Below are 67205 nucleotides of genomic sequence, written 5' to 3'. Positions count from 1 at the left end.
CCGCCTCAGCCTCCCAGAGTGCTAGGATTACAGGTGTGAGCCACCGCGCCCGGCCTGTGTATGTGTGTGTTTTAAAGTCATCTTTATTGAAGTACGATCAGTGACATGCTGATGTTTAAATGTTTAACAAGCAGCTTTCAGGGGAGGAAGAAGTTCTGATTTGTAGTGTTTGCCAATTTCTGTGGTGTAAATATCTTCTCTATGGCTGATGTCAAGCTACCAAATGACATGACCAAATGAAGAATTGGGAAGAGATGTGCAAAATAGGTTGCCATGAGGTGGTAAAAGCAGTTCCAGCCCACCACTGGATGTAGTTTACATGCTTATATTAAAATTCACCCTTTTTAGGTGTACAGGTCTATGAATTATGACGGATGTGTACAGTTGTGTAAGGATTTACATTTGGAAGCATCACTCCCTAATGAGGGAGAATCTGATGACAGGCGTGGAAGGGTCGTGCAGGTTGCTCCAGCATTTTGACATTTGCAAGATATTTTTCTACGTGAAATTTTCTCTGAGTTTTTAATGTTTTTGTTTCACATAATCTGATGGGGGACATAATTAGGCATTTTGGTCCTAGTGGTCTGTGGCTTAGATTGTATCAGAAGAAGATAATAAAAATAATTCAGAAATAAATACATTATCATTTTTTTTGCTTAATATTTCCACTTGGAGCCTGAAACAAATTTTAGTGACTAGATTACAATATGGATGATTCCAGCCATAGAGGATTAAGGGTCATCTAAGTATCTTGATTAATATCTGATCTGAAGAATTTGTGTTTCTAGTTAATCTAATTTATTTCTCTTGCCATTAGTCAAGGGAGTTATAAACATCAGCTGGCACTTTGTAATACAAGTGGATGACTCCATTAATATAACTTGGATTCTAAACCAGAACTTTTACTACAGTATCTCTTCCATTTGGGATATTGTTTATATATCCAAAAGGGGAGTGAGATTTGAAAATTAATCATTATAAATGCTGAGGATTAAAAAATAAAAGTTAACCTTTCTCAAGTTCTTTTTTTTTTTTTTGAGACAGAGTCTCACTCTGTTGCCCGGGCTAGAGTGCCGTGGCATCAGCCTAGCTCACAGCAACCTCAAACTCCTGGGCTCAAGCAATTCTTCTGCCTCAGCCTCCCAAGTAGCTGGGACTACAGGCATGTGCCACCATGCCTGGCTAATTTTTTCTATATATTTTTAGTTGTTCAATTAATTTCTTTCTATTTTTAGTAGAGACGGGGTTTCGCTCTTGCCCAGGCTGGTCTCGAACTCTTGAGCTCAAACAATCCGCCCGCCTCGGCCTCCCAGAGAGCTAGGATTATAGGCGTGAGCCACCGCGCCCGGCCCTTTCTCAAGTTCTTACCCCATAAGTGCACTTTGCAATAATTTATTTGTTTAATCTTTACAAGAACCATTTGAAGGAGGTCCTTTTATTATCCCCATTTACAGATGAAGCACCCAAAATGTAAACATTGTAGCTATTATAAAAGGGAATAAATAGGCTTCTTATTACGTCAAAGTATGGCAGATCGGGGATTTAAGAAACATTTTTATTTCTTCTGAATTTGACTCATTTTGAATTGTTGAGAAATCTTCACAAAAATCTAAGGGGAAATCTGTAGATTTTTAAAAAAAGTTTTTGTAGAAATTAAAAGCTGTAGGGTGTTTATATATCTAGACCACAGACATGAACATTTTAAAAATAAGACACCACCACCAGTGATAAATTGCTAAAGGGAGATGGTTTATTGAATATAGAGAATTGACAACAGATTTCTGTAGAATAATCAAATGAGTTGTCATATTTGTATGTGATGTTCTTCCAGATGAATGGGGAGATACTGCTATTGACTGCTCAGAAAGAGAAAGTGACAGAAAGACAATGGGACAGACATTTTTTTTCAGATGTGCTTATTTTTCCAGACAAATATATAATGCTTTTTTTCCCTCTGAGTGTATTTAGTATATGTTCTCTATAGTGTCTCAAATTAATTGCTTTGAGGTTTCTCTTCCAGGGAGTGGAGCCTGGTGGTAAGTATTTTGCTGCGTTGGTCTACCTCTTCCAGAACTTTCTTAACCACGATGGCTTTGGCTGCATCTGAAAATTAAAATTTAAAAGGAAAGTTCAAAGAGTTAAAAAGATAAATAAGAAACTACATCAATTAAAGGAATACTAGGATTTTATAAAGAATGGACTATGCTGTAAGCACAGATACTTAGACTCATTTTTGGTGAATTTTGCTTACTTGGTTAGGTAAAAACATGGTGACATGTTACTTTGTTTCAAGTTAGTACACCGCTAAAATCAGATATCTAGCACATACCTGCTACAAATCATTATCATTTCTATTCTTACTAAGCTATGGTACTATTAAAACAACCTGTACATTGAAAATGAAATAGAGTATAGCAGAATTTCATTTTAATCACCTTTGACTTGATTGCCCAGGTTTCCGGATCCATAATCTTTAGACTTGTAACCTCCAGACTTACAAGCCCTGTGAAAATATCACAAAAGAGAATGATTTAGAGACAGCCCCTCCAATTCTAATTTCCCCATTAGATTTCCTTTACTTTTTGGTGAGAACATATTCAGTGGGTTACACAGTTGAAACTACTCTATTTCAGCATTAAGAAGTGATACTTTTAATTTTTATACCTTAAACACAGGGCCTGTTGCATTTGGGTTTGGTAAGATATTGTATATTTGGATCTTGGCAGTAGAGTGCGTGCTGTGTTTAATATTCAGCGTTCGCGATAATAAATGCAGCCGTATTATTAATAGTTTATGTTCACTTTCCAGGCATCTAAGTTGCGAGCAGATTTCAGTATAGTCCACCTTTCCTACGAATTACTCTACCTACCCATCGTCTCCTCCTATGAGGAGGCAGTAGGTCTCGATCTCTTTTTCCAGGTGGACCTTGATGTCGAGGAGCTGCTCATACTCGAGCTTCTGGCCCTCGGTCTCGGTTCTGACCTGGTGCAGCTGCTCCTCCAGGGCCCCGATCTGCGCCTGGATCTGCGCGAGCTGCGCGCAGTAGTTGCTCTCGGTCTCTGTCAAGGAGCACTCCAGGGACTGTTTCTGTCAGGAGGCGATAGAGAGAGCGTGAGACACACATGCAGACCTGCAGAAATTTCTTCGTTATATGATTTCCTCCTGTCGTTAACTTTGTCTATAACTGTCTTAGATTTCACATTGACACATGGTTAAGATGACTCTATGACACCACTTAAAAATAAGCAAAACCTTCTTTTTGGTAGAATAGATCTAAAGACATTGGCGTTGCTGTTTTAGCAGTCGTCTGCACAATCCTATTCTTTCCTTACATTTTAAGATAATGATAAAAACACACGTGGACCTATTTTCAACACTGTTAAGGACTTTCAAACCAGCTGGCGCATATCGAAAATGGTGACCTAGGAGATGGTGAGACACCGTGCTTTTCATACCGTGGCCAGGAGGGACTGAAGTTCAATTTCCAGGGTTTGAAGGGTGCGCTTCATCTCTGTCAGCTCGTTCCGGGCTGAGGTGATGGCTCCCACGTCCTCCGAGATCTGCTGTTGCAGAGAAGCGCTCTGAAACGACGGAAGCGAGGGGGCAAATCTTAGTTTTGTGAACATCACTAAAATGCAGAGGGATTGTTTTCTGGACGAGATTCACCTTCTCGTTGAACCAGGCCTCCGCATCCCTGCGGTTCTGCTCCGCGAGGGCTTCGTACTCAGCGCGCATGTTGTTCAGCAGGACGGTGAGGTCCACCCCGGGGGCCGCGTTCATCTCCACGTTCACGTTGCCGCCGGCCGCGCACTGCAGAACTTGCATCTCCTACAGGCAGAGAAGTGTTCAGCTCAGCGGTGCAGGAACCTCACAGAAAGTCCAGGAGCCTAGCTTTGGAAGGGTTCTTAGAGCCCCCCAACCAAGCTGTGCAGGGATTCCTCCCCCCACATTTTATATTTCCCGGCCAGTTGACTTAACTCTCAAAGACGGTGAACTCACTACCTCGTGAAGCAGCCTGTTTCATTCTGGAAGAGTTTGAATTGTTCCAGAACTCTTCCTTATGGTGAGCCTGACTCCTGCTCCTGTAACTTCAACTCGTCTGTTGCAGTTCTGCTACTCAGAACAAGTCTTAATTTCTTTTCCAAATGAAAGTTTTTAAAAATATTTAAAATGAGTTATCCCCTATCTCTTATTCTATTCCTTCATAGTGTAAATGTCTCCACCTTTGTGGATGGGTCCTCATCCCACTAGAGGCCAGCTTTGATGTGTTCTCAAATCAGCTATATCCTGAACACAGAAGGCATGAATGTGGTTGAAGGGCTGAGTTTGAATAATTCTGAACAATCGAAATGATTATAAGTAAGTAAACCTGTGTTTGTGTATGTGTGTGTGTTTGTACCCCCCAGGGAAGAACATCATCCCCTAAAGAATTCTAACTTTGTATGAGCTCACACAGGGATCATATAGTGTCATGTCAGACTTCAGTGTCAGACAAACCTCTATGTGAATTTTGGTTTTGCTTTGTAGTGGCTGGGTGAATTTGGAAAGTTGCTTAACCTAAGTTTCAATTCACTTACCTAAAAATTGAGGATAATTAAAAATCCTTCTCTGGGTTGTTAAAAGAAGTGAAAGAACTAATAATAAAAAAAACTTAGGAATATTGCCTGGCATATAAATGCTAAACAAATGCTGGTTATTCTGATTATTATCATCCTGGAAGCTGGAATCTATTTTGCAGTCAAAGTCTACACATTGTTTTGTCTGAGCTGCATGCTGTTAGGATGCAGTGAGTCAGTTCCAAGATTGTGAGTGGCAGGCATCACTGCTAAGACCGTGTAAATTGGAATATCATAGATCAGCTTATGTCTCTGCTGTGGGAACCCTCCTCCCCATCCATGGATTGGTCTTAATGATGGTAACAAAAGCTTTCTTCCCTTCCTGCAGCAAATCCCCATGCTATTCTAGCGTTCTTTCCTCATTGGGGGACCCTATACCTTCTCTATCTCCAGATGTGGTTTTTACTTCTGATGATTTAGTAAAAACTTTCCCAGTTCAAGCAGAAAAAGAAAAAGATAAAAAAGATATATATGGGTTTGCCTGTGAAACATTAAAAAAATCAATTGCATTCATCAAAAACGTATTGAACTACCATTGAACTACTACTATACTTGACTTCATATAGCCAAAGAAATGTCGTTACTCAAGTATTTATAAGGTAGCCTCATGACTAATCAAGTAGCATTCTTAGTGTATCTTCTGCTTTAAGCATTTGGCTTGACTTTGGAAGTCCTTTGGCCATTTAAAAATATCAAATTCCTTTTCAAAGGGCAAAGATTTTTTTTCCTTTTAGAAAACAGTGGCTCTGAAAGCAATCCCAAAGATGTAATGACTGCATGATCTGATTTTGAACCTAGCTTCCAACGGTGACCACTTTGGAAGTATACTATTTGCTGAGAAGTATAAATTCTGGTATAACAGTTTAATTTCAATCTCGTTATTTTTATAGCCATATCTATTAAGAATATGTATTAATGTCAAGTATGTGTACTTAACGTGTATAAAGTAAATGGTTTAGTGTTTTAAATCTGCCACTGTTCGGTAGAAATTTAGATCTAGTTTTCTTAGAATGTCCTTGAAGTATATTTTTTTTATCTAATTAGATGTAATCTCCTAAGTGGACCATTTTAACATAGCTATAATTACATAGCCAAACACTGCTCTTATAACCCTGATTGGTCTGGAAAATATGATTTCTCTTTTTTTCCCATGGGAAAGTCGATGAGAGAGTAAGGGTGGACCTGTACAAACAATTCGACTCTTATAAAGATAACTAAGCTCTCATGTCTGTCTGACAATGAATCTTCAGCACCAACTTCTTGTTTAAGAGGTTAAGTACATTATCTCCTGCGAAGTGGACAGTCTGCAGATTGATAGCCAAATGTCGATATGTGTAGACGGTCAGCTCTTACCTCCTTATGGTTCTTTTTGAGATAAGTCATCTCCTCACTCAGGGTTTCGTACTGAATCTCCAGGTCTGTTCTGCACAGGGTTATTTCATCCAAAACTCTGCGTAATCCATTGACATCAGCCTCTACACTCTGGTGAAGAGCCAGCTCATTTTCATACCTTAGAGAGTGTGAATTATTTTCTAATTTGTTACGTGAGTGGAGACATCATGACCAATGATAAATGCTAGAATTCTGGAATTTTGAAGATTTGGCCACAAGAGACATTTTCAAAGTTTGTCATATAATAATTATTTTTATGTTCAGGTATTTGACAGAAAAAGAACTGGGGCATTGGGCACTTGTTTTACAGCAGTTCACATGTTAATAGCCAAAGTATAAAAAAGTAGTAACATTCTATTTATGTTAAACCTAAGTGCTTTGCAGTTTTGGAATGAGTTGGTTATATTTAATGGAGGCATTAAAAATAAATGTGATTCAGTGCTTTGCCTTGATTGCCATGAATTCTTTCCACTCTGAAAGTCTACTTACTTGAGTCTGAAATCATCTGCTGTGAGCCTGGCGTTATGGATCTGTAGGACAGCATTGGCATTGCTGGTGGTGGCAGCAATGATCTGGAAATGACGAGTTCGACTTTTTAAAGGCAATAGGTCACAACCAGTAAAAAACAAAAAATGGTTTTCTTTTTAGATCAGGAAGTGAAAATAATCAAAATTCACAGAGTTAATAAGTGACATTTTTATCATGACGTTAACCCGCTGAATTTACTTAAACAAGGCTACATTGAAATTCCCTTTAGGAAATCACAAGAATGATCAAAGTTTTTAGACTCTAGTAAATAAAAAGAACATTTATAAGTAAAAGTACATAAAAATGATTGCAAAGTATAATTTCTTACCTGAGCCTTAAGATCATTGATTATTGGGAAATATCTGCTATAGTCGTGATCGAGACCACGGCAAGAGCCAGGTCCAAATTGCTCATACCAGCCCTTGATCTTCTGCTCTAGGTCTGTGTTGGCCTCCTCCAGAGCTCGCACGTTCTCCAGGTAGGATGCCAGGCGGTCATTGAGGTTCTGCATGGTCACCTTCTCGTTGCCAGATAGGAGGCCCCCCTCATTCACAGTAAAGCCAGCACAGGAATTGCCCCCCACTGCATTTCCTCCTGACGTGCTGCTGCCGAAGGCACAAGAGAAGCCACTTCCAATCCCAGGAATGCCACAAGCATTTCCAGCCCCAAAGCTGGCTCCCCCACCAGAGAGCCTGAGTGATCCTGTGGTGGGACGGGGACAGGACCTCCTGGATCCACTGGAAAGTCGGAGAGACATGGTGTCAGGGCAAGCACGTTGCGGAACTGTATTCTTGAAAGCCAGAATGGAGAGCCTTCTCGTCTCAACTGTTTTGTTTGCCTTTTTATAGTCGATTCCCAAATGTGTTCTGGATGAAATTCTGCCTACACAATAAAGCGTGGCTTGCCAGCCTCAGCAAGTTAGCGTAATTGGATGATTTTTTCTAATTAGTAACTAACTTTGCTAGGCTCATTTCTGTAGGAGGGTGGTTGCCCTCAGGTTGGTGGTTATCTGAGAAATGGGTCTAGGTGGAGCACAGTCAGGTTCATTACTACCGTTTAAAATTGCAAGTGAGTCATTCTTCATTTCCATCCTTAGAAGATAACCTCATCCGTCCATTATAAGATAAAAATTTGGCATCATGGTTTTGGGGTATTATGTTAAAGCGGGTTTTGATGTTTCTGAGATTTTTTCTGCTTTTATTTTCACAATTCTTTCCACAAAAATAGAAAATAGAACTGTAATCATTATTTTCCCAACCTGGTTCTTCAATCACCAGGTTTTTTTTTTTTTGTAATGTTTTTAAATTCCTCTAGTCACTGTTTCCAATGAGAAGTTAACTTCCATTTAAGCTGACATACACATCATATTTTGTTGACATTTACTTATGACTGGGGATAGTTGTCTTCTCTTATCCATTTTGGTAATTAGAAACACACTCCTAATTGCTGTTATGTTTTGTGGGAGTTTGGAAGGACATTAACATACTTCCTGAACCTGCAAAATTTGAAGCAAACCTGGAAGGATCTGTCTTTACGTCATTGTGGTTTGGCTCAGGTGAAAGTCATCAGTAAGGTATTTGCTGGGTGTGGATTTACATATATTTATTGACAACCTTAAATATTATGGACATTCTAAAAACTGAAAAATAAAAATTGTATATATTTATGGTGTACAACATGATGTTTTGATATATGTATCATTGCAGAATGCCTAAATCAAGCTAATTAACATATCCATTACCTCATATTTATTTTGTGATGAGAACATTTAAAATCTACTCCCTTAGCAATTTTCATGTGTACAATGTATTGTTATTAACTATAGTCACCATATGCTACAATAGATCTCCTGCCTAGCTGAAATTTTGTATCCTTTGACCAACACCTCCCCAGTGCATTTGCCCCATGATTAGTAATGTTAGCATTTTTTCATATACCTGCTGGCCATTTGCATGTCTTCTTTTGAAAGGTGTCTTTTAAATCACATTGTTTTCTTGTTACTGAATTGTTTGAGTTTCTTATATATTTCGGATATTAACCCTTTATCAGATGGATGGTTTGCAATATTTCATCCAACAGGTTCATCCATATTGTCGCAAATGACAGAATTTCCTTCTTTTTAAAAGGCTGAATAGTATTCCATTGTGTATGTATACTGCATTTTCTTTATCCATTCGTCTGTTGATGGATGCTTGGGTTGACTCCCCATCTTGGCTATTGTGAATAACGCTGCAGTGAGCATGGGATTTCAGATATCTCTTTGACATACTGATTTCATTTCCTTTGGCTACATATATATATATATATATATATATATACACACACACACACACACACACACACACACACACACACAGAGTAGTGGGATTGGTGGGTCATACAATAGTTCTATTTTTAATTTTTTGAGGAACCTCTGTACTGTTTACCATAATGGCTGTGCTAATTTACATCCCCACCAACAGTGTACAATTGCTCTCTTTCTCCACATCCTCACTAACACTTGTTATCTCTTATCTTTTTCATAATGGCCACACTAACTGGTATGAGGCGATATCTCACTGTGGTTTTAATTTGCGTTTCACTGATGATTAGTAATGTTGAACATTTTTTCATATACCTGTGGGCCATTTGTATGTATTCTTTTGAGAAATAATCTTTTAAATTGGGTTACTTGCTTTTTGTTTGTTACTGAGTTGAGTTATATATTTTTGATATTAACCCTTTGTCAGATGTATGCTTCATAATATTTTCCCCCAATCTGTGGGTTGTCTCTTCACTCTGTTAATTGTTTCCTTTGCTTTGCAGAAGCTTTTTAGTTTAATATAATCCAATTTGTCTATTTTTGCTTTTGTTGCCTATGTTTTTGGGGTCATATAAAAAAATCTTTGCCCAGATCAATGTCAAGAAGTTTTTCCTTATAGAAGTTTTATAGTTTCAGGTCTTATGTTTAAGTGTTTAATACATTTCTTTTTACTTTTTATTTTTTTATTTACTTTTTTTTGGGCTTATAAACAGAACATTTTTTTCTCATAGTGCTGGAGACTGGGACGTCTGTGATCAAGGTGCTGGCAGATCTGGTATCGGGTGAGGGTCCGCTGCCTGATTCATAGACAGCTGTCTTTATGCTATGTCCTCATGTAGCAGAAGGCTGCTTCATTTATTTATTTATTTTTAAAGAATGGTGCTCTTTGGCATTTAACTCAAACTAAGAAGTAACAGACTTTGAGTGTGATGTACTGTGAACAGATTTTTTTTCTTTTTCAGATGGATTATTAAAATGTAAGATAGAAATTCATGTTTTAAAAACTGTTTTTCTGAAAAACATCAAGTTTAATACATTTGGAGTTGATTTTTGAATATGGCATGAGATAAAAGTTCCAGTTTCATTCTTCTGAATGTGGATATCTAGTTTTCTCCACATCATTTATTAAAGAGATTGTCCTTTCCTTGTTGTGTGTTTTTGGCACCTTTATTTGAAAATCAGTTGACTGTAAACGTATGGATTTATTTCTAGGCTGTCTGTTTTGTTCAGTTGGTCTATATGTTGATTTTTGTACCATTATTATGATGTTTTGGTAACTATGTATTTGTAGAAGACTTTGAGACCAGATAATGTGATGCCTCTAACTTTGTTCCTGTTGTTCAACATTGCTTTCGCAATCTTTTCAGGGCCTTTGTGGTTCCATATGAATTTTAGAATTTTTTTTTCTATGTATGTTAAAAATGTCATTGGAATTTTGATTGAGATTGCATTTAATCTGTAAATCACTTAGGGTAGTATGGACATTTTAATAATATTAATTCTTCCAACCTACCAACATGGGATATTTTTCCATTTATTTGTGCCTTCTGCAATTTCTTCATCAGTGTTTTACAGTTTCACTTATTTCTGCTGTAATCTTTTTTTTTTGAGACAGAGTCTGGCTCTGTTGCCCTGGCTAGAGTGCCGTGGCATCAGCCTAGCTCACAGCAACTTCAAACTCCTGGGCTCAAGTGATCCTCCTGCCTCAGCCTCCCAGGTAGCTGGGACTACAGGCATGCGCCACCATGCCTGGCTAATTTTTTCTATATATATATATTTTTAGTTGTCCAGATCATTTCTATTTTTTTTTTTTTTTTAGTAGAGACGGGGTCTCGCTCTTGTTCAGGCTGGCCTCAAACTCCTGACCTTGAGCGATCCACCCGCCTCGGCCTCCCAGAGTGTTAGGATTATAGGCGTGAGCCACCGCGCCTGGCCTCTGCTGTAATCTTTGTTATTTCCTCTTTCTACTAATTTTGGGCTTAGTTTCTTCTTTTTTTCTAGTTCCTTGAGGTGTAATAGTGGTTTATTTGAGATTTTTCTTCTTTTTTAAAGTAGGCATTTTTTGCTATAAACTTCTCTCTTAGACCTGCTTTTGCTGCATCTTGTAAGTTTTCTTATGTTGTGTTTCCATTTTCATTTGTCTCAAGATATTTTTGATTTCTCTTTTGATTTCTTCTTTGACTTATTGGTTGTTTAGGAGCATGTTATTTAATTTTCACATATTTGTGAGCTTTCTAAAATTCTTCCTATCATTGATTTATAATTTTATACTACTGTGTTTGGAAAAGATTATTACAGAACTCCCTGCCTTGTTCCACCCCAAATGGAAAAACCTCTTTAGCTTAGAACTTTGCTGCCATCCAACCCCAGCTAACACTTTCCAAAATAATTTGGTAAGGATGTCAGGCAGAATCTTGTGTGCAGGAGGATGTGAGCAAGATTTAGAACCTCCCCCAGGCTTGAGTAGTGCAGTTCTGAATTTGCTTAGTCACCAGCGTGGTAGGAACAGAGAGATGCATGTGCTGCAAAGTGGAAAAATAGCTATCCAGATTCAGATCCAACAAACTAACACTTGCTGATCATCCATGCACGCTAGGCATTCCAAGAGTGAACAAATCCTAATGATCGTTGAATAGAATCTTCTTTTATATCCATGGAAGCTCAAACTCAAAGAGATCGAGTTATTTACATAGTTAATCAAGGTCAGATTTGGGACTAGAGATTAGGGCTCTTTCCAAGTTATTCTGTTACGGATTGACGTACATGTGATTGTGAAGTGAAGTACATTATTTTATTAGCAGGTCCTTAGTATTGTCACATTGGGATCAACTGTGGAAATAAACAGAACCAGATTTATAAAAAATAATTTGCAACAAAAGAATTTTTAATAAAGTGGCAAAAAAAGGCCTCCAAAATAAAAACAAAAATTAAGGACAGAGTAAGATTTTTCCTTCTCTTGAAAAGGATTATATGCAAAGAACATGAGAAAAGGAAGAGAGGGAAAACGAATTCTAGCACTTATATTTTTAATAACAGAAATGAATAACTTCCTTGAGTTATTTGACCAATGGGATTTTGGAAGGGCAGGCTTTTTTTTGTTTTGTTTTTTTCAAAGAAGTTTTTTTTCATTATGGTCTTTAGAAGGTACCCGTTGTTCCACTGTGATGTTGCTTATTTTAGAGGATTTTTCTTCAACTGAGTGGACTCTCAGTGAAAGGACATTGCCAAGTTGATCTAGTTCTTCAACGACTGTTTTGACAACAGTTTCTTCTGTTGAATCTAAAATAAAATAAATTTTTAGTGGTCATTCTCAGCAGGTTGAAAGGTATTTAGTCATGACAGGTTTGCTTTCTAAAAATGGTTTTTGCAAATTTGCAGTAAATTGATATATGTATGTGTTTGAAGCCAATACTTAGCAAGACCCTAGGCTATCTTTCTTGTATTTACCACTGTGTTTAGAGCAATAGATATTTGAAAATGTAACAGAAACATGTATTAAAACAACCTAAGTATCAGGCAAGTGTAGACAGGTTGCACATAATGTCGTATTCTTTTAGATACCAACTTGTCCTATTTTTGTGGTTTAAAATAAAGTAGTTCTCTTATAAAACCATTGAAATTTTGAAAAAGAATACATCCTAGGTAAGAAAGATATTAGGGGATTGATTCCTCATTTCAGTAATTTTAAAATTTGACCACATCTCTTCTACAGGAGTATAAAATGCAAACGTTAAGAATTGTCATGATGACACCTCATCCCTTCCATCCACTAGAGCTAAGTTTAAAAACAAATTTTCTTTGATTAACAATTAAGTGACTCATTTAATACAACTGCTGGAGCTTAAAAGAGTTACACCAAGAAAACTTTCTATACCTTTGACTTGATTTCCAGAATTTGCGGGCTTACAGCCTTTTGATTCGTAACATGAGGATTTGCATTTTCTGTGAAGAGAAATGTAAATTATTGCATTTTTTCTTTCCTCAAGGAGCTCATAAATACCTCTGTATTGGGAATAAAAGTTTTGGGGTTTTAGTTTCAATAAGATTCAAATTCCTCTTACGTTTAAGGACTATTAGTAAGCTTTTCACAGTAAGAGATTAAATGGATGTTTATGATCAGAAATCTCCTCATGATCAGGTATTATCCCTTTCATTTAGCAACACGGGGACTCCCAGTTCTCATTCTGACTTTGAATTCAACTGGCCAATGAGCATGTTTGGACTACCTACTGTGGAGAAGGGGCTGGGCTAGGTGCTGTAGAAAATATAGAGCTAAGACACAAGCAGTTTATACTGTTGAAAATAAAGTATGCTCATGTGGAAAGTTACCTCTAACATGGCATGAAAGGTGCTATAAATTAAGTGTAAAATGAATGGCATAATAAGTAATTTGTTTGGGGGAGGGATCCCTCAGTGCCGGGTTCTTGTTGGATAGGCTGCAGAGGGCTGTTACCTCTTCATGGTGCAGCCGTGGGCAAGCATGTAGTAACAGCCTCTGATTTCCAAGTAACTTTTGTGTGTAAGCCCCTGTCACAAGCATTTTACCTACACAGTGAAGCACTATGGTTAAGAGTAGCTAAGGGTATGGTTTTGGTGTTAGCACAATTTTACCAATGAGGAAACTAGATTTAAAAAAGGTTTAACAATGTGCTCATATTCACCCAGTGTGTGATTCACACCCAGGGCTGCAATTCCAGGCTGTTGCTATTTGACTAACTATGATGCTCCCCTGATTAAATCTTCCTATATCTTCATCGTTCATCTTTAATACAGGGTGCACATGGAGTAACTAGTCTTAATAAAAGAGAATGTGTTATAAGAAATATGCCTAAACAATAAACCACAGAAGATAATTTTTCCCTTGGATTGGAATACTGGAATTGTTAAACATTCTGTACTTAAATGTTCTTTATATTATTATACATATGAATACTTTACATATTTAGAAATTTGATTTTCAAGTTTCTGCCTGTTTTCATTCACTTAGATAATGGACATTCCTGAGGACATATATAAGTATGATCTTTAGAGCAGGAAATTCTGGGGCATAATACTGGTATACCTACATAGTGAGAAAACCTGGTTGATGTGATGTTAATTTTTTTCACAAATTAATATTTACCTCTCTTCTCCATCTAACAAGTTGCAATAAATTTCAATTTCTTTTTCTAAAAATATTTTAATATCAAGAAGCTGTTCATACTCCAGCTTCTGGCCTTCTGTTTCCGTTCGAATCTGTTGCAGTTGTTCCTCCATTGCTCCGATCTGATCCTGAATTTGCTGGAGTTGATCACAGTAATTTCCTTCCGTCTCAGCCAAGGAGCATTCATAGGAATGTTTCTGAAAGAAGGACGAATGTGTAAAAGAGAAATGTCATGTTCATATTCTAAAGATTCTCGAGGTAGAAAGAAATATCTGTACAAGGTGTAAATAATTTCATTCGAAAATATACATTAGCAAGATTTTTAAAAAATTTTCTCTTCATTGAAAAAAGTCATTTTTTCACATTTTGGGCTTGGTGAGTGAGAAGTAATGTTTAGGGACAGAATTCTCAATATTTAATATATTTTATATTTTTAGTTCTATATTACACTTAGTGTTATATATATTCTTACATATGTATTTACTTATACAGACGTGCATACATATTCGATTCAATGGTGATTCCTGCGTACCATAGCCAGGAGGGACTGAAGTTCTATTTCCAGGGTTTGCAAATTGCGTTTAAGTTCTGTCAGCTCATTTCTGGCCGCTGTGGCTGCTCCTGCGTCATCAAAAATCTGTTGTTGCAGCGTTGCACTCTGAAGTGTAATTGTCAGAAGGGTTAGTGACTCGCTCGATCGTCTACTGAAGGAGCCCTCTGTGTGTAATTTGCCATAGACATACCTTCTCGTTGAACCAGGCTTCCGCGTCTTTGCGGTTCTGCTCAGCCAAGTCCTCATACTCAGCCCTCATGCTGTTCAGCAGAACAGTCAGGTCCACCCCCGGGGCTGCGTTCATCTCCACGTTCACATTCCCCCCAGCTACACATTGCAGGACCTGCATTTCCTAGAAAAGGGATCGGTATTAATACGCAAAGTAGGATTTTGCTTGATATTCACACCCTGCTGTGAAATGGACTGTGGACTTGAGAAGGAAATCAGAGCCTGTACAAAGCCGCTCTGCAGGCTTCTTTACCTCCTGGTGATTTTTTTTGAGGTATGTCAGTTCCTCACTGACGGTCTCACATTGTATCTCCAAGTCGGTTATGCAAAGGGTCAGCTCATCCAACACTCTGCGAAGATTGTTGGTGTCGGCCTGAACACTCTGGTGCAGGGCAAGCTCGTTTTCGTACCTTCGAGGTTATTAAGGTGCTTAAGAGTTGTGATCATAGGCAGGGGCAAAGCACAACTTTGTAAGACATTTCATAGGCTAAAAGATAGGATGTTCTGTACACATTTCTGAAGCTTCTTGCAATGCAAACTGTTAAAAAAGTTTGAGATAGCTACCTATTTGTGAATTGCATTTTGGAAATGTTATCTCTACAGAGTTGTTTTTTTTTTTTTTCATCCAAGGTGCTTAACAGTTAAATGAAATATTGCTAGATTTAAAAAAATGTATGATAGCTCTTTTTATAAGAGCATATTTAATTCAATTTTTTCATTGATTTTGTCTGACTTTATAAAAACATTTTGGTTTTCAAAGCAAAAGATATGTTCTTTAATCCAATGGTAGTATTTTTACCTTTATTGATATAATTAATTACTTTTTTTTCACCTACTTCAGCTTGAAGTCATCGGCAGCCAGTCTGGCATTGTCTTTTTGTAGAACAATACTGGCATTACAGCTGGTCACAGAAATAATCTAAATAGGGTAGATTGTGCAAAATGTTAAGTGCCGAAAGTTAGAGGAGCCTCCAGATTTCATTGTGATTCTATATCTTCTTAGCCCATCAAGCATCTATTTTAGTATCTTTTTTCTATATTAACAGAATATGGATTTTCTTCAGATAATAAACATCTAGAACTTAAGAGCCACATGGATACTTTCATTTGACTCTTGATAAAAAGGTATGAGCTACATACAAAGAATAAAAGTAGTTATCTCTATTTTCGAAATCCATCCTTCCTTCCTTCTTTCCTTCCTTTCCTTCTTTCTTTTCTTTTCTTTTGTTTTCTTTTCTTTTCTTTCTTCTTTTCTTTCGATGGAGTCTCACTCTGTTGCCTGGGCTACAGTGCTGTGGCATCAGCCTAGCTCACAGCAACCTCAAACTCCTGGGCTCAAGCAATCCTCCTGCCTCAGCCTCCCAAGTAGCTGGGACTATAGGCACGTGCCACCACGCCCAGCTACTTTTATCTATCTTTAGTAGAAACAGGGTCTTGCTCTTGCTCAGGCTGGTCTAGAACTCCTGACCTCAAGTGATCCTCCCACCTTGGCCTCCCAAAGTGCTAGGATTATAGGCGTGAGCCACCATGCCTGGCCTTGAACTTATTTCTTTTTCATTATTTAATTCTGCAAATTTTTTATTGCCAGGCACCTCTCGTAGGGCTGGGAATACAGACTGAACAAATTCTACATCATATAAATATGTTAAGCTCATTTTGTATGTTCTCTTCTTTAAGCTATGCACACCCAAAGTCTGTAGTAAAAGCATGCAAGTGCATATTTCTTACCTGCCTTTTAAGGTCTTCGATGACCGAGGAGTATCTACTGTTGTCGTGATCATGTCTCTGGAAGGAACCAGGCCCACATTTCTCATACCAACCCTTGATCTTCTGCTCTAGGTCTGCGTTCGCTTCCTCCAGAGCTCGCACATGGTCCAGGTAGGACGCCAGGCGGTCGTTGAGGTTCTGCATGGTCACCTTTTCATTCCCAGAAAGGAGGCCGTGCTCATTGCCAAGAAAACCAGTGCACACACCACTTCCCAACCCTCCACCACCATTGCAGAAGCTTCCTCCAGAAGAAATGCCCCCAATAGTACAAGAAAAGCTGCTCCCTGCTCCTGACCCAACACACACATTCCCAGCCACGAAGCCTGTTCCTCCACCAGACAGCCTAACAGACGCAGCTCGTGAGCAGATCTGCCTGGATCCACCGGAAAGTCGAAAAGACATGGCGACAGCACAGCCCAGCGACCCTTTCCCAGAGAGGAGCGAAGCCGAGTATACCTTCCGTAGAGGTTAGCTCCATTGTCCTTTTATAGGATTCACTAGGTTGTTTCAGTCTTAACTGTGCCCATCTGTAATAAAATTTACTTACATTCTAATTGTTGTTTTTCATAATGGGGAGATTTTTTAATAGCGTCCAGTCTGTAGGTGGAAAGATGCCCCACGGATATTTTTATATATATAAAAAAGGTGTCAGGTGGTGTAATACCAAATCATAGCCTCCACGGTCAATATTAAATATGAGTAAATGTATATCTTTTTGACCTCTCGAATAGACTCTAGTCCCCGCATATAACAAAGGGAATTAATAATTCAAGTAAGAAATGTCTTGTACTCTTGTCATGCAAATGCTCGTAGAGTATCTCTATTATTCCCACTTTACTGAATATTTTCTTTCTTATTGCAATTACAGACTCTCTATATCTAGTGATCTTTTGGTCGTGGGAGCTTTTAAATTGGTTTTTTAAGAATTGAAAACTGAAATAATAAAACTCCTGCTGTAACTTGCTTATCAATTTCACTAAAATTCATGAATATATGGTGTTGATGGAGAATTATTTGGATTAAGATTTCTTGATTTGGTCCAGCAGAATTTCAATTCAACTAACTTCTGAGTCTCCACATTGTTCACTTCCCTACCTCAAAAATATTGTTTACTGTCTTTTCATTTAAATTTATGCATTTAAGGCATTATGAATTATTTTGAGAAGTGAGCATTACATTGATCATTGGGGAGTAAGATACATGAAGTAGAGGGTTGTTCTCATGGCTACCTAGAAAACCAGTAATTATGGTACTCTAGATAGAGGATGAGTTGTTGTGGGGAAGTAGACTCTTTATTCTCCTGCCTTGATGCCCTTGGGAAGGTATCCAGTCTTGTCATGCTTCATTTCCCTACTGGACAAATGAAAATAATAACACTGAACAATCTCAAATGAATATTGGGCAACTCAAATAATGAATGACTATAAGACAGTCCAAAGGGCACAAACATTTTGTAAATGTTAATTATTTAAATTATTATGATAAAGTGGACATGTCAGACAGGCCCAGGTCTCTATCACTTATAATGCTACAAATTGATTGGTTAACTAATTACAGGTTTAGTTTTGAAACAGTAATTTTTTTCTGAATGTGATTTTTCAATGTTATGGATATTGATCATTTTGAAAAATATCCAACATGATTCTCACTGAAAGATATGGAATATGTGGTGGGCTGCTGGTATTTTTTTGACCCCAAATATTTAATTTTAATAAATATAAAACTATAATTTGGACCATTGGCTCATGTTTAGAACAGTACGTGGTACGTTAAGAGATATAGCTCCTATTAAGAGACTTATTACTGATTTTGTTGTGATCTGGTCAGATTTTAAATCTTTTTCCCATGCTTCCCATGAATAAAACAAGGAAAAGGGTCTGTTGTCAGTGTCATAGTATACAAGGCTTTTGTTTCTTAGATAAGGGTTATTATGAGATTGCAAAGTTATTATTAACATAATCTGTGTCTAGATATTTTATAAATACTAATTAACTTATCTTTTGTGAAATAAGTTAGGCATATATTATTAAACCATTTTGGAGATGAGCTGGCTCTGAAGCTCAGGGGCAACACAGATCACAAAGCATTTCTATATCAAAGCAAGACTAGAACACATGATGCTTAACTCCTTGGAAGATTGTCTCGCCTGTTTACTCATATGGGCAAGTCTCCTGAATTTTTGTAATCATAGATTTCCTCTAAACTAATACTTACTTTAAAAGTTTAGGTATGTTTAGTCCTTTCTGAAAGTGGAGGAGAGATTTAACAAAATCTCTGGGCCGCTTCTATCTATATATTTCTTCCTGAGAGTGATTATTTTATTCATGGCAAGAAACTGATACTCAGCAATATATCATGGGTCATTTCTTGAGAATCTACTAAGTATCAGAGCATTATATGATGTGTGTATGATAGGTATTCAAAATAATCGAGTCGAATTAAACTTATATAGTGTTAATGTTTCCTTATTACAGGATAAAGTTTTTCATTATATTATTGTTAGTGGCTGGGTCCAGGTCCATTATGCCCTCGCACAGTAAATCATGAGTTTTCCCATGAGTTCTGCAAAAGAGAAAAGATTTATTTGCAAGGCCTAGGAGTGGGGAGGTGGAAGAACAGCTCTTATATCCTCCTCCCCAAAGAAAAGCCTTAGGATATCTATGGGTTAGGGAAGCCGGGTGGTCTAAGGCATGGGGAAAGGTGATTGGCAGTGGGGAAAAATGAAGTAACAGGGTCATTCTGCGCAAGTGTATGGCGCAGGGTTCCTGGCATTTCATAGGACATATGTACAGAAAATGGTAGCATTAGCATGATCTGAGGGTGGAGTTTTTGGCCCTTTGATGTGAAAAGGCCAACTCTTGGTCGCTTGCATAGGCCCAGTTGAAGGATTGGTGGTTTCAATGGGTTTGAACTGATGGGAGCTGGCCCACATTCTTGAAAAACAGATGAAGTGATCATTACCATGGTGACTTATGAATGTTATCTATAAAGTAGCCTATGAAGGTTAAGTTTCAGTGTTCAGCTATGTGGCCTTCAGCTTCATGGAAATAGGGGAAAAAAACAACAAAAAGCAAGCAACCAAAAGCAAGCAGGGCAGGCAAACCTGATCAAAGAAACCCCTTGATTTCATTATCTTATTCTAATGGTCATATGCTCATTTTCCTTGTGATGAACTTATTGTTTAATTTCAAGTATGCCGTTTTGTTTAAAATTCATGCTCTACATTTGCGTAGCAAGTTTGGATAACCATTTTTCTTGAACATGAATGAGGTTTGCTTTGTCACTGGATTCCTAGTTTTTTTTTTTTTCCTGAGACTCAGATTCTAGTGTGCTAATTCCTCCCACGAAATGACTTCCCAGGTTTGTTTGGGAAGGAGACTCTGAATGAATTGAAGGCTCTGCTAATCTCTGACCGCCTAGAGTTAGCGTGCACTTAGTTTCTTCATCCATTTTCTTGGGAGAAGGAAGGTGGAGTGGTGAGGTTCTCAGAGTGTGGTATTATGTTGTGGGTAAGCACAGACTCCGAGCCAGACTGCCTGGGTTCGCATTCCAGCACCTCCAGTTATGAGGTGTGTGACCTTGGGCGAATTACGCAGCTGCTCTCTGCTTCAGTTTCCTTATTTATAAAACGAGGATAATAACAATACCTACCTCGTAGGGCTGTCCTGATTCAGTGATTCAATGATGCTCAGAATAGAGTCTAGCACATACTAAGTGCTGGTTACCAATTATTATGGACTGTTTCCTGGAATTTATGTGAAAAAGTCCTGAATATAGCCTGGTTTTAGTAAAAAGAGTTTATTCAACCTGGTTCTAGTGGAGTTTATTCCCTGAGTTATAAGGTGGTGGTCAGACATCTTAAATACTGAATAAATAGGAGCTAAGTATTTAAAAATTTTTAAAAAAAAATTTAAAGACTTTTTTTTTACGTTAGGGTTCACTCTTGGTGTTGTATATTCAGTGGGTTTGATAAAGGAAAGTGGACCCCAAAACTGGGGTCCGGCCTGTAGGCCAAGTGGATTCTTGGCTTCACACAAAAAGGAATTCAAGAACAAGCCGAGAGTAAGGCAAAGGCAAGTTTATTGAGGAAGAAAGACAAAAAATCATAAAAAGAAAAGTGGTTCCCCATAGACAGAGCAGCGTTTGTGCGCTGCTGGCTGCCTGTTTTTGTGTTTCTCTCTTGGCTGCGTGTTAAACAAAGGGAGGATTGTCTGTGAGTTTCTTGCGACAGGGGTAGAGAGTTGGGGGAGGGTCTCTCCCATTTAAACCATATAGGACAATTCCTGGGAGTTGCCATGGCATTTGTAAACTGTCATGGCGCTGGCGGGAGTTTCTTTTAGCATGTCAAGGAATTATAACTAGTGTATAAAGAGCAGTGAGGGTAACTTGAGGTTGTTTTCATGCCATCTGGGCTCCAATTGGTTTTGGCTGGTTTCTCTGCCGTCTCCTGTTTTATCCACAACCTTCTTCTAGGGCTTATGACTCTTTATTGAATAAGGCCTGCCGGTTCCCTATCTCAGGTTTGGATACATGTATAATAACATGTATCCATCCTTACGGTATCATACAAAGTATTTTCATTGCCCTAAACATCCCCTGTGCTCTGCCTATTCATCCCTTTCCAACAACCTCCGGCAACCACTGATCCGTCTACTGTCTCCATAATTTTGCCTTTTCTGGAATATCATATAGTTGGAATCATGCAGTATGTAGCCTTTTCAGATTGGCTTCCTTCACTCAGGAACACACATTTAAGATTCCTCCATGTCTTCCATGGCTTGATAGCTCATTTCTTTTTAGCGCTGAGTAACATTCCACTGTCTGAATGTACCAGTTTATTTATTCGTTCACCTGCTGAAGGACATCTTGGTTGCTTCCAAGTTTTGGCAATTAGGAATACATCTTCTATAAACATCTGCGTGCAGATTTTTGTGTGGACAGAAGTTTTCGACTCCTTTGGGTAAAGGATCCAGCGATTGCTGAATCATATGGTTAAGAGTATGTTTAGTTTTTGTAAGAAACTGCCAAATTGTCTTCCAAAGAGTCTGTAAGCTAAGTACTTTTGATTAAGAAACCATGTGGTAGGATGCTTTCTTCTCCTAATTTGATATAAGGGTATATGATGGGAGGACTGGTTAATTAAAGAGTTAAGCAGGAAAGTACGTATTTGCTTTAAGTTCACCTGGGTGTTGTTAAATGCATCTGGGAAAGAGAGGAGGGAAGACAGCTTGAAAGTGATTGTGATTCAGCTGCACTGAACCCATTCTGCAGAGATCAGTAATACGGTACTGGTTCCAGAAAAAAGCAGGCTCTTTCTGTTATGAGATTGATATGGGGTGGGGTAAATTCTGTCAGCCTCAAAGAAGCCTATGGAGGGTTTTCTGCTGAGCTTACACCTCCTCTGACCCCCCTGTAGCCTTGAGCCACAGATTAGAGAAATAGATCCATTGATGGCAAGTGCTAAATATTTCACTAAAAGTTATGATTTACTTGAGAGACTCATTGCTCTGTAGTCTTGGATGGCAAAAACTGAGTATAGTACTTGTGAGTCCCCAACCTCATAGTGGAGTGGTCAAGATTATGAATTACCCACTGGAATACTCCAATTACTATAGCCCCCACATCTCTCTCCTTCCCTTCTACCTTCAAATATCACCATTTATAGCCAGCCATTCCTTTATTTTTAGGGTGTTTCCAGTTCTTCAATTTCTAATTTCCACTTCTATGAGCATGTTGATCTCAGGGACTGGATTTTTATTAACTGTTTTATCCTCAATACCTGGCACTTAGTGTGTGCTCAGTAAGTATTTATTGAAGGATGGAAGGAAGGCAAAATTTTACAGAGGTGTGAAAAAGACTCCAACTAGTTTAAATGTTAAACTTACTCCTAACTCGTGAAGACCGTTGGATTTAAGAGAAGAAATTAAAGGCAAAATTCAGTTCCTGTTGGAGGTGACATTTAAAATGCAAAGATTGATCAGAACCAGGGAAGATGACTTGCAACAGGGAGAACTTTTATTGAAACGCCACCATAGAGAAAGCCAAAGAAATGTTACCATTCTAAAAACAGCTTGTCTTAATCCATTGGAAGAAAAGCAGAAAAATAAGAGGGCCCTTATTTAGGAACATAGTTTCAGTTTGGTATTCTAATTTAGGAGCCATTCTTTTTGGGGGGCTGGAGTTCAGGAAGGCACCCTCTGTTCGCTCTTGGTGTTGATTTTGGTGGCTTTTTCTTCCACGGTGTGAACTCTGGATGAGAGAACTTTGCCACGAGGATCTATTTCTTCAACAACTGTTTTAACAATGGCGGCTTTAGATGAATCTAAAAGGACACATATGAACTGTTATAATTTATCAAATGCATAAAAAATAAACATCGAATACTTAACACAGCTTTTGTTTACCTTTTATCTGATTTCCTGGGCCTCTGTAGCCTTTTGATTTAACACAGGAGCTGTAAAAATATAGAGAATTTGTATTAATTATTTCATTCTGTGTTTTCAGGAAACTGAAAAACAATGATTCAACGATTCTTTGAGTTCTGAAATAACACCAGATGAGGCTTTATCCACGCATGCTCTGGATCATAGATACTTTGTACTTGATTTCAAATAATCTTTAATAACCTTAGAATAACTTGTTTTCTCATTAGAAGCAGAACTTACCCATCCTCTCCATCTATCAGGCGGCAGTAGGTCTCGATCTCTTTTTCCAGGTGGACCTTGATGTCGAGGAGCTGCTCATACTCGAGCTTCTGGCCCTCGGTCTCGGTTCTGACCTGGTGCAGCTGCTCCTCCAGGGCCCCGATCTGCGCCTGGATCTGCGCCAGCTGCGCGCAGTAGTTGCTCTCGGTCTCTGTCAAGGAGCACTCCAGGGACTGTTTCTGTGGTTCAGTAGGACGTAGTTTAGTGGAACATGTCACAGTATTGTTTTAGAATAAGCCAGAGCAGTGAGGAGATAATTAAGAGTTATCCTTACATAATGCAAATAATCATTTTTATCTAATACAATTCCATTTGTTCAATATTAATTGTTGCCCTTATTAGATGTCATACTGTTTTTGTATTTGAGAATGACACAGTTGGTGATGAATGTTAGTCATATGCCCAGGAGTGTTAGAAAAGATGAAATTGTTTCTTCATAGGGCACAGTCTAAAGATCCCTCCCCCATACCAATATAGCCCGTGCTTGCAGAGTCTGGCACAACTTGCCACCTTCCCCACTAATAAAATTCCCTCTACACTTTTGCTACCTCATTTCTAGTCACGTGATAGTCTTGTTTCATGAGGGTTGTAGCTCTTCTGTTAAAAAAATAATCCTACAGTAAACTTCATAAACTTTCCATGAGTAGAATAAACCAAAGAAAAGAATTACCTTTTTAGGCTTTATGGAGGGGGGACCAAGGACAACATATGTAACCTAAACATCTGTACCCCCATAATATGTTGAAATAAAAGAAAAAAAAATACAGTGGTTTGATGCATTGGCTTGTGAATCCAAATTTATAAAGATCCACAGAGGGAACGCTTGCTGTAATTTTACAATGAATGAAGATGAAAGTGTCTTACCCTTTCATCTGCAAGTACTTTTATATAAAGTCCTGATTTTATATACAGTCGTACCCTCTTTCGTGAATAAATTCTGGAGTTTTACTAGCCATAGTGGGAAAAAGATAGACTTGGGAATTAGAAAATTTGGAGAGAAATTCTGGTTCCTTCAGATCCAACTGTGGGACTCCGGGAATTGCTTAACTTCTTCGACACTCAAGATTCCTCTTTTGGAAATAATGACATGAGTTATGGAGTTTGCCCTGCCCTCGCTCCAGGGTTACTGTGGACTCACATGTGGCTGGAAGTGCTGGGCGAGCCCTTAATGACAGAGGTTATTATTATCATTAGCATGGTGAGCTTTATAGTCAACCTTCACGCCTCTACTTTGCTTCTTGTTTATGCCACTTAAAAAGGAACTTGTGAGTGCTTTAATTAAGTAGCCAAAAGAAATGTCAGGTGAAGTTAGGAGGGGTGCAAATGTATTTTTTCTCTTCACAAGCAGAGGTTTTTTTTTCTTTTCTAAAAATGTTGACACATAATAATTGTATATATTTATAGGGTACATGGTAATATTTCAATACATATGATGTATGGTGATAGAATTAGGACGATTAACATATCCATCAGCAAAAACATTTATCATTTTTTTTGTATGTTGGGAACATTCAAAATCTTTTCTTCTATTTGAAAATATATAACAGTTATTGCTAATTATAGTCACCCTACAGTGCTACAGAACCCTAGAAATTATGCCTCTTATCTAAATGCGATTTTGTATTCTTTAACCAACCTCTCCCTATTCCTCCCACCCCCTACCCTTCCTAACCTCTAGTAACCACTATTCTACCCTCTACTTCTATGAGATCCATTTTTTTTAGCTTTTGAATATGAGTGAGAACATAAGCAGTGGTTTTTAATCTTTTGACTTTGGGGAGAGGATTCAGAGTGAAAACTATTTTCTTTTTTGAGTATCTTGAAATAATTGTATTTGCTAATTTCTAATGTTTCATAATTATTAGCATCTAGCTATATTGTCAGGCAAAGAGGATTCTCGTGTGCAAAATGCACATGTGTCTTATGCCGAGCATAGTAATTAGCGGATAAAAACTAAAATACTATTATCCGGAAGGAAATTCTCTTTAATTTTTTCTCCCCCAATTTCTAAAGCAAATCTGTTCCGTACTTTTTGCTTACCATTGCTAAGAGGGACTGAAGTTCAATCTCCAGGGTTTGAAGAGTACGTTTCATCTCAGTAAGTTCATTCCGAGCTGAGGTGGTGGCACCAGCGTCGTCAGAAATCTGCTGCTGCAGGGAAGCGCTCTGAAACATCAGGAGTCTGTGTTAGGGCCATGTTGGCTGCGTCTGCACCCAGTGCCAGGTTAAGCGCACCCTGGGGTGGTTTTACCTTCTCATTGAACCAGGCCTCCGCATCCCTGCGGTTCTGCTCCGCAAGGGCTTCGTACTCAGCGCGCATGTTGTTCAGCAGGACGGTGAGGTCCACCCCGGGGGCCGCGTTCATCTCCACGTTCACGTTGCCGCCGGCCGCGCACTGCAGAGCCTTCATTTCCTGGAAGAGATTTGTTTAACCGAATTAGGATCTGAATATGTTTTTTAAAAGGAACCAGACCGGACAGGATCCATAAGGCTAGAAACTTTTTTTTTTGGCGGCGGGGGGAGGGGGGGGCGGGGGAATTTGTCTCTTTTGAGACTAGAAACATTTCGAACAATTTAAGCCACGTGGCGAAATAGACAAGTTCCTTCTTGAATGTGACAGTCATCCTCGGAAGTGAATTTTCAACTTTGGGAGGGAGGCGGTTTGTGAAAGTCAGCGAGGTGGAGCACCCACCTCCTCGTGATTCTTCTTGAGATAAGCCAGCTCCTCGCTCAGCGTCTCCAGCTGGATCTCCAGGTCTGTTCTGCACAAGGTCAGCTCGTCCAGGACTCTGCGCAAACCGTTGATGTCCGCCTCCACGCTCTGGTGCAGGGCCAGTTCATTTTCAAACCTTAGAAAAGTATCAGAAAGTTTTATCAGCAGTAGTTAGACATGAGTCACAGTACTGTTTAGCTCATCATAAAGCTCGAACAAAGCTTTGGGGTAAAACTCTTAAAATAATATTTAAAACTTCAGGGAGGTCACCCACGGTGCAAGAAACAAATCATTTTCTTTGAAGCAAGAGATGGGAATACTCAAAATTCTCTCTCATGTGACCTTAGCCTTCATTCGTGTTAGCCCTCAAATTGCCCAAGTAAAAATATATTATTCAGCCAGTCATTCTAATATGCATTTGGTTTAAAACAAATAAATAAATAAATAAAAACAAAGAATTGAGCCAACCTCAAATAACCTAAATAAAAGAGGAAAATGCCTAGATAACCTTTTTTTCTGTCTCTCTTCAGCCCTACTCACTTTAGTCTAAAGTCATCAGCTGTTAGTCTTGCATTGTCGTTTTGCAGGACAACACTGGCATTACTTGCAGTTGCAGAAATTATCTGATAAAAGGAGAGTTAAGAGTGAGGACATATTAAAAAGACATTTCAAATTTCCTTGAAATAAAGTTACCTATGAAATTCTAGTAATATTTCTGGCATCTGTCTCTAATAATAAGATGATTCTTTTGAAAATGGGAAATTTAAGTATGGCCTCTTTTTTTTCCCACCCTACCCTTTCCTTTTTATGGGAAAGCATATAAATATATAGCTGGAGACACTGGGAAGTTTTTGATATTTTAATATTGCAAAATGCATACATGCATACCTAAAACCACATGATGGGTGGGCCATGTTCAAAGATTAGCGTTTTAGTATAAATTATTTCTAATATTGATAATGAACTCCCCAAATTTAAAAGCTGAGGGCAAAGCCCTGTTATTGTGATCGCTTATACATCTGGGCATATGCGAGTGGCTACATACTCTCATGAATGTTAACTTATGCTAGTGCGTTTCTTACCTGGTTCTTAAGGTCGTCAATTATTGGGAAGTACCTGCTGTAATCATGATCAAGACCGCGGCAAGAACCAGGTCCGAATTTCTCATACCACCCCTTGATCTTCTGCTCCAGGTCAGCGTTGGCCTCCTCCAGTGCTCGAACATTATCCAGGTAGGAGGCCAAGCGGTCGTTGAGGTTTTGCATGGTCACTTTCTCGTTGCCGGAGAGGAGGCCGTGTTCATTCCCGGTGAAAGCAGCGCAAGAAGCACTCCCCGCTCCGAGCCCTCCACCATAGCCTCCAGCAGATGAGCTGCCCCCAAAGGCGCAAGAGAAGCCACTTCCAATGCCTGGCACACCGCATGCGTTTCCGGCTCCAAAGCCTGCTCCCCCACTAGAGAGCCTCACGGAGCCTGCACCCCCGCAAGAGGCAAGCCGTCTGGATGCAGAAGAAAACCGCAAGGACATGGTGTCCAGACTGGAGCGTTTGTTCCTGGAGGGATGCTCTGATGGCGAATGTCCTGCTCAAGGTTAGTTTGCTTTTATACACACGTTATTAGGGTGTTTCTTAATGAACTTTGCTACTCATAGCGAAATGGTGTTTGTCAGCTCATTGGGAATTATCCATAATTGAGTGATTTTTCTTTTAATGACTGTCTTTACCCTACAATGTCTATTTCTGTAGGTGGATAGTTACCTTGGGGTTATTTGTTATCTCTGGAATTGGACAGGGTGGAGTATTATCAAGATTATTATAGTGTTGCATTTCAAATTTAGTATGAGTAATCCTTCCTGTCTATCTTTCAGGCTTTAGGAATATAAAATTCCTATAAGAATAAAAAAGTATGATAGACAAATTTCTCTTTCCCTTGCCCAAGCCAACAACATTGCATTTTCTCCAGCAAGTGAATCATCATAGTCATAATTTTCTATCAGATATGTTGAAAATAATTTTAAGGCCATGGGCCCATGATACCAGAAGAAGGAGGTGAGATGCTAAATGGAAACTGAGGAATTAAATGGAACCCTCTTTGGAGACAGAGAGCCTTTCCCTGATCCTTATCCTTCCTGAATTACCATTTCATCTGTACTGGTTTTCTGTCTAAGCTCTGTTGCTAACCAGGTTAAGTAAGGGAATGGGTTTAACCCCTCTGGGCCTCGGTTTCCTCATCTATAAAATGAAGGGTCTAGATTATGACCTCTGTGTTCCCTTTCTGTCTCTAGATTTCTCATATTTTTGTACTCCTTCCTTTTACTGTCTTTTTCTAGAATGCTTTTCTGCATTTACTTCTTCACTTTTCACCTCTTATTTCTGAATTTTGATCCCACCATTTTATTGAAATTAATCTCTCAAAGGTCACTAATCATGATATATCTCCAATCCAAGCATCATTTCTTTCATTTTTTCTCCTACGCTCTTTTGGTTATGTTCGGTACTGATCACCTCAGTCTGATTGAGTTTCAGACAGTTGCTTTGTGAGAATTCTTCTACATCTCTAGTTGCTCCTCTTTTCCACTCGTAGCCTCTGTGCCCTATGTCTTGTCATTTCTTATAGTTTTGTGCTTGGCATTTAAGATTCCTCTTGATGTAGATCTTACCTCACTGAGTTGTTCATTCACCTGTTTTACCACTCCCCTCTTTCCCCTCTCTTTGCCATTGTTCATATTGTTCTTTCCACCTAGTTTTCCTTCTTAAAATTAAAAATTATAAAAAGTTATTTGAGATCCTGCATTTGCCAAGAACAATTGCCATTATTTTTAATTACATAGATTGAAGAATCGAAGTTGGTAAAACTATAAATTTTCACTCATGACCTAATAAATGAGTTTGCAGAAAAGAAAGCCAGAAAAATTTGTCAATCAATCAAGACATTACATTATTAAAGTATCATAGTTTATTGTAGTACATAAAATTATGACACCGAAATTTTTTCTTGTAGTTTGTAGTTTATGTTGTTACATATGTATCACTATTACCCCATTACATGTTACAAGTAATAAGATATTTTTAAAGAAAAAGATTTTTATTTTAGTATTTCTAATTCAACTTTTTTTCTGACTTTTGAGCAAGAGGCCTCACATTTTCATTTTGCACTGGGCCTGCAAATTATGTATTCATACCCAATTGTTGGATATTTCTCTGGGGAGCCCGAAGAATCCTAGAGAAAAGACCTCCAGATACAGACAGTTGAGTGTTCCCCACAAAAAGGAAGCTCATCACACAACCACCCTAGAGTGAAGTGCAGACACTTACGCACAGAGCCTCCAAATATTTAAGGCCTTACTTTGGAAAATGAACAGCATTTCAAAGATCACCACCATGCACTGAAAAATGCTCCAACATGAAAGACAGAGACTCAAACAAACAAATAATAGCACTCAGGAGAAATATAGATAATAAAAAAAGCTGAAGAAAACTTTAAAAAAAACCTACCTATATATAATAATTATTACTCTAAGAAGTAACAAAAATACTGCATATTCAAAACATGGATAGGATAGCATTAAAATTGAACACCAAGAACAAGAAAGACCTCTTAGAATTAAAAACTAACTTCCAAAATAAAAATTCTGTAGATGAGTTGGAAAATAAACTTTAAAAAAATCTCCCTGAAAGTAGAACAAAAATATAAAAAGATGGATATATGAACCTTGAGAGAGCCAATCCCTCAAGATGAATCCTGAGTGGCTAAATGGGCCTAAATTCAAATTAGAGCCAAGTGGCCACTTGCTGACTAGAAGTCACACACATATTCTGAGTTCCTGGAAAACCCCTACCTCTGCTTAACTTTGGGAATTTGATAGCTGCCTCTTCCTGTTTTTGCTGCTGGAACCAACTAATAGGCTGTGACTACGTCAATCAATCAGAACTCAGCAAGTGTTCACCAATGAGAGCTCAGCAAAAGTCAATCATTCTGACCTAAGCAAGTTTGAGTCCTTCATTTGCATAAGAAGACCTGAGTGGGAACATGTGCAGGGACTTTCTCTATAAAAGAGACACCCTCTCTATGTTACCTGGATTACACCTTCATTTCATAGGGAAGGCTGCATCTCCTTGGTTTGGAAAGTATTCTCTGGAATAAAGTCTCTTTCCTTTAAGTCATTTTGGAGAACTCTTGTTCACAGATAAAAGATTAGAAAATTAGAGACTTGGTCCAAGAATAACCTTTAGGTCTTCTGGAAAGCGAGAAGGGAGAAATGATGAAGAAATTATTTTATAAATGTATTCTAAAATACTACTCAGAACTAAAGGACTGAGCTTCTAAATTCAAAGAGACTACCAAGAACGATGAAAAATAGTGCGTGTGTGTTGTGGGGGGAACACAGTGAGGCCTGTCTGTGGGCTATTTCAGAGAACCGTGGAGAAAAATATCAGGAGAAAGAACAACCTATAGCCAATTATAAGGGAGCTATAATTCCAATGAAGCTATGATTCTAGCTTTCAAAATTCTGACCAGCAATGGTATCCAACCTAAAATTCTCTAATAATCACAAGGGAGGATAGAATAAAAATACTTTCAGACACAAAAGGTCTCAAAGAAGTTACCTCCCTTGCACACTTTGTCAGGGAGCCACTGGAGAGAAAAACCAACATGAAAAAGAGTAAGTTAGGATACCTGAAATGGGGTCCTAATGTAAGTGTATTGAATGGGTGTACACGGATGACAGCTGTGTAGCAGGTTTAAAAAATAAATAGCCTATATTGAATAGGAGAATGGGGCATTCTAAAAGTGAGGTCTTCAGGGGAATAGATGAAAATGATTGCTTGAGGGTTTTGATCCTGTAAGAACGAGGCATGAAAGACTAAGAAACATAGGACACCAGGTTAATAAAAAGTTAGAAAAATATTGTTTGCACTAGGAACAAAAAGGTGTACAAGGAAACATAGAGTATACCACTTGACACGACAATGAACAATATTTACTTAGTCATAATGATGAAAATGCTGAACATTGATTTAACCAAATGTTATGATACATCAGGAAGAAAGGGAAGGTGATAAAGCCAAATTCTCAACTTCCTTTTAAGAGGACAATGTATAATGTCTAAAACTGATAAATCAAGAGATATTAGTTAAAACATACTATTCAGAAATATAGAGACAAAGATGACAAGAAATAGTGAAAAGAATTACAAAGACTTTTCTCAGCAGTTGTAAAACTTGGAAACTATGATGGAAATTTTTATAAATATGACAATGAATTATAAATTTCTTTATGATGACAACAATCAAAAGAAGAACAGAAATATCAAGACATTTGTAAGACCCAGTAACACATGGGAATTTACTTCTCTTGCTGAAAGCTCCCACAAATATTGGGTGTTTGTTAAAAGAATAGCAGTTTGTGATTTCCGCTTTAACCACCACCCAAGCACAGTGGCTGAATTCCTTTTCCTTCAGAGGAAGACTGATTCCTTGGAGGTACCGTCAGTGGAGAAACCCACTACAGCAAAAAGCAGGATGAACCTTCGAGGATTGGGGAAGAACATGTATCACTAGCAGAACTCCTAAAAAATTCAGGACCCCCAGAATTCTGTTGAGTAAACGAAAACCACTGAACCAAAGGCCATGGTCAGCTTTCACACATCTAGGAAGGAATGACAGATTTAAGACCCTAAAATCTGAAGGTGGAATGTTTTCTTCCATCCTGTACACTCAACAGAACTTCAAGGAAACTCACCCAGAATTTAATTTTACACCTGTTCCTTTGCTGAATAGATACACAAGGACTTCCGGTTTATTTCTTTGGCAAGAAATGGTGAATTAGGGTTGTCTTTTCACATCAACAGCACCTTTTTCCAACAAAGTATAGTTTCCACTTCCTGTGTTATAATAGGCCTTGCCTTGGGAAGCAGATCACTGTGAAGACAGTGTTTTTTGAAAATCAGTGTGCTGTGAGCATGCTTGATAAGCAGGGCTGGCTTCACGGGCATAAAACGTGTGCATCACACAAGGTCCCGTGTTCAGAAGGGACCTACGCTTGGTATAATGCTCTTCTTTTGCCATCTTAAAATTCTTAGTCTTGAACTTGTATCTTGTACATGAATCCCGATGGAACCATGGGGTGTGCGAGTGAACAGAGGAGTTTGCTGGATGTTTTGTCTGTAGTTGTTCCGTACTCCGAGGGGCATATAGTGTGTGCCGTGCTCATGGGCACAGTGGACCCACCGTGTGCAGGAGTGCAGAGTACAAAGAAAGGATGTCATGTCTGTGACTAACCCCAGTCTCTGACAACCCCAAGAAGCTGGGCTTCCCATTCAAACCAGAACTTGCTTTGAGTGCAGAAAGCAGGCATTGGTGTTCTAAAAAATATAAACTACCAAGGAACCCTATCATAGATTTACTTGTGCTACTTTCCTGTAGTAGCCAACCACTTATGTTGAAAATAATGATATAGAAAGATAGGATGACCCATAGTTCCTTTTCCTTTTCGTATTTTCTTGCTCATCAATAAGCCAAAGGTAGAGAGTGTTGGTGGCATGTGTGTATCTAAAGAAGTCAAATAAAACAGTTGAATTTGTTTTGTGCTGTGTGCCCACTGTTTTGGTAGGACCAAAATACACCTGTATATATGAGCTACAAAAGATGAATTGTGTAATTTCGTTGATCTTGTATACAAGTTAAATGTTCTTATACTTGGATTTTAAACTGGCATTGCACAATATAAAAATGAATGGTAAAATTTATGCCAAGAACTTTAAAATTTTAATTTTTCTTTACTTGGAATGAAATTAAATAGGAAAAAAATCTCCAAAAACCAAAAACAACAAAAACTCAGGACAAATTGAGAGCATAATTGCAGAAGAAAGGAAAAAGCTTTGTATTATAGGAACTTTAATGACACATTTTTCTTGATTTTTGAACAAAGGACTCCACCCCCCCATTTCTATTTTGCACTGGGTCCTGCAAAGTATGTAGCTGGCCCTGTACATTGTATCCTTGGGAAATTGCTTCCCCTTGAATTTCTAGTACTTGCTTCATTTGATGACTTTTGGCTGAAAATTTTGTAAATATCCCATTTTTCACCACTTCTTTGAACTCCCGTGTGACTGTTGGGTTGTGGGGTAGAATTCCTTCTCTCACGGGAGCTTTCCATTGGAATCAGGCCATATAATAGAGAAGTAAAGGGGCTGCTTTCCTTTTAGGCAATTTAATATTTGTTGGGAATTTCTACTATACATTTTGATCCAGAAAGGTAGGAAGACACGATAATCATCATGTTTATCAACTTCGTGAAATTTTAAGTTCTGGGACAGGTATTGGTGGGTTAAATTTGGCCTGCCATGTATTTTTCCACAGACCATGAGCTAAGAATGGTTTTCCATTTTTAAATGGTTGAAAAAAAATAAAAATAAGGATAATAGTTAATGGCACATAAAATTATTTGAAATTCAAATTTCAGTGCTCATAAATTAATTTCTATTGGAGCACAGACACACTCATTCGCTCATCTGTTGTCTACGGCTGCTTTCTGCTGCAAAGGCTGATTTAGTAGTCGAAATAGACACCTTATGGTCTGCAAAGCCTGAAATATTTTACTGTCTGGGCCGTCATGGAAAAAAAACTTTTGACTTCTGCTCTAGAAGAAAAGTCATTAACATGAGTCTCATTGCTTTTGATCTTTCCAGAGATTATCCTTTTTCACGTGGAATGGTATAAGGCGAAGAACCCAGATCCCTGGAAGTTTGAGGTAGGCTCTTGGTAACATACCAGGAGTGTGCCATCTAGTGGTGGGACTTTTCACTCACAGGAGAATTTCTGAACTTTTCCTGATTATTTGCCCATGCAGACATGATAGGATTTAAAGATTATGCCTGGTAAATGTTTAATATTTAAATGCCACGTGGCAGTATTGACAATTATTTAAAACTAGAGCGAAAGACAACTCAAAAATATTCTATAAATGTCTCCTTATAAATTAGACACAGAAAAAAATAAATCACAATTATTTATTGGTCACCGGTGAATGAAAATGAGTGCACATCAACTTTATTTACCTGAAAACAAACACCCAACATCCTGTAAAATTTAACCAAGAAAACTACTATTTTTGCTAAGTAACTTCAAAATCAGAAAGTGTTTTCATTCTTCATGTTGATTGGAGTAATACACTTGTGGAGGATCCTTTCCCAAATTATTCTTTTCTCTAAAATGACAACTAGAAAGGAACTCTTTGTTCTGTCTTGCTGTTCGTCACTTTAGATGTCTTTTCTTCAATGGAGTGAACCCTCGATGAAATAACTTTACCTCGTTGATCTATCTCTTCAACCACCGTCTTTACCAGTGTAGTTTTGGATAAATCTAGAAATAAAACATGTGAATACATATATTCATACTAAAAGATTACATGACAAAGAATTCCATTGCTGGTTGTAATATAATATACACATTTTTGGTGAGCGGGTAAGTGTAGATTTATAATAATAGTTTGGGATAGTTTCATCGACTCAAAATAATACTTTCAGTTCAGAGAACTTTAGTTAAAATTACTTCAACATTGACTTTTGCCATGGTGTATGACTGCCATTAATGTATTATAAAAGCATTTGCTGCAATAGAAATAGAAATAGATTTTGTTTACCTTTAGATGAATTCCCTGAGCTTCCTGATCCAAAGCCTTTTGATTTGGAGCATGAACTGTAAAAAGAAAAAATAGTTTATTCTTTTATATTTCTGTTTACTGTCACTTAAGAAATAGTCATTGAATCAATGAACTCAAGTGAAGTTTGTGTACCAAAAAAAGATCTTAGTTTTCTACAAAGGAAACTCTTAAGATTTTTGTGTGCAGGAGCTGAAAGTAATGGAATGTTGTCTAAAGAGAGGATATAAACAAAACTTGTTTCCATTGGATTTTTTTTAAAGCCAAGAATTTAAAAGGACATGCATACGTGGGCATACATGTGTTTATTTGTACAGAGTACATTTATCTCAGGGCAGCAGTGATATTAGGAAGAATGAGCTGAATATATGGGGGTCGGGGTGGGGAGAATCTCATATCCACAGTGATTAATATGGACAACAAGTGGGAACTTCTGCAGGGACAACTGGAATTATCCGAGGCAGAGGAGAAGGACACTGTGATGTACAGAATAAGAGAAAGAGGACTCCGGAGGCAAGAGATGGGAATGAAAAAGACAAGGCTTGAATGTATGGAAGAGTAACGGGCAGTGTATGGTTGTAGTTTAGAAGAGGTAAAAACTGGATTTTAGAATGGCTTTACTTACTTTCCATCTCCATCTATCAGGCGGCAGTAGGTCTCGATCTCTTTTTCCAGATGGACCTTGATGTCGAGGAGCTGCTCATACTCGAGCTTCTGGCCCTCGGTCTCGGTTCTGACCTGGTGCAGCTGCTCCTCCAGGGCCCCGATCTGCGCCTGGATCTGCGCGAGCTGCGCGCAGTAGTTGCTCTCGGTCTCTGTCAAGGAGCACTCCAGGGACTGTTTCTGAGGACATCAAAAAAGCCATGGCAAGGGGTGAAACCACCCTGAGCCCTATGTAGACCAGTGTTTCTCAGCACTGGCAGCTGTTTCTTCTTCTAATCCATCCTTGATCTTCTGTTCTCCATTAAGGCACTTGAGATTGAATGACTGACTTAACAGCACGGGTCATTATTTCGACACTACTCTCACAAATATTGTACTTCCTCTCTTCTACTTCCACAGTCTGTAATTGGTCCTGGCACATGACCCCAACTTCAATGAAGGTAATTTCCCTCTTTCCCTTATTATATATAAATATGTCTTGGCAGTTATTACTTCACCTGATGTTAGCTGTTATCAGTGTCCACCCCACCTCCACTCTTTCATTTTCCTTTTCTTGTATGAAGTGACTCCTGGTCTGACATTGTTGAAAATGAAAGATTTATTAAAAGAAGATGCAAGCTACGATCTCTTTCATTACATTTTATAGGGTGATTGGGCCCAAATACTTAAATAGTAAATACAACTTATTTTAAAATACTTTCCTTATATTTTTCCCTTTTATTGGAGTTACTATATTATACTTTTTAAGAATAATTTTGTGTATTGCTAAATATATTACCTATTGATTTCATTCTAGGATTGCAAGGAGGGAGTTATAAAATAATCATCACAACAGGCAGACGCTGGGTCTAAGGGGGCTGAAAACCTGACTAAGACTGACTTAGAGCCACTGTCTTGGGCTGACCGTGTGTTACATGGAGGGTGCTGGGTTGCTTAGGAGCATCTGAGTGGCAGGTGATCAGGATGGAAATGGGGAGGGTGAGGACATAGGTAGCAAGATGCCAGTGAGGTGTGTGCTTGGCAGCTGAAAACTTTAATTTCCCTGATAATGTATCCTCATAGGTGAAATGTGGCCTTACTAATAACCTACTAACAGAGGGAAATAAACCATCAAGCAGAAAGTAAGAGAAATAAACTCACAGCACATAATTGCCCCTTTGAAGAGGAAACTCACAACACAACTACCCCCATTTTGTTTTGTTTAATTAAAACACCTGTGGCCTAACTTGTTATCTCTAAGAGTTTCATTTTCGCAGCCTCGAAGAGCCCTAAGCAGACAGTAGGGGTGCGATCTCCCTTTAGGGGAGAAAAGAGGGGTTTCTCTTAGGTGCTCCAGAATCACTGGGTCCAGTCTGACCCGCACTCTCACCTACCGTTGCCAGGAGGGACTGCAGCTCGATCTCCAGGGTCTGCAGGGTGCGCTTCATCTCTGTGAGCTCGTTCCTGGCAGAGGTGGCCGCGCCAGCGTCGTCGGAGATCTGCTGCTGCAGGGTGGCGCTCTGGAAGGCCGGGCGCAAAGGGTAAGACCAGTCTGTATGGGCCACAGCGGCGTGGGCGGGGCTGGCGGGGCTGACCTCACCTTCTCGTTGAACCAGGCCTCCGCATCCCTGCGGTTCTGCTCCGCGAGGGCTTCGTACTCAGCGCGCATGTTGTTCAGCAGGACGGTGAGGTCCACCCCGGGGGCCGCGTTCATCTCCACGTTCACGTTGCCGCCGGCCGCACACTGCAGAGCCTTCATTTCCTGGAAGGAAACACGAGTGTGGCTTTAGGGGCGATGTGTGTTCCCACCCAGTCGGAGAAGAGTTTTCACAGGCGTTACTTTATGTCTCAAAGTTTGTGGTCGGGTATATAATTTATGGCACAAAATTTTTTAAATTGACTTACTTGATCTATATTCATGCCAATCATCTATTGAATTAGTTATTTGTTTTAATTAAACAATCACCACCACTGCATAAAACAGTCACAGCATCTCATTTTTAAATGAGAAGGGGTATAATAACGGGAGAGTTATTCAACACTTAATTATTGACTAAATGTCAAATTTAGTCAATTTGGAGCATGGAAAAAACTAAAATGCTGGCCTGCATGGGGTTTTCATCTTTTTCCCAGTACTCTATTCCCATCAATTTGACTTGACTAGAGGTAAAGCGTCCCCAACCTCTTCATGGTTCTTCTTGAGATAGGTCATCTCCTCGCTGAGGGATTCGTACTGCAGCTCCTGGTCGGTCCTGCAGAGTGTCAGCTCATCCAGGACCCGCCGCAATCCGTTGATGTCCGCCTCTACATTTTGGTGAAGGGCAAGCTCGTTTTCATACCTTGGGGGACATTTAAATGAATTCGAGTGCAAGTTAGACTATCTCAAGAAGAAGAAAAATAAAGCCTCAATTGCTTTAAACTGAAAATTAGAAATTGAATTAGGACTCTAAATGGTATAAAAACATGCAAAGAACCCCTCCCCATGCCCCTACCCAAATCTGTGCAGGGTAATTGGCAATTATTTAATCATGCAAATTCCAATAGCCTATCTCAATTAAATACAAGTATACCATTTTAGAATTTTTCTTAGTTAATATTTTTATTTAGTCAATGAATAGTGACTGAGCATCCACTCTGTGCTTAGCAGTATTCTAGACAGGCATAGAAATACATTGATATTTTGTCCCATGAATGTAATAAATCGCTATAAATTGTGAGTATACTTGATTGTGGTAGCATAACATAAATCCCTTGCATGCTTTAATCTTTTAGGTTATAGTTTATTCTACTTGGGATGAAATTGAAATTTTATTTAACAAGTTAAATAAACAGGAAATTTTTTCTAGAGCATGATTTATTTTCTATCACTTACTTTAGCCGAAAATCATCAGCAGCCAGTCTGGCGTTGTCAATCTGCAGAATGACGTTAGCATTAGCAGTAGTGGAAGAAATAAGCTAGGAGAAATCAAAAGGGAGAAGACAACAAATAAGTTTGCTTTATAATTTATTATTTCAGGAAATAAAAAATGTTACAATATTAAGTTTTTGCATAAAAGTCTTCCTTATGTAATAAAATGTTTAAAATTTAATTTTTAAAGGTTAAAATATGGTTTTATTTATTCTCAGATACTCATATAACTTTTAGAATACAATGCTTTCTTCTCTATGACTATAATTCAAAATAAACAATGGAACCAACAACATTTTGACGACATTGAAATTCACGAATCAAAGTGACTATTTTTGAGTAATAGGAAGACTTATTTATCAAAATAAATAATAAATAAATACAATATAAGTTACAATTAACAGTCATGAAACATTTCCTGTTATAGTTCTATGTCTTTTGCTGGGTAATTCTTTGTTTTAAATACTTTGAATAGTTTCGAATTTGTGATTTCTCACCTTATTCTTAAGATCTTCGATTGTTAGGTGGTATCTGCTATAGTCATGATCAAGTCCACGGCAAGATCCCGGTCCATACTTTTCATACCAACTCTTGATTTTTCTCTCTAATTCAGCATTTGCTTCCTCCAGAGCTCGCACGTTATCCAGGTAGGATGCCAAGCGGTCATTAAGATTTTGCATGGTCACCTTCTCATTCCCTGAGAGGAGTCCCCCTTCACTTCCGGCAAAGCCAATACAAGCAGCATTTCCAAGGGCACCACTGGCGTGGCTCCCACTGGGAACACTGCCCAAGCCCCCTCCCAAGGTGCAGGAAAATCCACTTCCAGCAGCAGAGCTGCCACATGCGTTGCTGCCTGCAAAGCCTGCGCCTCCACTGGGTGGTCTGACAGATCCAGTTCCAGCCCGTAAGCAATTATGCCTGGATCCGCCAGGAAATCGGAAAGACATGGTGTTCTGAGGAACGTTCGCCTTGTCTGTGGGTAGATGCAAAGTCAAAGGAGGAGAGAATATCATGCGCTGATAGTTTCTTTTGGCTTTTATATAAAATTATTGGGGTGTTTCTATTTGAGTTATGTATGCCAGAGGAAAAATGGCATCATTTAGATTAGCCTAAAATTATGTATAATGGGGTGATTTAAAAAAAATAATTAATGTCTAACATCTCTGGCTGTTGCTTCAGGATATTTGTTATCTTAAATATAATAGGGTTTGTTCTATATTAAGTTCATTATTTTAACTTCTAATTTTGAGTGAGTAATCCTTTGCTTTCATCTAGACCCTAGGAATATACCATCATTATCTGGCATGGGGTATTATCAACTTTTTTTTTTAAGTAAGATTGTGATAGGGTACCCTAGTTAGGGTCTCAATTACTACCGAGGTATATAAAGGACTATTAACTACAGAAACATATATTTTATCCCACCAGAGGGGGGAAAAAGTGTTATTTAAAAAAATATGTTCTTGGTAACTTCTCTGTTCTTACCATGACTGTAATGTCTATTTACTGCCTTGGACAATGTCACAAATAATGTCTTATTCCTTTATTTAAAATAGAATGACTACTCTGTCTGGTGCTCTATGCTAAATGAAAAAATGAAAGACATAGTGCTATTATAAATAAATGCAGAAGTGAAAAAGATACGATTACAATCTCTAAGAAACCTATTATCAGGTCCAGACAGGGGCTGGACCACGTTTAGCCTGCCGTACTAGTCTAAAGAGTTTGGAATGAATCCCGAGTAGAAAGCAGAGGGAAACATGATCAGGTTGAAATGAAACAAGAAGTCCAATTACAAGGTTGGAACAATGGTCATGGGGTAGGGGAGGATGAGGCAGTGAGGATGGAGAGAAGGTGGAGCTGGGAGGACATGGTAATGGATTGAGTTTGGATAGTAAGGGAGAGAAGAAAGAATTGGGGATGACTCTCGGGTAATTAGTTTCAAGTGCTGGGATTTATAATATTAACTGAGATAGGGAACATAGGAGGGGAAGATTCTGAGGGTAGATTTGGACCAACCTGGATTTGAGGGGTTGGTGGAATGTCCCGGATGAAGATGACTGATAGGAAGTGTGAATGTTTAGAATAAGCACACGGAACTGGGCAAATACCCGACTAACAGTGAGTACAGGGATTTTCAGGAGGCATTGAGGATCCAGCTCTCATTTGTAATAACATTCAACTGTGTATTTGGAAGGAATCCTGGTGCAGGAATAGAGAGGATGATCACCACACTGATGTGGCTTTGGGGATTTGAAGATAGGTTCAGAAGAAAGAAAAAGTGACAAAGAAATTTCTGGTGCTCTTGAGAAAACGACTGAGGTGATTGACCATATGATAATAGAGGAAGAAGAAAGTCAATCCAGAGGGACAGGTAGACTGAGGAAAAAGAGATAGAGTCATTGGGCATCTTTAAGAGGTCATGGAGTGGGCGGAGGGTGAATAGGAGATTGATAATGGTGAAGGAAAAAGGGTTAAAGTTGGATAGAAGAAACCAGAGTTTAGAATTGTAAAGTAAGTACAACTCCAGGTGTTGCTCAAGCCCAGAGAATAGACATGGGGACTGGACCCGACAGTCACTGCAATGAGAGGTCAGAAGTGGACTGGACCTGAAAGGCATTGGAGTGAGAGGTCAGGAACTATTAGACCATGATGCCAAATGGGCCACCTGTACAGGTATGACATGTCTCGTGATGGCAGGAGACGGGAGAGGAGTGGACTGCAGGCCAGGTGCCAAAGGCCTTGGGTGATGGGGAAGGGGGGAGTGTGTGTACACGCTGGACGTGACATTGGGATCTAGAGAACACAGACTCTGCTTTGGAGTCTGTATGCTTAGGTGTGTGAAAGTGTGAGTGGCAGGGTGGACGGAGAGTGAGGGAGAGACAGGAGAGGACGTGGGAGAGGGAAAGGTGTGGGAGAGGATGAAGGGCTGGGGAGAGAGCTGGGAATGGAGATCGGGATGAATGATAAGTTTCTGAGAGAAAGTTGCTAGGACAATTCAGCGGAAAGGTACATTGAGTGGTTAATGCTGTTAAAAAATATCGTTGCAGTTGGACCTTTTTGCAGAGATGTCTGCAGAAAAGGTTCGGGTAGTTGTCAAAATATGGATAGAAAGAGTTTCCACCTCATAAGTTTGTTAAGAAATTAAATGAGATCCTGCTTAGCACAGTGTCCAGCAAATGGAAAACTCAGTGAATGGCAGCCAGTGCTGTTGTGTTGTTGTTGCTGACCCGGGTGTGCGAGTGTGGGGGCCCAGGAGGCCAGGCTGAAAGGGAAGGAGACGTAAGCAAGGAGAAGCCTCCCCTCGAGGACGTGGCCAAGGAGGGTGGGGGAGCAGAGGGTGGGGAGGACACGGAAAAGGAAGGATGGGAGGACCGTGGTTGGACTTGACTAGTCTCAGGTTCAGGTGGGGAAGACAGGTATAACGTATTGCCACCAGGACAGTCACGGAAGGTTTCTTGGAGCTGTGCTGGCATAAGCAGCCTCGAAGCCTGGTCAACTGGTACTCTGGGCAGCATTGGCCTCCCTTTAAATGAATTTTCTGGGCAAAGTCGTCCGATATTTTTGGAACCGCAAAAAGCCTTAGACATCATCTACTTCAGCCCCTTTGTTTGGCAGGTGAGGCAACCGAGACCCAGAAATGTTAAGAAAAAAAGTGCTCAGAGTCATGAGGCCTGTGCCGGGTGAAAATGTGGCATTCGTTCCAGATGACCTTGAGATTCTGGCATCATAAGCATACTTAAGGGCTAAGTGATTACGATGTATGCTAATACGAATATCTGCTTTGTTTGTCGCCATCCATAGTCTTAACATATATGAATTATAAAATTATTCTTTTAACTTAATTGTTGATAATACAAGGAATTAGAATATTAAAATATAAAGGGTTGTAAATGTCTTCAATGCCTGATTAACACGTAACTCCAAATAATAATGAGACGAGTGTTTCCAAAAGTATATTTTACAACAAAAAAGAAAACAATAACATATTGCCTACTTGGAAATTGGTAAGAGAGTAGATTTTAAGTGTTTTCAACACAATAAAATAAGTGTGTGAAGTGCTACCTATGTTAGTTTGATTTAGCCATTCCACAATGTATATGTATTTCAAAACATCATTATATACCATAAATATATACAATTTTTATTCGTTAATTAAAAAAATAAAAACAGCAAAAAAAGTATAGGAAATAAAATAAAATCAAAGCTGTTTCTTTGAGAAGCATATGCTTCAATAAGTGGATTCTCCTTTTCAGCCAGCACCTGTTGTTAGGACCCTGGTGAGCCCACGGGGCTGAGCGCACCTGCCCTACTGTTTCCACCAGGGGGCAGGGCTCGTCTTCAAATGGATATTGCTGCTCACCTGCTGGGGGTGGAACCTCTTCTTCAGCCTGGGAGCCACATGCCCTCAGCTGGAACAGATTAAACCCCTGATAAGAAGCACCCCCAACATTTATCTTTTTGAAGTTCCAGAGCAAGATGAGTCTAAAGACATGATTGTCATACACTGACATGGTGCTTTACAGCTTCCAGGCAAATTTCTTGTATATTATCTCATTTGAACCCGATCATGAAGCCGGGAATTAGGAAGAGAGAGGTTTCCTTTCCTTCTTTTCAAGATGAGGAAACTGAGGAGAAGAACTGTTCAAGGATTAGCAACATGAAACTCGGGGAATAAGGCCTGGCATGGGCTTTGGGACTCGGTGCAGTGGTCCTTTCAGGCTATGTGATTACCTTAAGGTCAGGTAGAGAAATCAAGCTCAAACAATGCAGAAACCTCTCTTCAATGGAAAGGGTAACCATATTTCTTACGAAATTCTTTTCAGAATGTCAAGTTAAGAGCAAAATGAAACTTTTGATTACAGCTATGCTGCCTATCAGGTGTCATTCATTCATTGATTTGTTCATTCGAGAAGTATTTAATGAGCACCTATTGTGTGCCAGGCACTGTGCTAGCAGCAGGTGATTCCTAAGGGGAAGAAAATAGAGGCCTTCTCAATTCTTATGGAACTTACTGTTTATTGGGGTGATGGGCCTTAAGCAAATAACCATAAAATTATAAATTGTGTTAAAAATCAGGGAAGGAAGGAACATGGAACTATTAGGGAAGGACCTGATTCAGACTGGGGCAATCCTCTTGAAGAAAGGACATTAAGCAGATACCTGAATGATGAGAAAGAGATTGCCAGGCAAGGGGGTGAGTGGAGGGGCATTCTGGGAGGGGAAGAAAATATAAATAAAATTTTTTCTTTTAGCCCAAGGAGGGATGAATGCAGTGTTTTCAAGGAACTGAAAGAGGAACAGTATTGCTGAAAGGTGGTGAGTGCGCAGGGAGAGAGGACTTCCGTGGGATGCCCATGGAGAGACTTATTGGACCAGGCTGGGGATTTTGAATTTGATCCTAAGTACAAACGAAAGCTATTGAGAGATTTAAGCAGAGGAGTGATTTTAGGAAGATCATTTTGGCTGCTGCATGGAGAGCGGACGGGAGGAGGGTGAGAGTGGGTGTGGGGAAACCGTTACAAAGCCAGCTGTAGTAATTCAGGTGGGATATTCAGGTGACTTGAGTCAGAGTAGTGATAGTGAAGCTAGAAAGTGGATGGAGTTCGGATAATTTTGGAGAAAGTCTCAATAGCGCCTGGCAATGGCTAGCTGTGCTAAGGATGTGGAGGACAGGAAGAGAGAAGAAAGAATTAAAGATGATTTTGTTTGTAGGCAAAATTAAGTCTCCCCGGCTAAGATGTCCACGCCCTAATCCCTGGAACCTGTGAATATGTTGCCTTACATGCCAAAAGAGACTTTACAGATGTGATTAAGTATCTTGAGATGGGGAGATTATCCTGGATTATCTTGGTGGGCCCAAAGTAATCATAGGGTTCCTTATGAGAGGGAGGCAGCAGCGTCAGAGTCAGAAAAGATGACGGGACGATGGAAGCAGAGACAGAGATTGGAAGATGCTACACTGCTGGCTTTGAAGATGAAGGATGGGGCCATGATTCGAGGCATGCAGGTGGCTTCCAGAACCTATAAAAGGCAAAGAAACAGATCCTCCCCACCTGGTGAGTGATCGTGGTCACGTTTGCAACTGTGGTTGTTCCCACTGTGTTGTGCTGACTTCTGGGATTGTGTCCCTGATCCTCAATAATGGTCCTACTAATGTTAATCAGAAATAACGGTTCTGTAGAGATTGTATTACATGAATCTCAGTTGTGAAGTTGGATGCCTCGGTGCTGCATTTGTAACTATGCCCCAGTTATTCCAGAATGCTCTTCCCTCCTTTTAAAATTACCCCATTTCTACCATCCTCCAAGGCTCAGTTCAAGAGGTACACCTTATAGCAAACTTTCCCTGACACCCTATTCTGATTTGGGTGCCATGGTGCCTTGCCCATGGTCCTTAGCCCCTGAAATACACATATACAATGACGTGTATCACAGGGAATGGTTAACTTACCATCTCCAGGGCCCAGCTCATTGCCTGGCACATGGTGCTCAATTATGTTTGTTGAAGGAGTGAATGAATTCGATCCACTGAATTAAAGTCTCAGGGACTTCGAATCCCTTCCCTCCTCCTGGCAGGGTCCTGGGAATGATTGTTCTAAAAATGTTTTCCTGCTGGTGCTCAGTCGTACACCAAGCCTTTGACCTGGTTCAGTAGCTTCGTCTTTTTCCCTGACACAGCTGTTTCTGCTACACCTTTCCTCTGCTTTATTCATGGTGGGAAGGGTTCTCTTTGCACAGTGTTTATGGAGCTCCTGTAGGGAGTAGTTCATTTCAGCCTTTCTCTCTTGGTCCCTGAGAAACAGGGAAACAAATAGCCCCAGTGAATAAATTGGAAGACATTCGAGTGACTCTACCTAGATTTGCACTTAGAATTGTCCTCACTGGCTATGATCCAGTGTCTCAGGCCCATAAAGTTACCTGCTGCACCTGCTATGGGAAAAGTTGCTATCACTGGAGGGGGACAATCTCCCCAGAGGTTGGGGACAGCCTTTAACAGACTTTGGATATTTACCATGAAAGAGGTCCCGAAGATGGAGAGCCAGCAAAGTTCCTAGCACTGGGCAGACCCCGGATGACAGGAATACTCTTCCCCTCTTTTCACCCCAGCCTCTCTGGATTTGCCTTGGGAGGTCTTGCAGGGCATTTGCTCACTTGCAGGTGACTCATTCATTTTGTCACTTGCTTAACCAATATTTATTGAGCCTCAACTGTTTGTGTGCTGAGAACTGTGCTAGGTTTGGGTTTACAGCGATGGGTAAGGTAGACATGGTCCTCATCTCACTGGGATTACAATTTAGTTTACGAAAGGACTGCCCAAAAGGGTTCTGGGGAACACATGCTGAGAAAGGTTTTCCTGTGGAGACTCTCGATAAGCAAGGAATGAAAGCCCAGTTCTCAATCTCTGTGGAGGAGGTGCGGCCGCCTAGGGCACATTTTGGAAGTGTGTGTGTGTTGTCATAACAGGAGGGGTCGCTGCTGGCCTTTGGGGGAGCAGGGACGCCAGATACCCTGAAATGCACCATACAGTCCTGCACATCAAGGAATTTTCCTGTGTTCCACGTGACTTTCAACTCTCCCAGGGGACAGTCATGAAAGTGAAAAACCTGTTTATAATTACCTGAGTCTGGAAACTAGTTCTAATTTACATAAAAACAGAAAGTATTTTTTTTTTTTTGCATGGTTGTAACTGAATTTTCCAGGAATGTATAAGAACTGCTGTATAAATTAAGGGGAGGTTATACTTTATTTTGTCCTGAATTTCATTGAGACTTGTGTGAAAAATCGCCGACAACATTGCTACTCCGTGTATTTAAGTCAGCCACGTGCTCATGTTTTATCATTTGTAGCTTTTGCATTCACGTTGATTTTCGCATACAGCTGCAATCATTTGACTATTTCATTATGTCTTCTGGTACCGTCATGCTCAAACATTTCCATGTTGAGATGCAGATAATTTTATTATAGGTAAATTTCCTTCTTTTTTTTTTTTACGTGTGCCATTAACTTTTATACATACCATAGATTATATCTATAACCATAGATAATATAACCTTCCCACACATAGTTTTGATATATGACATACATATATAAAACATACATGTGAGATATACATGTTATATACATGTGATATATATAGTACCCGGCCCTGCTCCTCATACTAGGATAAGCTGTATGTTGGAAGATTACATTATTTATGAATTTCATTTCTGGATAGTAAAGGGGGTGAATCAAAATATTTGTTTTTAAAAAAGAATGTTAGGTCAGAACCACTGGCCAAGTAAGTATAAGAAGGAGCAGGGTGAGGATACAGAGCACTGGTCTCCAAGGAAGGTATGTACCTGTAATAGGTACGGAAAATGCATTGAGTTGGAGAAAGAGGATGTTAGGACTTCTACTAAAGTTTTTATCTTAGAAAATAGGAATTAAGCTTTTCCCACATTTATTATAGGAATGATGCGTTCTGACATTACCTGTATGTCAGTCTCTCATCTCAATCGGCTCAGCAGACGTTCTGAGAGAAGAATGGGCACCCCACGATGTAGAGAAGTGGATGGTGACGTCTTGCAGTGCACTGAGACAGTGCAGTCTGTATCTAGTCAAGTGTATTTAAAGATCGTATTTGCTGCTTTTAATGGAACAAACTATCCAGAACAGACAAATGCAAAGAAATAGCGATTGGAATATAATAGAATCATGCAAGCATGAGTGAACAACAAAAAGTGGGAGAACTGATACTTCTATGAAGAGTTCTTTGTCAGCCACATTATTGGGTAAAATATAATTTAATAATCATCATACTGGCTGTATTATATTTCACAGGAAATCAGCTGATAATATTTGAAGTTATCAAGATTATTTTAAATGTGGATTTGTGTCCACTGTCTTTGCCTTAAATATTTTTTGTGCATTGAGCTATCTGATAGCACATATATATGCATATTTTAATATAATTTTAAAATAATTACATGTATACTTCTTGGGATTGCCTGCTCAAAATGTTTTTACTGACAGGAATCTGCAATAAAAAAGTCTAGAAATTACTTCTGTAAAGGAAGGGGTTCTAGGCTTGAAGTCAGAAATCATAGATTCAAGACTCAGCTCTGCCCCTTGCTGTCAGTGAGACCTTGGGGAAGTCGTTAAATGTTTCCAAGCCCTGAATATATCCCAGGGTTGTTTGAAGATGATTTCCACATAGAGGTGTAAGTGTACTGAGAATTGTAAAGGTTTATGCACACACACAGTGTTACTGTGCTTCTGTATCACTTCTTGGTAACAGAAGTGAAGGCTTACTCACTTTGGTATGTCCTTACCACATAACACAGTATCCCACACATGGAGGTGGTTATAGATATAAATATAAATAGTATTTATGAACATTAGAGTTTTGTTACTGTCTAAATGGTTTCACCCTAATTAGAACAGAGTGGAAATTCCATTGTGATTATTTCATTTCTCCTCTCTTAACATAGTTTCTGCAAATAAATACCATAAAGCATAGTGTCCTTGACAAGATGTGGCATCTTGGTCTTTATCCCCACTTTTGAAGAATCCAGGTAATCCAGTCTACTGACAGGGCAGATAAAAAAAAAACAGTGAAATAACAGGAAGTTTAATTTGAATGCGTATGTAGATGACCTGTAGACATTTCAGAGGGCACAGGTTGCTAGGGATAATCTCAGTGGTACAGAGAGTAGCATTGCATTTACAAGCTCCCATAGCAACCTGGGCTTACTTCTATACAGTGCTTTCTACTCTGTTGTCTGTGTATTAATAGTTGTCTATTTCTACTCAGTTGTTTGGGTAGTTGTCTGTCTATTGAGGGCAGGGATTTTTTTGTTCATTATTTTATCCCCATTGCCTGGCACAGTGCCTGACATTGCTGAATGAATGGTCAACCAATAAATATTTTAATGTTGATCATGAGCCAACATCTATAGTAGGAATTTGGTTGATTCATATCAATTCCAGTTATTTTATAAAGGCAGAAAAATGATAAATGGGTTTGGGGGGACGTGGGTGAAAGGGAGCAGGTGATGGGCAGTAGTGAAAGTATTAGTCCTTCTTATTCCAAGGAGACAAGCTGGGAGATGTACTTCTGATTGGAGAAAAACCTTAACAGGGAGGTCACTATGGCGCTTAGAAGGGTGAGGACACACCTAAATGAGAGGAGACATTGCTATGAGTCTCTGTTTCTTTTGGCTTGCCATCAAGTAGCAGTTATTTTACCAACTCCCTATGTTTCTTCCCTCCATATGCAACCCAGTCGTCCAAACATTACTCATCTACATTCCCAAACCAACTACCAAAACAAAATTCCAGGAGAACCAGGAGGGGGAGTTTTAAAGGTTATGGGCTAGGACACTTCCATCCCTTCTTTCTAATAACAGGCTGCACAAGTATAAACTGGTGCAGTTACAGGCAGGCTGTGGTTCAGCTTTGATTAATTTCTAGATTCTGTAGATTTAGAATATGATTCATGAAATATGTTCACTAAAAAATCTATTATAAGAAAATTATTTACTGCTATATTCTTTGTTATGAAAAATCCATTGTAAGAAAATTATTTACCTGCTGTATTCTTTGTTATAAAGAAATTTTCATGCCCTACAGTCCCTAGAGTATAAGCTTTATTTTTTGGAGCTGAACATATGGTAGAAATGGGCCACACTAGAAAAATAAAAATCTAAATGTTCAGTCACTGTTTTTTAGTTTCACTTTTTAAAAAAGTCAGTTTCATTGAGGTTTAATGTTCATAAAGTAAAATTTATCCTTTTTTGGTATACAGTTTTATTAATTTTGACAAACAAATTCAGTGTAGAATGATCACTGGAAACAAGATAGGGAACATTTCCATCATTCCAGAAAGTTCTCTTGCATCCCTTTGTGGTAAATACCCTCTCTTTCCCTTTTGGCAACTTCTGATCTGTTTTCTGGTGCTCTGGTTTAACTTTCTCTAGAATGTCATATCAATGAGATACAATATGTAGTCTGATTTCTTTCATTTAGCCTAATGTTTTTGAATTTGAACCATGTGGTGTCATTTGTTTCTTTTGTATGGAAGTACCATATATATTTTTTTCCATTCACCAGCTTATGGACTATTTTCAGATTTGGTGATTATGAATAAAGCTGCTCGAAACATTCCTTATAGGTCTTTGCATAGACACGTGTTTTCATTTCTCTTGGGTAAACGTCTATGAGTAGAATTGCTGGATTGTATATTAAATCTATGTCTAACATTATGAGAAATTGCCAAACTACAATTTTGCATTCCCACCAGCAACATATGGGAGTTTCAGTACCTCTGCATCCTTGTCAATCAAAAAAAATTTTTGGAGTCATTTTAATAGTTATATAGTATTATCTCATTATATTTTAAATTTGTATTTCCCTAATGACTAATGACATTGAACAACAACTTATTTGCCATTTGCATCTCTTCTTTGATGACATGTCTGTTCAAATCAAAAGATTTTTTTCGATTTTTTATTGGGTTGATTTTTTTCTTATTATTGAGTTGGAGTTATTTATATTTATATTGTATATGCAGTTGTTTCACAAATATTTTCTCAGATTTGTGTTTCACAAATATTTTCTCCGAGTCCGTGGCTTGTCTTTTCATTAATTTGGTGGTTATCTTCAAAGAGCAGAAGTTTTTAATTTCGATGAAATTTAGTTTATTGATTTTTGTTTTTGTTTTTATTTTTATTTTTTTTGGAGACAGAGTCTTGCTCTCTTGCCCTGGCTAGAGTGCCGTGGCATCAGCCTAGCTCACAGCAACCTCAAACTCGCGGGCTTAAGCGATCTTCCTGGCTCAGCCTCCTGAGTAGCTGGGACTGCAGGCATGTGCCACCATGCCTTGCTAATTTTTTCTATATATTTTTAGTTGTCCAGCTAATTTCTTTCTATTTTTAGTAGAGACAGGGTTTCACTCTTGCTCAGGTTGGTCTGGAACTCCTGACCTCGAGCGATCCTCCTGCCTTGGCCTCCCAGAGTGCTAGGATTACAGGCATGAACCACCACGCCTGGCCTTGATTTTTAAATTGTATAGTTTGTGTGTTTTGTGTGTTGTCTAAGACATCTTAGAAATTTTTGCCTAATTTGAAGTCACTCAGATTTTTTTCTTGTTTTATTTTTATAGAAGTTTTATAGTTTTAGCTCTTACATTTAGTTCTATAAACCATTTTTAATTAATCTTCTTATGTGCTTTGAAGTCTGAGTTGAGGTTCTTTAATCTTTTTTTTAAAATTCATATGGACACCCAATTATTCCAGCATCATTTGTTGAAAAACTTTCATTTTTCTAATGAAATGCCTTGAAACCTTGTTGGAAATCAATTGAGAATATGTATGGATTTATTTCTGGACTCTCTATTCTTTTCCACACTGATACCACATTTATACCACACTGTCTCAATTACTTTAGCTTCAGAGTAAGTCTTGCAATCAAGTAGTGTGAACATTCAAATTTTGTCCTTTTTTTAAAAAAATATTTTGGCTCTTCTAGTTCTTTTACTTTTCCATATACATTTTAGAATCAGCTTATCAATTTCTATGGAGAATCCTGCTGAGATTTTGATTGGAATTGCATTGATTCTATGGATCAATGTGGGAAGAATTAACACTTAAACACTATTGAGCCTACCAAAACATGAATATGGTATATCTATTTATGTTGGTTTTCTTTGATTTCCAATGTGCTGTAGTTTTTAGCATACATGTCTTACACATATTTTGTTAGATTTATTCTACATAATTCATGTTTTTTGGTGCTATGGTAAATGGTACTGCTTTTGAAATTTTTATTTCCAATTATTCATTACTGATATATTAGAAATTCAGTTGATTTCTTGCTAAGTTTGATTATTGGTTCTAGTAGATTTCTTAAAGTTTGAGATGGAAGGGGATGAGAAAACATTTTGTTTTTTTTGGCTCTCTCACCCCATGGAGGTGGCCCATTATACAGATCAAAGGCTTGCGTGTGTGAGAGAGAATTCTTAACCATTCTCGTTGGTAGCAGATGCAAGCACATTCTTTAGGTTGGGATGCGTAGTGTTCTCTATTGTCTGCATTCACCAATGGTGAAATGAACCTTAGGGACTTCTATAGTTTGAATGCTTGTCCTCTCCAAAACTCATGTTAAAATTTAATTGTCGTTGTGATGATATTGGAAGGTGGGACCTTTAAGAGGTATTTGGGTCAAGAGGGCTCTGAATGGATTAATGCCACCCTTATTGCAGGAGTGGGCTCATCCCCTTTTGCTCTCTCTTCCTCTCTTTCTCTCTTTCTAATTCTGGCTTTGTCCTTCCACTATCTGATGCCTTCCATGTTATGACACAGAAAGAAGGCCCATATCAGATGCCTTGATACTGGATTTTCCAGCCCCCAGAACTGTGAGTTAATAAATTTCTGTTCATTTTAAATTGTCCAGTCTCAGGTATTCTGTTATAGCAGCACAAAACGGACTAAGAACATGGATTATAGTTCTTAAGAACAGATATTGAAAAGAAAAACTAAGAGTTTTTCTTAGTTTGTACAGAAGATGGCTACACCAAAAAAAGAGTTGGGTGCCATTCTAAAATAAACATTTCCATCACCCTAGCATGTTGAAATAGTTGTAAAAATAACAAAACATCCATATTTCTCAACTGAGTCTCAACAAATACAATCAAGGCCCTCATGACATTCCTGTAGGGCAGGTCATGCTGTTCTTATAAACTCTGGATTAGACTATGAGACTTGCTTTAGGGAGAGTCAGATGAGATAGTATCCATCTATCCATCTATTAATATTAGATGAAGAACTAATCTCTTCATCTATGGAAAGTGGCATTTTTGTTGTGCTCATCTCTGTCATCTCTTAGAAAATTAGCAAATTGAGGCTTGGAGGATTAGTTCTGTCTGAAGCTTTTATTATGTTGTTGAGAATGCTATTCAGAAATTCTAGCTTATAAGAGCTTCATCCTATTTCCATTATATGAGAGAAAACAAATTAAAGAAAGAAATAACACTGAAGCAACCTTTGCCACAGAGTCGAAAAACTTTTACTTTCACTTTCAGTAAAAAAAAGCCTTTAAATCACACACAGACAAGGAAAGAAAAACCCAGAAAGAAACTCAGCTGAGCAGAATAGCACAATGGGAGCTGTAGCCGAGTGGACAGAGAGAGTGGGTCCTTCGCCTAGAAGCATAGAACTTGTAGCATTTTTCATCTCTTTATTATAAATAATTGGCTCATTGAGAATTTATTTAATTACCATTATAATATTCATTATTTTAAAAACAGAAGCAATAAAACTCACTCACAACTTTGGATTTGGGCTTGGTCTGGGAAGCCCAAATCTTCCAGAGGTAAGTTATTGGTCATATTTTGTTTTCCTGCTATTGGTCTTCCCTTCCTCCCTCTTTCCTTTTGATATTTATGGAGCACTTACTACCCTGCCAACATCCTAATTTCAGACTTCTGGTCTTCAGGACTGTGAGACTCTGCTAAGAAGATGAAAAGAGAAACTAAAGACTGGTAGAATACTTTGCAAACCTCATGTCTGACAAAGGCCTTATATCTAGGAAAAACTCCCAAAACTCAACAGTAAAATACAAACAAGCAACCTAATCATCAAAAGACATGAACAGAGTTTCACCAAAGAGGAGATGCAGATGGCAAATAGCCACATGAAAAGCTATTCAGCATAATTTTCCATTAGGGAAATGCAAATTAAAACTGCAGTGAGCTATAACTACATACTTATTAGAAAAATACTGATAATACCAAATGCTGATGAGGATGCAGAGAAACTGGATCTCCTATTTATTGCTGGTGGCAATATGAGATACCATCTTACTCCAATTACAATGGCCATTATTAAAAGTTAAAAAACAATAGATGTTGGTGTGGATGTGGGAAAAAGGAACACTTATATGCTGTTGGTGGGAATGTAAATTAGTACAACCTCTACGGAGATCAGTATGGAGACTTCTGTAAGAACTAAAAGTAGATATACCATCCAATCTTGCAATCCCACTACTGAATATCTACCAGAGGAAAAGAAATCATTATATCAAAAAGATACCTGCACTCATATATTTATCACAGCACAATTCACAATTGCAAAGATACGGAATCAACCTAACTGCCCATCAACTGATGAGTGGATAATAATATATACGCACACACACACACACCATGGATTACTACTAAGAGATAAGAAAGAATGAAATAATGTCTTTTGCTGTGACTTAGATGGAACTGGAAGCCATTGTCCTAAGTGAAGTAACTCAGCAACAGAAAAATAAATGTTGCATTTTTTATAATTTTAATTTTTTATACTATGTCCTTGTTAAAATCAAATTGTTTAGAGAGGTTATCTTTATTAAACCATGGTTATTAGAGTCCAGTCAAGAAAGCAGTTCTTTATAAGAGATAGTTACTTTATGAGAGAGAGAATTTAATATATTAATACATGTTTAAGGAGGTATTAGAAGATTGAAAAGGTAGCAAAACAGGACCACTGTGTATGCAGACTTTTCAGAAATGAAAGTTTGGGTCACCACCCAACCAGATAAAGAACTCTGACCAGCTGAGATCCTGGCTGGGGAAAGGAGGACAGAATGAGTAGAAGAGACAAAGCTAAATAGCAAGCACAGCTATCTCACAATAACATACTTGTATTTCTCTCGAATCAGTGTTATTAAATATGAAAACATTTATTTCTTCAGAATAAGAATAATGGCCATCCCAGATTATGAACAATAGATCTTGGGGACTTGGTTAGCTTTATTAGATAATATTTTAAAAGATGATATTTCTGAACAGCAGTCAGTATAGCACTATAAACACAGTAGGAGCTCAGGGTACTTATCCAGCAATACCTCTGTTTCAGGGCTTTACAATGTGGCATGCTGGGACTTTAATATGGGACCTTAGAAGACCGGCCCCCAAGATGGGTGGCTGGTACAAATATCCACATGGAAAGAAGCATGTGAACTAAAGTGGAGAGCCTCTGGGCTGTGCTAATATTTGGCACCAAGTAGGTTATGGAGCCTTGACTATAGGGAAGTCCATCCCATTGTTATAGGGCTCCTGTCACCAATTTGGGGTGTAGCGGGTAGGGTCTAAACCAGTAGAGTGCCAAGCAAATGGCATGTGGACCAGGGCTCAGATCCTGAGGAAAAATGGAGCTCAAATCAAGGTTACTGAGGAAAGCTGCTACTTGGTGGACATGGGTAATCCAGGGACTCACCAGGGAATACAAGGTAGTCTTAGAGGCACTCCAGCTGTCCTTCCAAATAGGGCCTCCTAGCAGAGTACTAAGTAATGTCAGCTGGGTTCTTATTGGCTGAAAGATGTGATTGGGCTGACCCTGAAAGTACCAGGTCTTCAGTACTGATCACTGGGGAGGGTTGGGGGAAGGCAGAGACCTAGTGGTGTCCCTTTAGTCACAATGGCATCACTATGTCCTGATAGTGCTTTTCATGTTCATGATAGATATCAAATAATTTTGTTGGGGGTGCTATGATTTTACTGGGCTGGTGTTAGAAGGTATTTCTTAAGCTATATAGCAATAGGGAAGAAGTAATATAGTAATCAGAATAAAATAATGGCAGGCAAATGTGAGAATTCAAGGAATCAGAAAATGTGAAAATTTCAATTAATTTTATTTTTGGGGTCTTATTTGAGCTATTTCAAAATTTCCAGGATTGAAATAATTTAAAGCCAGAGAACTGGGAGCTTTCCATGTATTGTGTATCTCAAAGAAAAAGTAAGAGTGGCGAATCATGGATTTTTTTTTTTACTCAGATGACTGACAATGGTCTGAACATACCCACAAGATTAAAAACTTACTCAGAAAAATCATGACACTAATTCTGTCTTCAGAGTTTTTGGACAAGTCAACCTTCAAATGCTATAGTTTGCTAATCTTTATTTTAAAAAATTATCTAACTTAAGTATAGATAAATTCTGACAAACTTGAATAGTTTGCATCAGTAAGAAAGTTTATTGAAATTCATCAGTAAATGAGCACAGAAAGTTTCTTTTTTTTTCATTAAAGAACACTTTCTGGCAAAGTGAAAAGAAGAAATACAGAAAGCACAAAACACATTTTAGACACCTTATTTTCAAGGAGAGAACCTGTTCCCATAGACCGTTAAGACTGATGTGTCTTCTTGGAGACTTAGTTTTCCTTGAAGCTGTATGTAATGGCCTGTGTGAAGGGAGACTCTTTCCTCTTTATGCAGCTTAGTAGTAGTGTTTCTCTGTTTCTGATTCAACCATAGATGAAAGGACTCTACCATCAGGTGCCACCTCTTCAATAATTGTCTTGATTACTCTGGTTTTGTTAGTATCTGTGTGAATAATGAAAAAGATATAATTTAGACTAAGCAATTTGTAGGAGTCCTTACTAATTAACAAGAAAATATTCTAAAAAATAAGAAAATTCAACTTTTTTACATTGTTAAAAATAAATCCAAGCAAGTTTAACGAACTGTATTTAGACCACGCATTTTTCGTTCAAGATTGGTGTCCAGTACAGTTTGCTAACAAATGCAAACGGAACCATCTCTAAGATTTTAATTTTTTAAACAGCTCTAGGGCTTTAAAAGCAACACCACCGTCATAGAAAGTTAAAACTAATTGCGATTACCCCAGCTAGTTTCTGCTGACCTTGGTCCCTTAGAGGAGGACTCTCCAACGGAACCGGAAGAGGAGGACTTGTGGCCTCCGCCGGAGCTGCTGCCGCCGTAGCCGCCGCCGGAACTGCTGCTGTGGCCTCCACCGCTGGAGCTTCCGCCGCCGTAGCCGCCGCCGCCGCCAGAGCTGCCGCCGTGGCCTCCACCGCCGGAGCTTCCGCCGCTGTAGCCGCCGCCAGAACTGCCGCTGTGGCCGCCGCCAGAACTGCCGCCGTAGCCGCCGCCGGAACTTCCGCCGTAGTAGCCGCCGCCGGAACTTCCGCCGCCGCGTCCGCCGCCGGAACTAAACGGGGTGAGGGTGATATTCTGTTATCTCTAACTCTGGAGAATAGTGGGTTGCTTTCCAGATTATTGTTACTTTAGAAAATAAGCGACATGTTTGGAGGAAATATAGCACTGCGAAGTATGCATTTTAAAACCCATCCTTTAAAAGCATTTTTTATACACACAACCCTAAGAATCATTCTTGGGCCAAATTCATGAGAAAGCGCGACTGCGGTTCCATATTCCTTTTTCTGTACTCTGGCTCCTCCCTTCTCTCCCCTTCCTCTCACTCTCTGGCATTTTCTTGGGGCTTGGATAAGCCTTGCTATCTGGAATATTGAGATAAAAGTAATTCGGATGATTTCTGAATTTTCAAATTTACCTTCCCTCTCCTTCTAGCAGGCTGCGATAGGTTTGAATTTCATTCTCCAGTCGGATCTTAATATCCAGGAGTTGTTGATATTCAGTATTCTGGCACTCGGTTTCAGCTCGAATCTGTTGCAGCTGTTCCTCCAGAGCAGAGATCTGAGCCTGGATCTGTGAGAGCTGCACACAGTAGCGACCTTCTGTTTCTGCCAAGGAGGCTTCCAGGGATTGTTTCTGAAAAGAGGATGTTATTGTGGCTTAGCGACCTCAGTGTTCAATTGAGTATAATGAAGCCTATTTAATTATTTGATAAGACATCATATAGAAGAATAAAGAGAATGAATAGAATGTTTTATGTTTAATGGCAGCATTTTAATTTCAGCAGTTTTAGATCAATACTAATAGTACTTTTCCTCCAATAACATAGATTTTCAGATTTTTTTTCTTTCTTATCCCCAGCTCTGCATTTTTCTCTTGCATTGCATATTCTTACATGAGCATGAAACTTGGTATGATAAAGTTGAAATCATTTCATGAGAATTAACATACCAGGGCCAGTTGGGATTGTAGTTCTATCTCCAGAGCTTGAACATTACGTCTCAATTCAGTGATCTCAGATTTATAGCTGGACATTTGTTCAATGTTATTATCAATTTCTGTAGTCAATTCCTTGCTCTAGAGTATTAAAAATAAGGAAAAAAGATGAGAAAATTCTGAAATGATAACAAAACGTCCATGAGCTTCATTATGAAGGAAGATGAACTTACCTTTTCATTGAACCAGGCTTCAGCATCTTTGCGATTTTGTTCAGCAAGTTGTTCATATTGGCTTCTCATGTTATTCAGAAGTTCAGTCAGATCAACACCTGGGGCAGCATTCATTTCAACATTCACATCACCAGTGGAGACGTTTCGAAGGTCTTTCATTTCCTGTTTAAGGAACAGAAAGATTTAATGACTACACCATGACCACAACAAACTCTTTTTTGGCTGGGGAAGGTATAACTTCTGTGTCACCTCCTCATGGTTCTTCTTCAGGTAGGCCAGCTCTTCAGTCAGGCTCTCGATCTGCATCTCCAGGTCAGCCTTGGTCAGGGTCAGCTCATCCAGCACTCTGCGCAGGCCATTGATGTCGGCCTCCACGCTCTGGCGCAGGGCTACCTCATTCTCATACCTGAAAAAAGCATGATACAGATACGATATAGCTTATACAGGGGAGGTGAAACTGGGAAGAGACTGTTTAAAAAGCAAATATAGAGCTGATTGCATATCACGGCGACTTTTATCATATACGGATTCACTTAGGAATATTAGTGGTTTAATGCAAAGAAGCTTAGCAATTAGTTTAAAATGCATTTTCTTCCTTTAATATTGCCATAAAGGTAATATTGAAATTGAAAATTTCTCAGACAACTCCAATACTGTTTAACTTTGGATGAATTCAAGAAAATTTAAATGCTATTGTGGGATCCAAAGTCATTCTTAAAAACAACTGATGTATTTTTTGTGATGGTGTTATACCACATTCCCTTAGCTTACTTCAGCCTGAAGTCATCAGCTGCCAGCCTGGCATTGTCGATCTGAAGCAGGACATTGGCATTGTCAGTTGTTAGGTTGAGGATCTGGAGGGAGAGGCACAGTTATTTTAAAAGAGGTCAGATGCAGATATAGCTTTTATAGTGGTGTATATATATGTATATACATACACTGCGTTTTTATGTTGTTCTGTTACAAAATCTTATGAAAATTTTTTATTTTAAATATGAAATATTGCATGCTTACCCATATACTTAAATTTGAATTCTTTGTTCTCTTGAAGTTTCTCTACTCTCCTATTTCTGTGTCATCCCTTTCCAAAAACTAACTGGAATTATATAGATGTATTCCTGAAAGAGTGTATTCCCCTCTTTTATACTGTGTGATTTCCATGTATTTCAGCTAGCGCTTGACCGACTCACACTTGTATTTATTTAACTTGTTAAATGTATGTATAAGTAAATGTACCTTGAGCTGGTACACAATAGGTGCAATTCACAAATTCCCTAGAGGCGAGCATCCCATTTTTCATACTGGAGAATTCATGTTTCTTGCAATGTTGGTACCGAATAGCTTATTTGTTACCAGTCCGAATAATATTTTGTTCTGATTCATTTATAATTTTTTCAGTTCCTACATTTGTAAATGATCTAGCATATTTTTTTTTTTTTTTTTTTTTTATTTGAGACCGAGTCTGGCTTTTTGCCCTGGCTAGAGTGCCGTGGCGTCAGCCTAGCTCACAGCAACCTCAAACTCCTGGGCTCAAGCGATCCTCCTGCCTCAGCCTCCCGAGTAGCTGGGACTACAGGCATGTGCCACCATGCCCAGCTAATTTTTTCTATATATCTATTTAGTTGTCCAGATAATTTCCTTGTATTTTTAGTAGAGATGGGGTCTTGCTCTTGCTCAGGCTGGTCTCGAACTCCTGACCTGGAGCGATCCACCTGCCTTGGCCTCCCAGAGTGCTAGGATTACAGGCGTGAGCCACCACACCCGGCCTGATCTAGCATATTTTAACTGTGGACTCATTATATGCTAATTAAAACCTGAAAAGTTATCAGTAATCTGCCATCCTATAAGATAAGCAACACACATGCTGGGTGAAGATTGCCATGACCATACCTTCACAAATATTTACCTTTGATGAGATTAGATTATTTCTGGAAGCAAGAAAGTAACAGAGGTAAACATAGCAAACAGATACACTGTGCGCAGATAGATTCATCTATCTGGATTACATGGATAAGAAATATATTTAAAGCTGCGTTTAAAAATGCCCCTTACCTGATTCTTAAGGTCGTCAATGGTTTGGTAGTATTTGCTGTAGTCACGAGACTCTCCCTGGCCTGAGTTACTATTCTTTTCGTACCACTCCTTGATTTTGCTTTCCAGCTCATAGTTTGATTGTTCCAGAATCCGAACTTTGTCCAAGTAGGAGGCCAGGCGGTCATTCAGATTCTGCATAGTTACTTTTTCATTTCCAGAGAGAAGGCCACCATCTCCGCCAAATCCACCACCATAACCTCCTCCAAAGCTACCTCCACCAAAGCCACCTCCAAAGCTGCCGCCTCCAAAGCTGCCACCTCCAAAGCTGCCTCCTCCAAAGCTGCCTCCTCCATAGCCCCCACCTCCATAGCCCCCACCACAGCTGCTGCTTCCATAGCCTCCACCAAAGCTACCTCCACCGAAACCTCCTCCTAATCCTCCATAGCCACTTGAGCCCACAAAGCACCCCCCACTAGAGCTCCCACGGCTGAAAGAGCCACCACTGAACCCCCCTGAGCTAAATCCTCCACCAAGGGAGCCTTTGCTGCTCGAAATTCTGTGGGATGATCCTCCTCCTCCTCCTCCTCCGCTGCGGGAGGAAGAGTATTGCTTGGTTGTGCTGTATCGAACAGACATGGTGATGCTGTTTAGCCCAGGGAGTGCTGCTACCAAGGACAGTAACAAGCCTTTATATACATTGTCAGCTTTACCAAGAGGGTGTTTCCCACGTGTGTTAGGGTTTGCTTACTTGGATGGTTTTCTTTTTGCCAACTTAGCATCTTTGGCTTATGATCGCATAAATTATCTTCAGTAATAACCAATCCCAATGTGTACAGTTTTGAATTTGCCCAAAGAACAAACAGAAGTTTTGCTATGTTGAAATTGAAAATGGGCGGAGTTCAAATGAGCATGTTTTAGTATGCTTTTCACCTTTTGAAGAACATTGAGCAACTGTTAAAATTAATTTTTCTCAGCATTAATTCAGATTGCACAGAATGTTTGCAGAGTTTTGGGGAAAAACGTTTTAGCTACGAATTTATAGTTAAGATATTTCAACTTCATGTTTTAAACAGTTTTAATTAATTGAAACAGCAAATAGCATAAATTCTGTCAAAATCATGCTATATTAAGGATCTTGTAGAAAACTGTAGGCAACCAAAAAGAAGATAAAATACATATGCTAAAAACTTAGTGTTCAAAAGTTGCCACATATAAAAAGTTAAAGTCACAAAAGCACAATTTAGGACATGGTCTACGTATGTGTGTGTGTGTGTGTAGGGAATCTTTAATTTATCTGGAGAATGAAAATATACTGATATTTTGCCTAGAAAACTGAAAGTGAATAATGATTAAGAATGTTCTAATTTAATGTTGGTATTATTTTTAACATCAAAGAGTCTGAAATCATAAAGTTATCTTGGATTATTTTCACTTTTAAACTCATTGTAGTTAAGGTTTATGTGAAGACCATATGCAGAAATTCTTAATACAAAGTCTGAAGAACGAACCTCCAGAACTTTACACTAAGTTCTTATTAACTAAAAGGGAAGAATTTGGGTATGTTATGATTGTGAGTAAAAATTTGCTTGCAAGAACATAAATTCATTCTAGAGAATGATACTTGCTCCAAAAATTATAAACTAGACTGTGCACATATGTTCCCAAGCTAGGTTCTGTTTCTGGGGGGAACAAAAAAACCACCCAAAAACCCAAAACCCACATTTTCTTGGATATACTGTGCATAGAATTTGGTATAACAGTTTGTCTAGTGAATATTTAATTGGGAATTTAATATATGGGATACGATTATTTTATATCTACTCATAGGTGATGACATTGCTGTTCAAAAAATATATATTTGTATATTCACACATGTTTTATAATTATGTAGTGCTGTTTGTGATAACGTGATTTAAAAATATCTGAAACAAACTGCTGAGATTGTGGTTATTATCTCTAATTTATAGAAGAGGAAGTCAAAGGTGAGAGAGATTATGATTTTCCTAAAGATGTATAATAGGTTGTTGAACTGTAATTAGAAGCTCAGTCTTTTAACATCTTGGTTTTTTCCTGCTATACCAATTTTGTGCTGTGGTGGATTTGATCTGATAGAACTGAATGCTCTAATTCTCTACATAAACTTTTCCAAATGGGAAAAGAAAAATAAAACAAAAAGAACTTGGAAGCATGAAAATATTGAAAGAGTAGGGATGTGGCATACACTCTTCCATTAGTAATAGCATTTTCAAATTAAGTGTATAGCTGCACATTCCAGTTTATGAAAACTACAAAAAATAGTTTCTGCAGGGAAAGGGAATGTGGTTGGGAGCATTCTTCAAATGTTGATTGTTGGAGTGGAGGTTACTACCCAACAAATTGCAGCTCTTTCAACTTGTTAGCACATGTAAGTAGGGCAGTAGTTAAAAGAAAAAAGAAACTCAACTATGGGAATTGATTCTTGATGAAGATAACACACAGTAAAGGAAGGCTATGATAAATCAGGATAGAAAAAAAAAGATTCCGGTAACTTCAGAGAGGATGTTGAATGAAGCCTTGATGTTAACTACTGAAAGCTATTTGGAAAGAAAAAGTTTAATTAAAGAGAGATTTTGATTGATTTTACCCATAATTATCATAAGTTTTGGATCTTTATCTTACCAGTTTTCCTTTAGTATTAGTTTTTAAGTTTTTCCCCCAGTGGAAATTATAAAAGTCTCAATCTAGTTTTAGTTAGTTAACAAGTGGTATAAAGGGAGCTCTGTTACAATTATATTAAGCCAAAGAATATGTGAAAGAAAATCTTTGCATAAAAATACATAGGAATAAATACAGGTATGGAAGGCCTTCTAATACTGCAACATTTATATTAAGCTACTTTTAATGCTATTACCAAAGATTGCTTATAAACTTGTATACTCAAGAAATTGATTTGTCTTTATTTGTACTGTCATTTGTTGAAATCAGCCTTTGGCATGAGTGAAATTACAGAGATGCCATGTAATAATTCTACAGCTAAATTAGACGAAAATTTATGATTCCAATCTTGGCACCATTTACACTTGACTGCTGTAATCCACTGTAACTGTAATGTTATTGTTCTCAATTTTTATTGTGTCTCCATGTAAAGCACATTGGTAGGTGTTTAAAACATAGAAAGGTGAAAGAGATTCAGCTCCTGTCCTTAAGGATATTACTAGTCATTAAAATCTAATTGAGGAGACATGACATATACTGTCAAGTGCTGTGTAAATGGTAAATGATCCCAGGGGTTAGGGGTGTGGGGAGAAGGAGTTAACGTTTCCTGAACAGCTATTAGGTTATTAAGTATGAAATGTCCGATTCCCTTAAGTACTAATTTTGACAGTTGATATCTCTGACATTTCACCTTGACACTTCTTGTTTTATGTTTATTGTGAAGGCACATCCTCAGTCTTTCAAATGCATAGTTTGGCTTGTGATTATTTTTCAAAAAAATTTTAGAGCAATTTTTGTGAAACCACAGATAAGTCAAAAACTCATGTTATTTTCTAATGAGTTCTGTCGTGGAACAAATGCAGCATAGACAGCTCGAAATATCAAAGAAGGATTTGGGAAGGATGTGCCTGATGAACGCACAGTATGTTGATGGTTTGAGAAGTTCCATTCTGGTGATTTTGTTCTTGAAAATGAGCCAATGGGCGACCTGAGACCAGGGTGAATGATGATGAGCTGAAAGCTACAGTGGAAGCGAATCCATTTCAACCTATGCATGAATTAGCAGCAAGGTTTGATGTTACTATTCCAACAATATTGGATCATTTGAAACAAATTGGCAAGGTGAAGAAGCTGGATAGATTAGTTCTGCATGAATTAAACGAGCGTCAGAAGAGACATCGTCTGGAAGCTTGCCTTTCTTTGCTGTCATGACATAAAGGTGAACTATTTCTACATGTGATGAAAAATGGATTCTTTTTGACAATCACAAGCATTTGGCACAATGGTTGGATTAAAGATGAAGTGCTGAAACACAGCCCCAAACCAAATATTCATCAAAAAAAGCTAATGGTGTCTGGTGGTCTAGCACTGGTATTATCCACTACAGCTTCATGAAACCTGGTCAATTGATTACAGCAGATGTCTGCTGCAACTAATTGGATGAAATGATGACGATGCTTGTGGTTAAGCAGCTGAGATTGGTCAATAGAGACAGGCCAATCCTCTTGCAAGACAACGCTCAACCACACATCACACAAACAATGCTGCTCAAAGCTGGTTTTGGAAACTCTGCCATCCACTATATTCACCAGACCTTGCACCAACTGACTACCACTTCTTCCAGGCTTTGGACCACTTCTTGCAAGGAAAAATATTCAATTCTCAACAAGCTGTGGAAAACGCCTTTCACGATTTCATGATTTCATTGCCACTCGCTCTCCAGGCTTCTTTGCTGCTGGCATAAACAAGCTACTGTGAAGATCGCAAAACTGTGTTGATAGTTTAGGTACATACTTTGATTAATTGTACTGCTTCTTGTTTGAGATATAATAAACTACACTTTTGGTTTGAAATTGGACATTTCATAGTTAACCTATAATACTATGTTTTAGATGGTTTACTTTCCTTTAATCCTCCCCAAATCCTCTAAGAGAGGTATTATTACCTCATTTTAGATGAAAAAACAAAGCCTTAGAAAGTCTTAGGTGTTTTCCCAGAGTAGTGCAGCTAGTTTGTGCTAGAGCCTGTTTGTAAAAATTATTTATTTATTTATTTGTTTGTTTATTTTTGGCAATGTCCCTGCTTTGGTGTAGAGCCTGGTTTTGAGTCAGGTGATATAGGTATAAAGATAATAGTTTTCTTGACACAACTGGCGCTTTAAGACTAATGAGTAAGGGGTCATATAGGAATGGGGCTACCTGATAAAGTTTCTTAGTGAAGGTGGAATTTAAGCTGAGTCTTCTGAAGTATGGGTAGAATTTTTCCATGTGTGCAACAGCAGAGAAAAGACTGTTCTGGAAAGTGGGGACTGTGAAAATGCTATGCAGGTGGAGACACTGTTGGTAGAGATCATCCATGTATATTAGTTTATTCATTCTTCCATGTAATTCCTCATGTAAATGTGTCTTTAGCAGTTAGTCAAAGGACTGCAGTTAAGGAGGGAGGTCAGAACAGCAGACTTTGGGATAGTTAGGGTCCCTAAAGGAAGGAATCTAGAGAGAAATGAGCAGAAGGTGTAATTCTGAACTTTTGGGGACGGTCACATTAGGGGCTAGGAAGAAGAAGTGTAGCTGAAGAATAATACTGAGGACACCCAGGAAAGGGGGAAAGAGGATCACTGGAGCCAAGGGAGGAGAGAACCCAGGTGGGGTGGTTACTAGGGAGGTTCAGGAAAAAGCAGTTGGGAACCATTGGCCTCCTTTCAGAGGGCAGGTTTAATTGATTAGTAGTGGGGCAATTCATGATGTGTACCCATATTGGTATTGATGACTTTGCTTATGGTATTTTATTTTCAGGTAGTCCAGTTTATCAATTTCTTCTTTCATTGCTTCTGGATTTGAGTCATGGTTAGGATGGGTATAGGTGCTATTCTCATGCGCTTAATTGCTGGGGCTCTGGAAGCATGTTGGTTTAGCTTTGTTATCAGCTTGACTTGTCTCACTGTTGGGGATTGGATCTTTTTTATTTCTTCCTTATTTTGCTTCAAGTAAAATCCTCTTTTTAAGTATCTAGCTGAAAATTCTATTTGCAAGTTTTTTTTCTGTGAATAGTTGCGATATAACAAGTAATTTAAGTAGTTGTAGAAGGAAAAATCTGATAATGCAAGTTATATCTTAAGATGGCAACGTTGATGAGCTAAATGTTTAGAATTTTCTGTTGTTCATCACAAAGTTTGAGAGTGAGGCATTTTGTTTTTGAATCTTCTGTGGCTTTGTGCAAACTGCTTAATAAATATGGCTTTGTGATTACTGCCCACAGAGTCAAAGCAAGGTAGAAAGTTGTACAATTGTTTGGTGGATTTGGTACCCTCTTCTCGGATGGCAGAGTAATTAGGACAACTAAGATATTGATAATGTTCATGTCTTTTCATTGGCACACTTTTAAAATTCAGGAATCTCAAATCTGCAGACACTCATATATCATATAATTTTTCTGAAACTTCTGGGACTGTGTTGTGATAGAAGCCACAAAAATATAGAAACTGACTGGAGGCTTTTGAGGGTCGTGTAGGAGAATGATGAAGTGGGTGGCCTCTGGGATCAGAATGCTGAGGTTACAGTGCAGGTTCCACCACTTACTAACTGTGTGGCTCTATGTGAGTTTCTTCCTCTCTAAAGCAGGGGTAATTATTTTGCTTACTCTGTAGAGTTGTAATGGCAGTCAGATGAGTTAATAAATACAAAACATTTAGAGTAGTGTCTGGCAGACATAGAATAAGTGCTTAATAAATACTTTTTGTCGTTACTGTTACTGTGATCTCTGTTTCTCAGAGCCTAATCTACTCTCCAACCCACCGTAGGCTTGCAAAATAGGAATGAAGGAAAGGATAGAGTTAGAAGTTGGAAAATGGCTAGTGAGGAGGAGACGATGGCTGGGGAGGAGAGTAGGGCTGGGGAAAGGTGTTCAGTCTGGTAACTGTGACAAATCACATGATCTGTTTTTGTATGTGTGATACTTGCTTTCATTTTTAACTTCATTTTTTTCTTTATCTCCTGTATCCACCAGGGTACTAATTTTGTCACCTTTTCTTTGTTCTAGCTGATGTATAATGTTTTTTCTGTCTAGTGCCACTGCAACTGCCCTAATCTGGGCTTTCACCACTTCTCTCGTAGATTACTTCACCAGCTTCTGAAGTGGTTTTCTTGGCTCAGTACTATGTCAATTAAGATCTATTCTGTTTACCGTGGCAGGATTAATGCTCTTGAAATAATATTGTCATCACTTCATCAACGTACTCAAGCGCCTTGTGGATGGATTAAGTCTTTTCCATAACCTTGCCCTACTGTGCCCGTCCAGCCTCCTGTTCTTTGTGGTGACTCAGAGTGGTGGAGCAGAAGGAGTGCTGTAGTCTCCTCGTAAAGTAACTGTGGGGCCTCGGGCAAGACACTTAGCCTTTCTGTGTCTCAGTTTACTACCCCATAAAATATGGACAATAATCATACTCAATATTAAATATGGATAATAGTAATAATCCATGATCCAGTGGGAAAAAATGTTAGTATTTCCTTAAAACATGCTTTCATTACTTAATCCTTTAAGCAGGCCTAACTTTTTGCTCTTGGCCAAGACACTATGCTTCGTTCCATTATAAGGCCTTTGTCTGTTGCTCTTGGCTTGGAATGCCCATCTTCTACTTTGCTGCTTATTCAAATTATTCTGCCTTTTGCCAGAAGATGCAAAAAGAAAAAAAAAAAAGAAAAACCAAATTATTCTGCCTCAACTCCAAACCCTGGCTTAAATGCCATCTCCTTCATGCAACTTCTCACCATTAGTCTAGTTCATGGCTGTCTCTTCTCATTTCCTGTGTTGTACAACCTATGAATTTTATACTTTGTTGTAATATACTGGCTTCCTTATTATTGTTCCCAATGAGATATGACATTTAACTTCCTCCAGAGAGGGGAGGGTGCCTGGTACTCTTGCTGCACTTAGCATATACTTGCTGTTCTCCGAATGTTTTCGTATTGCCTCAGTGCCTTTTCTACTTTCTTTCCTTTCCCTTTATTTTGTTCTCTAAACACTTGCCCCATATGTTTTTGCAATAGTGCAAGGTAAAATTTAAATAAAGGCTGGTTGCAGACAATTAATTTAATTTTGCTTTAAAGGAAGTTATGATATTGTTTGATATGATGGGAGAATGTCATGTAAGAGTGATAAGAAAACCAAGATTCTGCACAGAAATTTTAAGGAATCTTAGAGTATATACAGATATATGCCTTAGAATAGATATATTAA

The 67205-nt window shown here is 38.7% G+C and overlaps 5 protein-coding genes across 5 annotated transcripts; all 5 read right to left on the bottom strand.

Moving 5' to 3' along the window:
* Nucleotides 1–1728: 1728 nt before the first annotated feature.
* On the bottom strand, nt 1729–7347 carry KRT25 (keratin 25, type I). Its single transcript, XM_012660235.1, has 8 exons — nt 6865–7347; nt 6498–6580; nt 5970–6126; nt 3667–3828; nt 3456–3581; nt 2870–3087; nt 2436–2503; nt 1729–2103 (listed from the first exon to the last, which is right to left on the bottom strand). Exons 1-8 carry the CDS (start codon nt 7291–7293, stop codon nt 1994–1996), a joined length of 1353 nt encoding a protein of 450 aa, XP_012515689.1. The 5' UTR covers nt 7294–7347; the 3' UTR covers nt 1729–1993.
* A 4357-nt stretch (nt 7348–11704) lies between these two features.
* On the bottom strand, nt 11705–16969 carry KRT26 (keratin 26, type I). The gene is made up of 8 exons (XM_012660222.1): nt 16491–16969; nt 15599–15681; nt 15016–15172; nt 14725–14886; nt 14514–14639; nt 13961–14178; nt 12713–12780; nt 11705–12117 (listed from the first exon to the last, which is right to left on the bottom strand). The coding sequence occupies exons 1-8, from the start codon at nt 16929–16931 to the stop codon at nt 11948–11950; spliced, it is 1425 nt and encodes a 474-aa protein (XP_012515676.1). The 5' UTR covers nt 16932–16969; the 3' UTR covers nt 11705–11947.
* Nucleotides 16970–22522: 5553 nt separating this feature from the next.
* KRT27 (keratin 27, type I) lies at nt 22523–27505 on the bottom strand. Its single transcript, XM_012660877.1, has 8 exons — nt 27029–27505; nt 26487–26569; nt 25926–26082; nt 25485–25646; nt 25274–25399; nt 23195–23412; nt 22934–22983; nt 22523–22851 (listed from the first exon to the last, which is right to left on the bottom strand). Exons 1-8 carry the CDS (start codon nt 27470–27472, stop codon nt 22712–22714), a joined length of 1380 nt encoding a protein of 459 aa, XP_012516331.1. The 5' UTR covers nt 27473–27505; the 3' UTR covers nt 22523–22711.
* A 6467-nt stretch (nt 27506–33972) lies between these two features.
* On the bottom strand, nt 33973–39168 carry KRT28 (keratin 28, type I). Its single transcript, XM_012660787.1, has 8 exons — nt 38653–39168; nt 38120–38202; nt 37430–37586; nt 36848–37009; nt 36642–36767; nt 35231–35448; nt 34588–34643; nt 33973–34307 (listed from the first exon to the last, which is right to left on the bottom strand). The coding sequence occupies exons 1-8, from the start codon at nt 39166–39168 to the stop codon at nt 34165–34167; spliced, it is 1461 nt and encodes a 486-aa protein (XP_012516241.1). The 3' UTR covers nt 33973–34164.
* Nucleotides 39169–55128: 15960 nt separating this feature from the next.
* Nucleotides 55129–59912, bottom strand: KRT10 (keratin 10, type I). Its single transcript, XM_012660759.1, has 8 exons — nt 59295–59912; nt 58014–58096; nt 57492–57648; nt 57243–57404; nt 57025–57150; nt 56492–56709; nt 55820–56128; nt 55129–55500 (listed from the first exon to the last, which is right to left on the bottom strand). The coding sequence occupies exons 1-8, from the start codon at nt 59910–59912 to the stop codon at nt 55494–55496; spliced, it is 1680 nt and encodes a 559-aa protein (XP_012516213.1). The 3' UTR covers nt 55129–55493.
* Nucleotides 59913–67205: the final 7293 nt, after the last annotated feature.

Source organism: Propithecus coquereli, unplaced genomic scaffold, assembly GCF_000956105.1.
Source record: "Propithecus coquereli isolate 6110/MARCELLA unplaced genomic scaffold, Pcoq_1.0 Scaffold119, whole genome shotgun sequence".
In the NCBI taxonomy this organism is placed as follows: domain Eukaryota; kingdom Metazoa; phylum Chordata; class Mammalia; order Primates; family Indriidae; genus Propithecus; species Propithecus coquereli.
Note: the sequence above shows the minus strand (reverse complement) of the source record. Positions and strands in the feature narration are given on the sequence as shown.

Excerpts from the sequence above, each read along its gene's own strand:
- KRT28 (XM_012660787.1), bottom strand. The coding sequence starts at position 39,168 with ATGATATTCTCTCCTCCTTTGACTTTGCATCTACCCACAGACAAGGCG. Across the intron at positions 38,203-38,652 it reads TCGAAGATCTTAAGAATAAG|CTTATTTCTTCCACTACTGC; the intron begins GTGAGAAATCAC and ends GATTTCTCCTAG. Across the intron at positions 34,308-34,587 it reads CTCAGGGAATTCATCTAAAG|ATTTATCCAAAACTACACTG; the intron begins GTAAACAAAATC and ends TTTTATTTCTAG.
- KRT10 (XM_012660759.1), bottom strand. The coding sequence starts at position 59,912 with ATGTCTGTTCGATACAGCACAACCAAGCAATACTCTTCCTCCCGCAGC. Across the intron at positions 57,405-57,491 it reads TGAAGAAGAACCATGAGGAG|GAAATGAAAGACCTTCGAAA; the intron begins GTGACACAGAAG and ends TTCCTTAAACAG. Across the intron at positions 56,129-56,491 it reads CTGCTAGAAGGAGAGGGAAG|TTCCGGCGGCGGACGCGGCG; the intron begins GTAAATTTGAAA and ends CACCCCGTTTAG.
- KRT27 (XM_012660877.1), bottom strand. The coding sequence starts at position 27,472 with ATGTCCTTGCGGTTTTCTTCTGCATCCAGACGGCTTGCCTCTTGCGGG. Across the intron at positions 25,400-25,484 it reads AGGCCTGGTTCAATGAGAAG|AGCGCTTCCCTGCAGCAGCA; the intron begins GTAAAACCACCC and ends CTGATGTTTCAG. Across the intron at positions 22,852-22,933 it reads CCCAGGAAATCAGATAAAAG|ATTCATCTAAAGCCGCCATT; the intron begins GTAAACAAAAGC and ends GTGTCCTTTTAG.
- KRT25 (XM_012660235.1), bottom strand. The coding sequence starts at position 7,293 with ATGTCTCTCCGACTTTCCAGTGGATCCAGGAGGTCCTGTCCCCGTCCC. Across the intron at positions 3,088-3,455 it reads TTCAGTCCCTCCTGGCCACG|AAACAGTCCCTGGAGTGCTC; the intron begins GTATGAAAAGCA and ends GCCTCCTGACAG. Across the intron at positions 2,104-2,435 it reads CCTGGGCAATCAAGTCAAAG|ATGCAGCCAAAGCCATCGTG; the intron begins GTGATTAAAATG and ends TTTAATTTTCAG.
- KRT26 (XM_012660222.1), bottom strand. The coding sequence starts at position 16,931 with ATGTCTTTTCGACTTTCCGGTGGATCCAGGCAGATCTGCTCACGAGCT. Across the intron at positions 15,682-16,490 it reads TCGAAGACCTTAAAAGGCAG|ATTATTTCTGTGACCAGCTG; the intron begins GTAAGAAATATG and ends TACCCTATTTAG. Across the intron at positions 14,887-15,015 it reads TCAAAAAAAATCACCAGGAG|GAAATGCAGGTCCTGCAATG; the intron begins GTAAAGAAGCCT and ends TCCCTTTTCTAG.